The 72,089-nt window shown below is 35.0% G+C and overlaps 1 protein-coding gene across 1 annotated transcript; it reads right to left on the reverse strand.

Annotated features, from left to right (window-relative positions):
- Positions 1 to 8,123: 8,123 nt before the first annotated feature.
- BTNL9 (butyrophilin like 9) lies at positions 8,124 to 44,353 on the reverse strand. Its single transcript, XM_074311522.1, has 11 exons — positions 44,218 to 44,353; positions 29,716 to 29,833; positions 21,959 to 22,306; positions 20,865 to 21,146; positions 19,341 to 19,469; positions 18,764 to 18,796; positions 18,132 to 18,152; positions 13,177 to 13,197; positions 12,985 to 13,011; positions 11,830 to 11,856; positions 8,124 to 9,994 (listed from the first exon to the last, which is right to left on the reverse strand). The coding sequence occupies exons 2-11, from the start codon at positions 29,807 to 29,809 to the stop codon at positions 9,366 to 9,368; spliced, it is 1,611 nt and encodes a 536-aa protein (XP_074167623.1). The 5' UTR covers positions 29,810 to 29,833; positions 44,218 to 44,353; the 3' UTR covers positions 8,124 to 9,365.
- Between the last annotated feature and the right edge of the window lie 27,736 nt (positions 44,354 to 72,089).

Raw genomic sequence — 72,089 nt, forward strand, 5'->3', positions numbered from 1 at the left:
TTTGAACTCCTTGTTGTGATGTGATTTATATCAGTTAAAACTCCATTTTAATGGTCTAAAGTCTATGTTAATACATGTTTTTAAAATCCATTTTTAACCTTAAATAGTTTGGGTTTAAATATGTCAATTTGGCATTTCAAATGTCATGTCACATCCTCTCATTTCTATGCTAATTTGACATTATTTTTTATTTTTCAATTTAGTTCAATCCTTATTTAAAATCTACAATGTACAAAAAGCTGGATTCTGATGACATAAAGATAAAAATTAAATAGTAGACTTCAAGCAAGCATTTCACTGGGATAGAGGGAGAAATCACAATAGTACAAAAATAATTATAGTACATGGAAAATTAGGGGAAAGAAAACCAGTAGCTAGGAGAAACATGGAGGTATTCACAAAGAATGTGATAATTGAATTATATAACATAATGCAATAAACACTAGAGGTCTTTCCAAAAAGATCAGATGGAAATCAAGGATGTCCCTTGTACCACTATTATTTTAATTGTTATTATTATATATTATTATAATTCTTATTGTTATTATTATAATATTTTTATTATTATAGTTCAAGAAATGCGAATTCCAGCAAAAAGATCAGAAAAGAAACCAAAATAAGTAAGGCAAAAAATGTATTTTTTGCTTTTTGCAGATATTATACTTTTTATTTAGAAAAGACTGGAGGTTCAATTAAAAATAAATGGATACTACTAAAAATTTTCAGCAAACTAGCAGAATATATATATATTTTGTCTCTTTGTGTATCCCAAACATTCAGTACACTATCCATTACACAGTAGGAGCTTAATGTTTTATTGATTGATAGGTATAAGGCACAATGCAAAGATTTTAAAATGAGAGAGTCCTGCCAACAATCCTCTGTAAGTCATGATAACACTCACTTCAGGAAAAGCAATCATTCCTTCCATGCAAAGGTTCAGTTGGTTACCCCTTATAACATTTCAAAGAAAGCCTCTAGCCTTGGTTCTTGTCATTTTCCTGAAGGAAACATCTGAAAAAAGGTTTTAGGCTAAAAAAAATAAAACTATTTTAAAAAAATTTTAGAGAGATTTGAAAAGGTATTTAATGTTCTTCCACAATAGAGAATCCTCCTTTAATTTGCCCTCAATTCTTTAGATAGGATATCTTTCAGAAAGATTAGGCATGTTGTGCCACAGTTTCCTTTTATTATTCTGCTTCAGTTTCTCTTAATTGTTCTACTTCAATACCCCTGATTGCAAACCCCTTTTCCTGTTCTTTAAAACTAAGATAATTAGGGCTGTGGGGATCTGGCCACACTGACATTCCAAAAGAGTCATAAAACTCCAGCTGTTCTTTCTCAGATACCTAATTGGCATCTCTCCAGACTTCCTGTCTCTAGCTGGCTACTTCCTTCACTTCCAATTTATCAGAATTTATGGTCCTACCCCCAACCTAGAACCCGTTTGATGGTCCCTTTCTGGAAATTCCTGCTCACCAGGGTTTGGACTCCACTCCTAGCCTTTGTTTCCCCTGATCACTAGAGCCCTATAAAAATCACTGGAATCTCACATTGGATGCTGAATTCTTTGAGATAAAAGTCCAATTCAGCCCTGGGAGCAAAATAGATTCCGCTCTGCCCCCCAGACAACCTCTCCCTCTCAGAAATTTAAATACAATATTGAGAACTCTCTAATCTCTGTCTTGCCTCACTTTCTCCAGCATTATAGGCAGAGATAGCAGTGTAGATATACCAGTTGATGGTGAGATTTTCTTGGTTGCCTTTTTTCAGAATAATACTGACTAAGCCCCTACTACCTGAAGGGCAAGTGTTTTATTTTCCTCTACTATTCTCAAGGTTCTCAAGTGAGCCCTTAAAGGGCATTAGGATGTCTGGGTCCTTTGCCAATGGCTCCATGATGTTTCTTCATTTATAAGAATGTTCTCCTGCAGCCCAGTTCCATTTAGCTCCATAAAAGATTTATTTTTACAAAGAAATATTTACTTCAAAAAGTCTGATCACAGAGAGGATTCTGGGAAGATAGCAGAGTAGGTTGGTAAATTTCAAGCTCTCCAGATTGCCCCCACAAACAGAACAAGTTTGCACCTCAAAGCAAACATAGACTATGAGAAATCAAGCAAATTTGGGGGCAGACCAGGGATCCTCCTGGTTCAATTCAAGAAGATCTGAAGAAAAACCCCAGGCCAGCTATTAACCCCTGAAAAGTGCAGACACTTCCAGTCTAGCTTTGCAGAAACTTCACATGGGGAGTCCTGGGGCTAGCTGCATTTGGCTGAAGCCTCAGCAGGGACCACAGAAACTTTTGCCTCCAGAGAATTTGTGGACTCGGGGTCTGAATCTGGTAAGACTGAGGGAAACTCAGCTGATTAGAAATGCCAGGTCCAGCTGTGCTGCAGAGATGTAGCCCTAGTGGAGAAGGAACCAGCATACCCATGAGTGCAAAGGCAGTGGGGCACGGATGCTCCTGGCCCTGGGTACTTACTGGAGGATGGAATTCTTAGTTAGGGGTTCCAGGTTAGAGGAAGATGAATCTTGATTCACCATCTCCGTACCTTAGGATTAGAGGTACTTACTCTAATACCTCTTATTAAAAAACAAAAAATGAATAGGCAACAAAGAAAAAATCCACCATAGAAACTTACTATGGGAATAGGGTAGACTGGGGTTCATCATCAGAGGAGGAACACTAAAGTAAAAAAAAACAACAAAAAACAAAAGAAACTGCTTCTACCCCAAAAAGAAATGGCTCCTTGCCCAGAGAGAACTTATAGAAGAACTTTAAAAAGAATTTAAAAATTAAGTGAGAAACACTTGAGGAAAAAATAAATAAAAATAAAACCATTCAAAGTGAAACAAGATTATGAGAAAAAAGTTAACCAACTAGAAAAGGAGATACAGAGTCTCAAAGATGAAAATAACATTGAAGATTAGAATTAGGCAAGGGGAAGCCAGTGAAGTTACAAGAGACCAAGAAATAACAAAACAGATTATAAAGATCGAGTAGAACAGAATGTGAAACATAAGAAAACAACAGATTTGGAGAATAAGTCAAGAAGAGAAAATATAAGAATAATTGAATTATCTGAAAGTTGTGATCAAAAAAAGAACTTGGACACAATAATGCAAGAAATAATACAAGAAAATTGTCCTGGAGTGATAGAACATGAGTAGAAAAAAAAAAAAAAATCCACTAATCACCACCTCAATGAGATTCATTATGGAAAACATATAGGAATATTATTATCAAATTTCTAAAACCCCAGATCAAAGAGAAAATTTTGCAAGAAACAAGAAAAAATAAACAATTCAAATATGCTAGAGCTATAATTAGAATTGTACATGGTTTATTAGCAGCCACAACAAAAGAACTCAGGTCCGATAATCAAAAGAACTAAGTCTACGGCCAAAAAAATATTATATCCAGCAAAATTATCAATAATGTTGAATAAGAAAAAATGGCCATTAAATGAACTTGCAGATTTTCAGTACTTTCTCTGAACCAAACTCAAACTTAATAGAAAATTTAACAATATCAAAGATCAATTTTAAGGAAATCAACATGAACAAATTATTTATGTTTTTCTACATAGGAAATGTATGTCATATATTTAAGATTGACATAAACAGAATCCAATTCTTACCGTGCAACAAGAAAATTGCATTTACACACATATATTGTATCTAGGATATACTGTAACACATTTAATATGGATGGGATTGCCTGTCATCTAGGGAAGGGAGTAGAGGGAAGGAGGAGAAAATTTGGAAAAATGAATACAAGGGATAATGTTGTAAAAAAAAAAAAAAAAAAAAAAAGAATTACTCATGCATATGTACTGTCAAAAAATTATAATTATAAAATTAAAAAAAAAAAGATTGACATCAACAATAGAGTAGCTCAAAAGAAAGATTGGGGCAGAGTTAAGATAAAAATAGTAATCATGTTATACAAATGAGGTGCATAGGAAGAACAGACATGGAAGCACTGGAGCAGGGAAGAGAGCTCATAATTCTAATAACCTACTCACATTGGGAATGGATTAAGTAGGCAGCACTACATATATGCTATAAAAAAAGTATAATATTCTTCAAAATCTATAAAGAAATAAGGGGAGAAGAATGTGTAGATGGGGAAGCAAAGGGGGAGGGAAGAAGACAAGGATGGAGGGAAGTTAAATAATAAGGCAAGTTGAGTAGAATTAAAAGCAAAATCATCAGGGATAGGAAAGATATGTTTGTGTGTGTGTGTGTATATATGTGTATGTACATACCTACATAAATATATCTTTTCTTAACTACAGACTGCTTAGGAGTGAAGGGAGATGAAAAGGGGAAAAAAGAATAAAGTAAAAAAGATGAGCAGCAGAGAACAAAAGAACAATTTAAAAAGAAGTAAAGAAAAGATGGGCACTTGTTATTATACATTTTGAATTCTCCCTAATGTTTTGCTGGGCACACGACAATGTTCCCTTTTGTTTTTTATTCTGTTGTGGCCATCTTTTAAGAGCTCAAAGCATTATGAGCCCTTTGATCTTAGAGGCAAGAGGAATGAGGTGAGAGACTCATAGAATGTGAAAAAAGCTCCAGTTTATTATGCCCTACAGCCTTGTTGATATACATTTTTGCAAGCATGATCAGCACAGTAGGCAATCCCAATCATCATTCAGAGAAACAGCTCGTGGGCTTTGCGTATGCATGGTATCTGCCAATAGAAGAGTCAATCCAGCAATTCAGCAGCTCACTCACAGGTGAGAGGCTCTCTTAAGGCATCCCTGCTCATGAGAAACTAGCTGTGATCCTCCAGCTCAACACTCGTTCCCATGATCACAAATCATTGCACCTTGCTTAACAAGGGTGTTTCTATAACATGGCAGAAAACTTATTTTGCTCCAAAGGTAGAGGTGGCCTTGGTACTCCCTCTTGGCAGTATTCCTTTTCTGTTTTTCTTTTCTTTTCTTTTCTTTTCTTTCTTTCTTTTTTAAATAAAATAAGGGATAGCTAGATGGAGCAATGGATAGAGCACCAGCCCTGGAGTCAAGAGGACCTGAGTTTAAATGCGACTTCAGACACTTAATACTTCTTAGCTGTGTGAATCTGGGCAAATCACTTAATACCAATTGCCTCCCCCCCCCCCACATATACACACAGAGATATGATTATACAAATATACAAGTTTATTCTCTCAACACATGGGAAGTATAAATCCTCCTCTTTTCCCTTATACCATTCTCAGTCTTAGAGGAAGGCAAAGGGATTAAATTTAGACTTTAGTTTATAATTCCCATAGAATACAGTACCACTTCCAAATCCAAAACTCCCCTGGAGAGTTGGGTTACTGGGTAAATCCCTGGCTTTTCAGGGACTTCCTTTTGGGTTGGCTGACTATAATATGCTGCTTAGAATCCTAGTTCCAAGATCTCCATAACGTGACCTGTTGGGGATCATCACTAGTACCTGAAACCTGAGAAGAATAAATGGCACGAATAGAAACAAATATTCCCAGGCTTGTTTCTCTGAGCAGGGGTTAAAGAGGAGAACAGGGGAAGAAAGTCCTTCTTTTCTCATCAGTTTAGTCATGAAGGAATCAACTCTGTAGGTCAACTGTGATCTTCATCCTCTAGATACAGAAGGAAAGGATGGACAAGAAAGAAAGATTCTCCTAGCCTAGAAGTTTTAAAAGACTTATTTCAGCTACATTTGGGTATGTTCAGAACACAAGATGGATGAATATATAAGATCTCCAGAGGAGAGGAAGATATCAAAATATGGTAGACATTCTAGACATAAATTAACACTGAAAAATTATTATTTCCAAACTTATTAACACTGAAAAAGACATTAAAGTAAATTATATAAAAATAGAGAATGTATGTCTTCTACTTGGAGAATGTTAATTTGGAGAGTAAAACTATCAAATTCTTTTTCATAGAATTTGTTACAGATTCAGCTAGGTGACACAAAGGAAAGATCCCTGGGCCTGGATTTAGAAAAACTTGAATTCAACTCCAGCTTCAAATACTTATTAGCTGTGAACCTGAGTAAGTCGTTTCACTTTTGCCTGTTTGTTGTTAGGACACTAACAGTAACTACCTTAGAATGTTGTTATAAGGATCAAATGAAAAATCTGTTAAGCCTGGCACATAGTAAACATTTAATAAACACTAATTTCTCTCCTTCCTGGCCCATTTGTCATTTGAAATCCTGTTCTCTGTACACTTGACCTATGACCCTTTCATACTGGTTTTACCTTTCACTGGTGCATCAATCAGGAAGAGAATGTCATTACTATAGGGGTCAAAGATTGATGATTATTTTTTAAAATTTATTTTATTTTATTTTTTTATCATTGTGTGATAAATACTTTTTATTAAACAGCCATAGCTTAGGCTAATTAAATCATTCATCTTCGTTATTTTTATTAAATATTACCAGTGTGGGCATGCTAAGTTATCAGAAGTGTACAGGGTTGCTTTTTTCCTTTGGAATTTATCTCCCTAGACTTGCAAGATTAAGATTTCCATTTTTCATTAATTTTGTAATTATAATTTTTTGACAGTACATATGCATGGGTAATTTTTTTACAGCATTATCCCTTGTACTCACTTCTTTTCTGAATTTTCCCCTCCCTCCCTCTATCCCCTCCCCTAGATGACAGGCAATCCCATACATGTTACATGTGTTACAGTATAACCTAGATACAATATATGTGTGTAAAACTGAGTTTCTTGTTGCACGGTAAGAATTGGATTCAGAAGGTAAAAGTAACCTAGGTAGAAAGACAGTAGTGCAAACAGTTTACATTCAATTCCCAATGTTCCTTCTCTGGGTGTAGCTGATTCTGTCCATCATTGATCAACTGGAACTGAATTAGAAAAGATTGATGATTATTGATGACCACAGGTGAGAATGGGTGAATGGTATAGCAGAGTCAATGGCCAATTTCTTCTTGTGGCTGATTCACCAAAGTGCTATTTGGTGTAAGTTTTTGGTGAACACTACCTCTTATAGTAAGAGACAAACAAAAAGACTTATACAAACTAGAAAGTAGAGACTAGTGTAAACAGCTGTGTCTTATTCAAGATGCCTTGGGATGTAATGTACTCACTTTCAATTTAATTCAGTAAAGGTGTTTCAATTCTTATAGTTTTTATATGTGAGTGATCAATCGGGAAAGACGTTGAGTAGGAATGGGGGAGGGGAGCAAAGCATCCAATGGGATTGTATTTTTTTTCTAGAATTAAATCATTCTCTTAGATTATGTAAGAACCTGAAGAGTCTCTGAAAGGGAATAGGCTCCCAATTCTCTTGAAGAGAGATTCATCTCAATATGTCCACTGGGACAGGTTGAATTTAAACACCACAGGTAAAGCATCCTATCCTTCTGGCATAAATCCACTGGAATTGACAGAATAGCACTTTCAACTCATTTTCCCATTAGATTACACCATGTTCTTTTAAGTTATTGTTCTCATCTTCCATGTCTGCAACCTCTTCATTTCAAACTATTAAAATTCTTTTCTTCCTAGGCCAAGTTTAGCTACTACTTTCATGAAGTCTCCCTTATTAATTTCTGAATAACTTTATACTAGTTCTTTTCAGATTCTTTATCTCTAAAATGAGGGGATTAGATTAAATACACAAAGGCAGTAAATGTAATGTCTTCAGTCTTGCCTCTCTGTATTATACTCTGAGCAAATTACTTAACTAAGACCTTAAGCTGCAGAATAGTTGTGTTAGTATAGAAGCTTCCTTACTGGAAATTTATTACACCCATGAACTCACAGATCTGCACAATTGTCATCATTACAAATTTACACAGGACTATTGGGTAAATCCAAGTTGATAGTTCACTATTCATGCTGCATCTCAAGTATTTCTGAAGCTTCTCCATATTCTGTGATGTCTTCTGGTATGTTTCCCATAATAACCGACTTTCTATTTTAAATATTCCTTTGCAGTTTCACATTGAATGACTTCAACTAATTCTTTTTCCATTATCCCCTGAAGCCATTCAACTTTACACTTCCCATTCCTTTGATCTCTATGAAAGTAATAGTTCAGGAAAACACTAAGGAAATGAAAACCTACTGTTATGTCACAATATAGAGGCCAGTAGAGACTTTTTAATTTAAAATGGAGAATTTATTGGATTGGAAACAGGATTTCTATCCAAAGCATGTGGTATTTAACAAAGGAGACATCAAGCTTTTTATAGGCTGTTGTGTAAACAGGGTTGACAGAAACCAGACAGTTAGCCTACTTCCTTACCTAACATCCCTGCATCAAAAATTTCCCTAGATGCAGTTAATATTTAGGTTGTAAAGACTAAATCCCTTTTAACACCCATCATATCCTTCCTTGGCAGCTAGCACCAGTATCATGCAAGTTTCCCTAAAGCTTCAGTATTCCTCAAAAAGATATTGAACACTATTGCAGCTGATGACCTTTGTTTTGTATTACTGTATTTATCGATCTTAATCTAGAAAGGAGCAAAGATCAGATATTATGTGTGCTGCATAAAAGAAACACACAAATATTTTATGTTATTAAATTGAATTGAATTCTCCCTGATTTTGGATAGGAATAAACTTAATTTGCCTGATTGTTTAGAAAGAGATTTGTGTATAAGAGAGTGGAATATACCCTTTTTATTACAGTATTAAAGATTAATTTTAAAAAATTGTTTCATCTGATTACAATGTAAATATCAAAACTTGATTAAATATTCCACATGAGATCACTAAGAACATGAGAGTAGCTAGTTAAATAAATCCCAAAGTTATGTTTAAATACCTTTACTTATTTTTAGCTTTTGATTTACCAAACATATAGCAATAGATATTCTTTTAAAAATAAATCCACAATATATTGTGCAAGTTATAATCATTTCTTTTCTATAGGATAATTAGTTGCTTATGAATAATCAACATTTCCCTTTTTGGTTCATTAAGATGATTACTACATGAATATCTACACCCCTCTCATTTCTTTCCCTTTGTTGCCTGCTCTTTTGACATATTGATGACTTATGATTAGAGAGTGGATATGTCTGAGAACAAATAGGGAGTAAGGATATAGAGGAAGTTCTAATTATTCATGAGCAACTCTTCTTTAAAAAAATTGGGGAAGTGGAGTTAGGAGAAGTAATACCTAAAGTATTAGCTAAATTGAGGAGAATAATGCTCTCCAATTAATATGTGCTCTTCCTATGTTCCATGATCATAGATAATTCAGAATAGACTATCATATTTATGTGCATATACAAGTTTTATTATTTTCTGGGAGACTTAGGCAATGGAGATTTCCCCCAAAGCTTAACTAGCATATTTTGAGAAAGTACCCTGCCCAGTACTTAAGGATCCTTACCACCCATTTTCAGTATTGTCTGATAAATCATAGGGTTGTAACCAGGTATCACAATCATCATCATCTTTGGCAGCTACTCTATCACCCTTGGTAGGCAATGGACAAATGGTCAAAGGAATGACCTTTTCTCCTCCATCATGAGATCTCGGCCTAAAATAGGGGCGAAGAGTCCCAGAGAATTTGTCGGTGAAGGTGAATATGTGGGAGTTGTCAGTCACATTGAAGAAAGAAATCGTTCCAGCTTCATAGTTCAAAAAGACTCCTACTCGCCTGGGGGGCACTCTCAGTGTTAGAGATATTCGATGAGGATTGAAAATAAAGTATTCACAGCCATTCCACAACCCTATCACCCAATATCCTTTCCCAGGGCATAGCTTTACCTCCTGTTTTCGTTCCACTGAGTCATAACACACACCCAAGAACCACCTACTTTTCTCTCCCACATCTACCTCCCAGTAGTGTTTCCCTGAGATGAAACCCTCCTGACCAAGGACACAAAGTTGGTCTTCAAATCTCTTAGGATCATCTGGTAGATTCTGCTTTATATTCCAATAAATAACACTCTTGCCATCTTCTAAAATCTTAAGGCTGGGATGAGCAGTGTCTGGATCCAGAGTTATATTCACTGTATAGAAAGGAATAGAATTGGTCTGTGAGAGGAATGCAAGGAGTCAGTATTTTTAAATTGTGATTTCTGGTTTTCCCTTCATTTCACTTGGCAAATGTGGTAAGTTTATTACCTTCTTTGACCCTCATTTTCTCCTTCTTTGTAACATGTAAGCAAAATTATAACTAGGGTGATACCAAGACAACATTAACCAGGACAGACAATTTAAAGAGTACCAACAGCTCTTCCAGAAACTATATTTGCTCTCTCTTTCCCAGTGACCCCCTTGCACAGGCCTGCCATCAGAAGTAGCCTAACCCTAGCTTTTTTTTTTTTTTTCCTAAAAACTATATGCTAAATAAGTTTCCCATACCCACCCTACATCTTCACTCCATTAATAACTATAAATTCAGCTGTGTAGATTGAGAGTTCATGATGTCAGGAGCTGCACGTCCTCTATAAAACCCTTCCCTACCTTAACCTGCCCAAATCCCCTTGTTCCAAAAGCAAAAACTCCTAAGTATTTCTCTATATGTAAAAATAGCCCCTGTTCATTTCCTAACTCCTAAAGTTGGGGATACATTTATAGCTTGATTTTTACTCTTTTAAAGTGATAAATTCTCTCCTTATTTTAAGAACTATGTATTCAAGAACAAAGAGATAGTATTTATTGGACTAAGAAGATATGCACTAAAACCTTGTGCACATTTTGGTCTGAGTTACACTTCTTGCCCCTCATGCAATGTTACAGAACTTAAAGCTATATGCTTTTCATATAGAATTAAACTAAAAAAGTGGTGTGAAATTAAAAACCATAGTAGAAATTGTAAGGTATCTGTGGAATAGGAATAAATGTGGTTATAGAGTGTGTGTATATGAATTATACAGATACACATATACACATATTTTTATGCATGGGCATGTACAACCCAAAGAAGAGAAGAAAAAAGAACATGAAGGTCATCTTCAAATATATGAAAGAAAGGTTGTCATGCAGGCTATAGAATAGAGAAGCAACAAATGAAAATTGTAGAGAATTTGATTTTGATATAAAACTAAGACAAAACTGTCAAAAAATGAGTACTGTCCAAAAGTGAAAAGACCTAACTACATAGATAGTAGGCTACCTGTCAATGAATGTCTTCAAGTGCAGGCAGAATGTTCACATATTAGGTGCTTAATATATGTTGATGGATTAATATTAGAAAATTATAAAGGATATTCCTGTTCAGAGATGGATTGAATTAGATTACTTATTTTTCTGGTACATTCCAATTCTAAGTGTCTGTGCATATGCATACTTATACTTAGTCACAGATCTTAGAACCATCTTACTCTCACTGTCTCATTTTGACTAAGTTCATGCTAGTTGTAAAACCCTGGGCAAATTACTTCACCTTTGCCTGCCTCAGTTCATTTATCTATGAAGTAGAGATAAATAATAGAACCTATTTCAAAGGGTTATTGTGAGAATCAAATGAGATAATAATTGTGTAGCATATAATAAGTGTTATATGAATGTTAGTTATTATAGTTATTATTATTAATCTTAGTCAGCAACTAATCAAGCATCAAGCCAATCAAGCATCACTGAATACCTTCTTATGATGGAGCACTATAACATTCACCATTATCATTGTTTGTATATATATATATATGCAGGCATCCACGTACTTCCACACAGGTGCACATGCACACACACATACACACACACACACACACACACACACACACACACACACTCCACAGTGTTTTAAGGTTTGCAAGGTGTATACATATGCTATCTAATATATTATGTAATAGGAACCATTAGAATTTGGAAAATAAAAATGCAGTCCATCTGCTCTGATTACCTGCATATTTTCTGGCTGCTCTCCATTCTGAAAACAGAAAGAGAAAGAGAAATATTAGCTAATAAGTCTGGAGAGAATAGATTGAAAAGCTCAAGTGCTTGAGCTCCAAAGAAAATAAGTTCTAAAATAAGGCATGGATTGGGAAAAAATAATAGATTTTAGGGACATCCCTAGGAAGAGGGACATTTAATCAATGGGTGGCTAGATAGAGCACATGTAGATGTGCTCTATTTCCAATCCCTACCTCTATTTCCAGTCACCATCTTGCCATTCTAATGGCCCTGATTTAATATCATTTCCTACTTCACCACCACCCCCACCACTTACATTTATATAAAGCTTCAATATTTGTGTTTCTTCTTTTACTCACCTAGATTTGCACTTTCATTAAAGTTCTAGTCCTCATATTTTTGAGCAGACCCTAGGTTTTCAAAGACTATGCTAATTAAAAGCACAAATTCTGGGAGATCCCACAAACTGGAAAGATATAAACTTGGTCTGATAAGTAAAGTCAAGTTTACCAAAATTCTATCAGTTTCATCACATGAAAGTTGATGTTTCACACAAACACACACACACACACAAGCACATCACTTCCCCTAATGGATTATAAATTCTTTGAAGGTGTAAGTCATGTCATGCGTCTTTGTATAAGGCAAAGTATTTGGCACATAGCAGGCATTTAATTTTTTTTTTTCCTATTGGACAAGTGAAAAATAGTTGCCATTGACTTCAGAATCTTGACATAGATTCTGTAAAGAAATGCAAAAGAAAAAGACAAATTTGTTCTCCTTAAGTTTTTGGTTTAGTTGCAAACACAAAACATTAGTGAAAATATTTTGAGCAATACATTCAACTTAATACAAATTAATATAACTTCATCTCTTCTCTCTGGAATTCAGGTGTTTCATTTGTGAAATAAGGGGGTTAAACTGATCTTTAAAGTTTCTTCAAACTAAATCTATGACTTTATTCACATCAGATCAATTCACATGCAAGACATATATGGCACTCCTGTAGAGTAAAAAAAAAGTTTGAGATGAGGAAAATATTCTGTACCAAGTTAGGAAGGAAGGAAGGGAGAGAGAGAGAGAGGGAAAAAAAAGAGAAAGACAGACAGAAACAAAGAGACAGAGAGGAGACTGAATTACTCACCAGCCTGTCCTTCTGCCCTTCTCCAGTCTGAAAGCAACAAAGGAAAGAAGTAAGAATAAAAGTATACTCATTGCCCTCTCCATGCACACTGGTAGCTTCCTTTTGCTGCCTGATGAACAGGCATGTAACTTGACTGACCCCCCAAAATAATTAAATATATTCAAAGAAATAGTTCTGAGAGGGAACACTCACCAATTTCAGTCTGAAGCTTACCTACAAAATAAAGCAAGAAACATCAATTCACCCAGCTTCTTGAACAAGAGGACCTTTCCAAAGCCAAAAGAGCATATTCTTAGGAGGCAAAGCCAAGGGAAAGACTCCTTGCTCCCTTTCCATCTCTTCACTTCCTTTTCTCCTATCCACTCCTCCCCTCTTTTCTTTCTCCTGCCCTCCTCCTGAAAGGAGAAAAAGTCTGGATTATTCTATAGGTTGTCTTCAGGAGAATCAACCTGGAAACAGTAGCTCTACTGAAGAATAGAAATCTATAAATGGTACTAGTCTAAAAGTAGCAGGTCAAACACTGGTCAAGAATACTCATGCCTTTCCAAAGGCTCAGGTTTCCTTTTGTTTTCTACTTTGGTTTTTTGATTTAAGTTTTTATTGATATATTTTATTTTTACATCACCTTCATTCCCCAATGATCAGGCTCATTTTGAAAGAGCTAATAGTGACTTTTTTTTTTTTTTTCTGACCAATAGACTAGGAGGCCATAATAACCCCCTATAATGAAAGGAGCGTGCCAAAAATGGTTCCCTGTTCCAGATGCTGAAGAGTTCTTAGTTCCATCATTAAATATTCATTCTCAGAACTCTATATGGAGAGGGTATACCATTAAAAACAAATCCACACCACTGTCTTTGGTCATTTTTCAATCATGCCCCTATTTGATGTTTTCTTGGCAAAGATTCTAGAATAGTTTGTCATTTCCTTCTCCAGCTCATTTTACAGATGAAGAAACTGAAGCAAACAGGGTAAAGTGACTTGCCTAGGGTCACACAGCTAATAAGAGTCTAAGGCCATATTTAAATTTGGGTCTTCCAGACTCAACACTTTGCCACCTAGCTGCCCACCTCAGTAACATCAAATATACTTCTTAGAAATTTTGGTAGTTAGATCAATCACTTAACATTTTTGGAGAGAATTTTAAGAGAATTCTGTTCAGAAGGAATAAGTCACAAAAAGTCATTAAAGACAATTATTATAATTTGTTTGAGACCTAGAGTTGCAGGAAGAGGTTGTGTTGGTCAATGTCCAATAATCCAGTCTCTAAAAAAAATGAAAAAACAAATCTGCACAACACACTTTTAAGCTTAGTTATTAACATTATTAACATTTTCTTTAAGACTTTGTCAAGTCTTCACAATCAAGAAAACAATAAATTAAACCCTAATTTGTAGTGATTAAATATTTCTCACACACACACACACACACACACACACACACACACACACCCCTATGTATATTTGCAGAAGCATATCACTTCCCCTATTGGACTATAAATTCTTTGAAGGTGTAAATCATGTCCTACATCTTTGTATAGGGCAAAGTACTTGGCACATAGCAGGCACTTAACAATTTTTTTTTCCTATTGGACAAGTGAAAAACACTAGAGTTGCCACGGAAATATAAAGGCTCACACTGAAAATTTAACAGTTAGTTAGAGAATGGATAGAGCTTGCTCCAGCACAGGCCTGTTAAGGATTTCTTTACACTTACTATTTCTACAGTAAGAAGAAACATGATATAGTGTCTCTGTATCTGACACTCAGAAGACAGTAGTTGAAGATTAGCTCTGCCACTAACTAGGTGTCTGATCTTCAGTAAGTCACTCTATTTATTTACTCATTTTATAAAATGAAGAGATTAGGTTATCCCTAAGGCTTCCTCCAACTCTAAAATGTTATTGTTCTAAGCAGGCAAAATTAACCTTTCTTATTTCTATACTCTCCCATACCCTTCATTCCTCTTTCCTCCTACCTGCAAAGACTGTTTTCAACAATCTTTCTATGTTTGGTAATTCACTGATGTATTCATTATTAAATGTTTAGTTAATCAGTATAAATTCATTTAAAGTCATACAATGGTTCATTTAAAGTAGTACAATGGAACGAACACTGGTTCTAGGGTCAGGGGACCCAGGACTCAAATTCCACCCCTGATAAATACTGCCTGTCTTTTGTGGACTCGTTTCTTAACCTTCCTTGGCCTCAATTTCCTCAACTGTAATAGAAGGAGTTTGGATTTTTGGTCTCTGAGACACCTTCCAGCTCCTCTGATCTCGTCTGATTCTGATCTGATTCTATAAGAATCAAGATTTTGTATATAGTAATAATAATAACTAGTATTTATGTAGTTCTTTAAGGTTTAGAAATTGCTCTACAAATATCATCTGTTTGAATGAAGAATGGGTTAAGTGACTTGTCTGATGTGATATTTGAATTTAGGTTTTCTTGACTCCAGGTCCAGTGCTTTAACTACCTAGCTACCTCTTTCTTTTCTTTCTTTTTTTTTTTTTTTAATTTAATTTTTATTTTATTTTATGATTATAACTTTTTTTTTTTGACAGTACATTTGCATGGGTAATTTTTTTACAACATTATCCCTTGCACTTACTTCTATTCAGATTTTTTCCCTTCCTCCCCCAACCCCCTCCCCCAGATGGCAGGCAGTCTTATACATGTTAATTATATTACAGTATATTCTAGATACAATATGTGTGTAGAACCGAATTTCTTGTTGCACAGGAAGAATTGGATTCAGAAGGTAAAAATAACAGTTTACACTCATTTCCCAGTGTTCTTTCTCTGGGTGTAGCTGATTCTGTCCATCATTAATCAAATGGAATTGGATTAGCTCTTCTCTATGTTGAAGATATCCACTTCCATCACTAGCTACCTCTTTCAAAGTTTGTTGGAGAACTTTCTTTGTATTTGGAACACAAGGATTATTTTTCTTTAAATGTTTGATAGAATGCATTTGTAAATCTGATTAGCCCTGAAGTTCTTTCTATGGAAATTATTCACATATGACTGGTATCATACATTTTTTGCTTAAATTAATTTCCTTTAAGTTTTTAGTTTTGGTAGCAATAATTGGGCACAATAATTTCTGATAATTGTCTTTATTTTTTTTGTTGTTGCAAAATTTCTCTTCTTTTATTTGGTTTTGATAATTTGGTGTTCTGCATTAAAAAATTTTTTTTTTTTTTTTTTGAGGCAATTGAGTTAAGTGACTTATCCATCTAGTAAGTGTCTTCGATCAAATTTGAACTGGAATTTTTTTTTATCCCAGGTCAGATACTTTATCCACTGATTACCTAGATGCCTCTCTTCTGAGCTTTTAATAGCATTTTTGTTTTTCTCATTTGGATAATATTTACAATTCTGTTTATTTCCCTTTTGCAATTGTTTTAGAAATACTAATTTTCCCCCTAGTTTTAATAATTGCATGCTGAATTTGTTTGGCCTTTTTTTTTTCCCTATATGTGTGTATGTATCTATGTATATGTATATATATATATATCTATGTCCATATATACATATTAGAACTTTGTAGCAACATCCCACAAATTATATCCCACTGTTAGTATTCTTTTAAATGTAAATTTCATTGTTTTTTATTATTTGTTCTTTGATCTGCTCACTATTTATGATCTCATTTTACTCTTCATTTACACCCATATTTTTGCCCATATTTTCCTTTTATAAATACATTTCTATTGTATTATAATATTTAAAAGATACATATAATTTTTTTGCAGATCTGAATTTAGTTATTATCAATTTTATGCCTTAAGTTTGGTAAAATTTCCAAATACCTGCGAAATATATACACAAACATACTAAAATTTTTATTGGATTAAAAATATCAAATCCATGTACATGTATAACCTACATCATATTGCTTGCTATCTTGGGAAGGGAGGAGGGAAAGAGAAAATAATTGGAGTTCAAAATCTTACAAAAATGAAAGTTGAAAACTATCTTTCCATCTAGTTGAAAAAATAAAATAAAATACTATTAATAATAAAAAATATTTTACAAGACTTTAAAAAAATCAAATCCAGTTTTTCTAATATTATGTTTAAATATTTAATTTCCTTTTTGTTTATCATTCTGTTATTTTTATCAATATTTGTTAGATTATATTACTAGACTGACCTTTAACTCTATTACTTTAGTTTTTAGTGTTCTGAACTCCCCTTCCAATTTTGCTGTTTTTAAACACTTTACTGTCTTATTTGTTCTTCTATCCTCACAGTTTCATATTCTATATGATTCATTTTACTCCTCACAAACCACTATTTCATTACACACTTGCCTAGTTTTTTTCCTCCCATGGTGTCAATTGTCTTGTTTGTCCACTTATATATTTTTTTTTGTTTGTTTAAAGATCTTACATATATATTCATATAGATACCAAGTGTTCCTTTATTTCTCTAAGTTTCTGAATAGTGTAGAGTTTCATATGATAGGTTTAGCCTATCTTCTGAAGGACTAGCTTCCATTGTTGTAGTTTTGTTCTTGTATACATTTCTCTTTGATTTCTTTTGTCTTACAGAATTTATTCATTGAATCAGCTCATGCTCTCTCTCTCTCTCTCTCTCTCTCTCTCTCTCTCTCTCTCTCTCTCTCTCTCTCTCTCTCTCTCTCTCTCTCTCTCTGTCTTTCTCTCTTTTTTTGTTTACTAATTTATCTACTATTTTTCTTGCAAGGTTTTTCTTCTGAGATTTTCCCAATCCTCATGTTGGTTATTGTTCCTTTATTTATTTGGCACATTTTTTATTTCCCTTTTTTAAGATGATAGAGGAAAATTTTTAATTATGCTCTCAGACATCTTGTCATAATTTATCAAATATTTGCATTTTTTAAAAAGACATAGCAACACAAAGAAATAAACTTATAACAATGGATTTGAAGTGCTAGTAGGATCTAAATATATAGATACTTTGGAACAGACCAGACTTCCTGGAGCTTATAATCCTCATATGATGCTATATTATCTATTGATAAGACTGACCCTACCCTTTAATTGATTTATTAATGTTTAAAATGATAGGATGATTTTAGGAAGTATAATGTCATCTTGTTTCTTTCTAGTAGTGGGTCTTTTCTCCCTGACTTACTTCCAACAAGCAAAGAACTTACCCAGCTCAACTGTGAGTTTTCCTGAAAAGGAAATAGAAAGAAAAATATATTAGCAAGATAGGACAACCTCCTTACAGTAGCCTAGAAAATCCCAGCAATGTCAAGCCATCAATTTGGTATTTCAGGAGTTAAGACCATTAAGGCTGACTGTCTTAGTCTAGAACTATAAAAACCAAAGTAACAGAGCTAGAGGTTAGTCTAGTAATATAATCTACAAATACTAATAAAAAAACAGAAAATAAATGAAAGTTTTAATATGTTTGTGTGTTTGTTTCTCATGCTCTTGGATAAATGCTCCATTAGTTTCTTGAAAGTCATAGCTTATACATTAGGGGAAAAAAAGTTCTTCTAGTAAAGGTAATAACAGAAGGAAAAAAGAAATAGCAAAACTCATTCCCAATAGCCTTTGCCCATTCAATTCTTTTTTGGCACTAGTCCTTTTCAGTTTTAATAGTCATCTCTTTTTAGTACCAGATGTGTTTCATTATCGGCTCATTATTCATATGAACATGAACTTGCTCTAGGCCTTAGTTTTCTCATCTGTGAAATTAGAGGTTTGAATCAGGTGATATCTAAGACCCTTTTTCCTCATTTAAGAACATGCTATCCAAAATCTTATGGCTTCCATTTACCTTTTTCCTTCTCTGATTTTTTCTTCAGTTTTTCTAGGAAGAAAGAGAAGCTTTTTAAAAGAGTTATTTTAGATCATCATCGGCTCTTATTTTACAGTTGAGATTTTTAACTTTTTGTATGTATGTCATAGATCCTTTGGGCAGTCTAGTGAAGTCTATGGAGCTCTTCCCAGAATAATATTTTTTAAAGTATAAAATAAAATACATAGAACTACAAAGGAAATTAATTATATTAAAATATAGTTATCATTTTTTTTAAAGTTCACAGATCCCAAGTTAAGAATTTCTGTTTATTAGAAATAGATTTTTACACAAAATATCCCGAGGTAATGTCTTCTTTTGACTTAAAGTTTCCTGTAGCCCAAATACCCTTTTCCAAACCACACAAGTCAAATCTCTCAAGGAAATTTACTTTCCTTCTGCCTAATCAACATTACTCTTGTAGTACTGTCATACTATGTTCTCATATTTTGTCCTTCTTGTAGAGGGAGAACAATATTCACATTGCAGGAACATCTGATGCCCAGCAGTTTTTAAAAATACATATAGAAGGTCTAAGATAGGATTGCCATTTTACCTTTGGATCTTTGTTGCTTCTGGAAGAAATAGAATGCCAGAATCATGAAGAGGACCAGAATGACAGCTAGCCCCATGAAAGTTCCAATGAATGCTCCTCTCCAGGCAGAGTTTTTTGGTAAAAATACATCTGCAATATACAATAAAGGGTTTGTTATCATTGCTAAGTTAACACTGACATCACTATAATTTTTGTTTCTTTAAGTGTTGGTTTTTATTTTTAAAACTATAATCTATATGTATGTATGTATGTGTGTGCAAGGGACTACAAAATTTCTGGCCCTACTAAGGAATATAAACTGCCTTTTGTTTTGCCCATGGAGAAAAAGGAGAGAAATTTTAAAATCATGGAGGAAAGAATCTACCTACTGGAGTTGGTTACCTAGTATTTTCAAGTCTGAGTGTCTGCCTCTAACCTTAAACTAAAGGGGCAAGTGGTAAGAAGGATGTGGAGAAGCCATCACAAATAACTGTAGAAGAAGTCATGCTGGTCTAGAAGGAAATCAGGTCAAATTATCCCTATGACAATTTGTTGAGAATTTGTAACAGAGAAACCAGAGTTAAAAGTGGGAGATTCAGTGTGGTAGAAACTGTCACATCCTAGTGTGCTATACAAATCCCCAAGCTATAATTCTTTCTTTCTCTTCCTTCCCCTGTCCTACCTCCTATCTGTAGAGAAGGGGAAGCTCCTTTCTGTATTCCGCTTGAATCACCCTGACTCTTGCATTCCCCGCTACTATTTAACCCCAATATGCTGTTGTTGAAAAGGCATCTTGGGTTTTCAAAGCTTTATTCTTTCCCTCATCTGTTACTTTCTGCCCTAAGCCAATAAAAGTGATTTTTAAAATTTCTATTCAATAAGAAACCCAAGCTATTTAATGTGAATTACATTATAAAATATACAGGTATGATGGACTTGGATAGAATGGAATTGAGAATAGGAATTGCTCTTATAATTGAGATGAGAGACAAGTTTTGTCAGGCAATGTTGGCTTAGAGGATGAAACTAAAGAGAAGCAGAGAAAGAGTACAGTTTTAACTTCATAGACCTTTAAAAAAGCTCTTCTTAGGTAAAGGAGATTTTGACTAAAAAAAAGAAACATAATGTAGAACAATATATACCTCCATACATTCAATGAGAGGTTTTAGGACCTTTCCCTAATGCATTTAAAACACTAATAGAGGGAGAAATAGGAATTTTAACCATAATTTGTTCGAGAGTTTCACATACACATTTGACCTTAGCAATTTTGGGATTCTACAGTCTAAATTTGCTCACAAACTCCCCCAAGTGGTTAGATGTGTAATTAAGAATTTATATACAAGTATTCAAAGAGCAGTGGATTGAGTGTGCTTGAGGGGAATGACCTCGGATGAAAAATGATCTCTCAGGGAGTGCCCAAATACCTTGACCCACTGTTTTAGGCACACTTAATTCGGTAAAGGTTTTAATATGATAATAATTAAGAAAATTGTTAATTAAATCAGATAAATTAAGAAGAAAATGATGATTCCTTCTACAGACCTCCTATATGAATTGTAAATTCTTTCTTCTGCACTAAGAGGGTGTTCTGGATGGAACAAGTCACATTACTATGAGCTCCCTTTTTGACCACCACAGATATTTCCAAGTGGAACAGTCTCTGAGCATCTTGGATTATAGCTTCTGATAGGGAGGATAGTTGCTGCCCTCGATAATCTTTCCACACTGCTTTTGGTCTGGGGTACCAGCCTTTGGAACTACATCTTAGTTGGATGCCTCCTTCTTCAAAGCCCTCAAAGTAGATATGTGGATCTGAGCCCAGTCCTGGGGGAAGAAAGAAAAATCCAAGCAACATTGAACTCTTTAACAATAAATATTCAATTTGCACCACAGTTTATCAACTACATTTGTCCAAATCTACCATTTAAATCCCTGGTCATTTTCCTTTTGCTTTTTTTTTTTCCCCCTGGTCATTTCCAAGCTGACATACTCCTGTCCTACAGCCTCCAACTCTGATCAGGAACTTGAGCTCATATCCCGGACTCTGACTTTATTTTGCCCAGAGGCAGACTCACCAAGCTACTTTCTGGTTACTTTTGTGCTATTCTATATTGTTCATATATTTTCTCCTCTTCCTGCTCCTTTCTGCCTCTACCTTTGAGAACCACAACCAAAACAATATTACAATTCCTGGAAAGGCTATGTCCTTTGCCTCTTCTGTCCTAAACCACTTTCTAGACTTCATTTGTTTATATGTAAGGATTGTCTTTCTGGCATATGTTTGATCCTTATCAATTGATGCTTATACAATGTTTGGCACAGAATAAATACTTAATAAATTAATTTTCATTAATTAGTTTGCTTTTTCTATCCATTTTACTCTGAAACTATTTTACCTTATACTGTGTGTGTGCATATGTGTACATGTGAGCATTATTGTGTAGGGGTAGGAAAGGGTCTCATAATTTTTTCTATAATTTTTCTAAGATTTATGATATATTATATTTCTTTACAATCCTATTTTTTGCATTTAGTGGCACTCAATGCCTTCTTAATTAACCTAATTCCCTTTCAAAAGAATTTTGATGCAATTCCACTCATTCTGTCCCTTTCTTCAAGGAAGATTAATCACATACCTGCAACTTCCAACTCCCAGGTAGCACTGTTAGAGAAGTCCTTGGATTGAAAGAGGCATCCATATTGACCCTCATCAGCAGGAATAATGTGGAAGAGACGGAGGGATACACTCCCTTCCTGGATGTAATCTTTTACTAAGTGTGCCCGGTCCTGGTACTCTACCATTTGTTTGTTGAATAGCTCCTGCCTATCTTGGTATATAAGGACAATTTCAGAGACTTTGCTGCGGAAAAAACGTATTTCCATGTCTTCTGCATCCAGTTTGGAAGATATGTAGCAAGGAAACTCCACCTCTTCCCCAACCATGGCCAGAATTGGTTCTCTATGACCAATTACCTTTCCTTCTTCTGCAATAAAGAAATCATTACACAAGTACTTAAAAAACAACAACAACAACAACAACAAACCTTCAAATATCATTTACATCTTCTCTTTCCTTTACCTAAGAACTTATAAGATATCCTTTTCCTCACAATATCTAATCCAAACACTTTAGTCTTCTTTAATTTTCCACCAGGATTTTCCTCTTAACTCATCAATTACCCCATGTGATTGATTCAGGCCAATCTGCTTTTCTTGTCCCTAGAACATAACATATCTATTCTTGCCTCCATGGTTTTCCACATGTTATTCCTCTGACTAGAATATGCCCCTCTTCATCTCTTCATCAACCTGTTTCTTCTAGTTTTTTAAAACCCCCAACAAAATCGCATCTCCAAGAAGGTATCCCTATGAATTGTACCAATTACTCATTTAATTTTTGTCTTCTCTTGGAACTTAACATTTCCAATAGGAGAAATATCCTCCTCCCTCCTACAAGATAGGCAAGTTTTTCCTTAAGAGATATTGAAACCATCTTAAAACTTAATTAATTTGAGGGGATTAATCATGGCTCAGATTATTGACATCACTTCCTGGTTGCAGAGTGCAAAACAGTACAAGAAACTTCAAACACATTTGATTTACCCAGCTAAACCAATTTATCTCAATTCATTACATCCTTGTTTAATATCCTAGTCACTTAAACTTTGCTTTAGTTTCATCTATAAAAAATATGGATTAAAGAGGATATTCCTCTCAGAGTTTTTATGAGGATTAAATCAATGAGATAATATTTGTAGAAACGGTTTAGTACAAAGCCTGAAACATAGAAGGCACTATATAACTACTTCCTTTCCCTTCCCCTTCTGCTATGCCTAAGTAAATCTTTCTTTGTTAATTGCTGAATAAGGCACAAGAATCTCATTTCATTTCATTATCAAGCAAAAATTGCCAAAGGAGTGATTAGAATTGGCACAACTCTACTCAGGTAGGAATTAACTTATTTTTTCCTTTTTTTTCACTTGAGAAACAAGGTAGTGTGCCTGCTCATCCAAAATGCTGTAGGTAGGGTATAAGTTCCACGAGCACAAAGATCATGCCTCCTATTTCTCTACTATTCTTTAATAGTACTTAGGTTATCACCTAACATACTGTGAATCTTCAATCAATATTTCCTGATATTCTGTTCCCTCAAGAAATCCTTCCAGAAGAGACACAGCCAAGATAGAGGAGAAAAGGCAACAATTTTCCTGAGCTTTCCCCAAGCCCCCTCCAAAATATCTTTAAATAATGCCATAAAACAATTCCTGAAGGAACAGAAACCACAAAACAATGTGATGGAATCATTTTCCAGCTAAAGGCAATTTAGAAGATCAGTGGAAAGGTCTGTCACATCAGGGTAAAAGTAAAGCACAGACTAATTCAGGTCATGGGAGCCACTGAATCAGCAGTGAAAGCTGCTGCTTTTGGAGCTCTCAGGCCACAGATGGTTAAAAGGTTGAAAAACTGGTCAAAGGAGATAATATCACTTATGCAAGATTATCTTGCTTTGCCCATGCTTGGATCCTACGTGCAATCCTGAGTGGCAGTCCCATTATAAGGAGAAGTGTTAGCACACCAGAGCTGCAGTGGAGCAGGGATCCTTGTCACAGTTCCAGGGCAGAAAAGAATTCTTGTGGTCACTCACAGACCAGAGCAAAGACCAGGAAAGTAATAAATACATCTCTCCTTAGATCATACCACCTTGAAAGAACTGAAAATCTCTAAAAACAGTTGTAGAAAATTCCTGAAGCATGAGACAAATTGCCCACTTCCCCTAAAAGCAGGTCCTCACTTTAAGAAAGAATTGAAAGTCAAGAAATAGGCTGGAAAAATGAGCAAACAACCAAAAAAAATTCTGACTATAGAAAATTATTATGGTGACAAGGAAGATCAAAATACACACTCAAGGAGCAGCTAGATGGTGCAGAGCACCAGCCCTGAAGTCAGGAGAACCTGAGTTCAAATCTGGTCTCAGACACTTAACACTTCCTAGCTGTGTGACCTTGGGCAAGTCACTTAAACCCATTGCCTCAAGGAAAACACACACACAACACACACTTACACACACACACTCAAAAGAAGAATACAAAGTTAAAGCTCCTATATCCAAAGCCTTCAAGAAAAATATGAATTGGAAGAACTCAAAAAGGATTTTGAAAATTAAGCAAGAGATATAGAAGAAAAATTGAGAAGAGAAATAAAAGTGATGCAAGATCTTGGAAAATTAGTCAACAACTTGGTAAAGGAGCCACAAAAGAATATTGAAGAAAATGATAACTTAAAAAAACAGATTAGTCCAGATGGTAAAAAGTACAAAAAGCTAAGATGGAAAATAATACTTCAAAAAATAAAATTGGTCAAATAAAAAAAAAAAAGGCACAAAAATTCACTGAGGAAAAAAACTTAAAAAATAGAATTGGTCAAATGGAAAAAGAAGTACAAAAGCTCACTAAAGAAAATCATTACTTAAAAATTAGAATAGGGCAGGGCAGCTAGATGGCATAGTGGATAGAGCACTGGCCAGTCAGGAGAGTTCAAATCCAGCCTCAGACACTTAATACTTCCTAGCTGTGTGACCTTGGGCAAGTCACTTAATTCCAATGGCCTCAGCAAAAAAAAAAAAAAAAAAAAAAAAAAATTGAACAGGGCAAGTGGAAGCTAATGACTCTAAGAGATATGAAGAATCAACCAAACAAAATCAAAAGAATGAAAAAATAGAGGGGAGAGATGTGAAACATCTCATTGGAAAAACAATTGACCTAAAAAATAGATCCAGGAGAGATAATTTTAAAATATTTGACTACCTGAAAAACAAAAACAGAAAAAAGAATTAGACATTATCTTTCATGAAATTATAAAGGAAAATTTCCCTGATATTCTATAACCAGAGGATAAAATATAAGGGCAGTTAGAAGAAATGTATAGATAGGGCAAAGGTAAAGAAATGTTATCTAAAAAAGTAAAAGTATGGGATGAGAGGAATCTTGGGAGAAAGGGAAAGGAAGAGGTAAAAAGGAGTAAATTATCTCACATAAAAGAAGAAAAAGTCTTTATAAGGAAGGGAAAAGTGTGAAAGAATGAGTGAAGCTTATTTGGTATTGGTTCAAAGAAGGAATAACATGCATACTCAATTGGGAATAAAAATATCTCTTACCCTACTGAAAATTAGAAGGGGAAAGAGATTTAAAAAAAAAAAAAGGGAAGTGGTAGAAGGGAGAACAATTACAGGAGTGGTAATCAAAAGCGAAATACTTTTGAGGAGGGTAGAAGAAGAGAAAGAATAGAATAAAGTGGGTAGGGGGTAGAAATAGGATGGAAATACATTTAGCAAGGGTAACTGAAAAAAAAAATTGAAGAAAGTTTCTCTAACAAAGGCTTCATTTCTCAAACATGAGTAAGATTTATAAAAAATAAGGGCCATTCCAGAATTGATAAGTGATGAAAAAAAATGAACAGTTTTCACATGAAATAATCAAAGCTATTTATAGCCATATGGGAAAAAATGCTGTAACTCACTAGTGATTGGAGAAATGCAAATTAAAACAATTTTGAGATACTACCTCACACCCTTTAGATTGACTAATAGTACAGAAAAAAGAAAATGACAAATATTAGAGGGATTGTGAGAAATAAGGCATTGTTTGGTGGAGTTGTGAACTATAGAACAATAACACTACTAAGCCTCTATCTACAAAGAGATTTAAAAAAAAAAAAAAAAGGAAAAAGATCTATATATAAATATATATGTATATATTTATAGCAGGTCTTTTCTGGAGACAAATACTTGGAAATTGAGGGGATGCCCATCAATTGAGGAATGGCTAAATAAATTGTGGCATATGATTATGATGGAATGCTCTTGTGCTACAAGAAATGATGAAAAAGATGCTCTCAGAAATACCTGGAAAGACTTCCATGAGCTGATGCAAAGTGAAATGTACTATGTACAAAGTAACAGCAAGATCATAAGATAATTAACTGCAAATGACTTAACTGTTCTTTTCAATACAACAATCTAAGGCATCTCTGAAGCAGTTATGATGAAAAATGGTATCCATTCCCAAAGAAACAACTGTTGTCTGAATACAGGTTAGAAGTTTTTTAAACTTTATTTATCTTGAGGTATTTTTCTCTATATTTTCTTTCACAGCATGGCTGATATAGAAATGTTTTTCATCACTAATGCATGTATGATCTTTATGAATTTGTTTGCCTTCTCAAAAAGGAATGGTGGGATGAGATAGTATTTGAAACTCAGAATTTTAAAAATGAATGTTAATAATTGTTTTCACCTGGTGAAACATGAAATATTAAATACATTTTAAAAATAAAAACTATTCCTAGAACTACTAGAAGAGACTTCACAGCTTTCCTTAATTCCTCTTTGTTTAAAACCAACAGAACCCCCAAATTCAATCATAAAGTATAGCTTGTTTTTCACAGTGTGTTTGTATTTGCTATTTGAATGTAGCTCAAAATTTATTGCTAACCACCCTGTATTCCTGGTACAATGGGAAAAGCATTGGCTTTGGATTCAGTGTTTGGTCCAAATCCCCTTCTGGCATTTACAAACTCTAATTTTCAAATCCCCTCCTGACACTTACAAACTCTGATTTTAGGCAAATTCATGAGTCAATTGTTTTATCTGTAAAATGAGGGATCTCTGAGGTAGCCTCTGAGGTTTCTTTTAGTTTAAGATATATGATTAGGCACCTGGTAGTGCTGTTAATAGGGTGCTGAACCTGAAGTCAATAAGATCTGAGTTCAAATTTGATTTCAGATACTTTGTAGCTATGTGACCTAGTCACTTTACCTCTAATTACCACACTTTCCTACCTCACAGGGTTATTAGGAGGATCAAATGAGATAATATTTGAAAAGAAGTTAGTACAGAGCCTGGTACATAGTAGATGCTATAATTGCTTATTTCCTTCTCATATTGATGGGTCAAAACCCAGGATCTACTCAATACCTTATGTCTAGCTAAGGAATATGGAGCAACAAAATAATTTGTTGCTCCTTATTTGTTTCCTAAAAGCCCCACCCCAACTTTTTATTTGTCTTTTTCTAAAAGTTACAACTGGACTTCTTACTTGTCTCCTTCCCTAAGGAGTCTCCTTCCCTTGCTAAAAGACATAAATTCTCCTTACCTGAATGAAAATACACATTGGCTTCTGCCTTATCTGTAACTTGCTTTTCTCATGTACTGCTGGTTGAAGCCCCAAATGTCATTATATAAAGCTATCCAAAATTTCCAATTGCCAGATTCTCAGAGTTTGGTCAATCTGCTGTAGCATTAATATATTCCTTTATGATAATAAGAGAATCTCTTTGAATTCTTTCAAACTATGAACCATGATTCCTCAGACACTTAAATATCTCTTATATACATAATAAAGGTAAGAATTTAGAACATAGGATTGAGGTGGATAGCCTTGAACCACTTAAAATGGTTTCTTCTTTGGTTCTTGTCCTTCTGTTCATTTGTTTATATGACCAAAAAGAATTTCTCAGAGTTTAAATAAATTGGGAAGTTTCAGATATTCAGATATAATTCATAGGATCAGAATAATTCATAATCTAGTGCATAATTGTTTGATGATATTAAATGATTATTAGTCCCTAATTTTTAGTGTGAATTTGTTGTTCAGTTTCCTAACAGGGAAAAGTTGGGCAATAATAAGACCATATGGCATAATAAAAAAGAACATTAATTTCAAATGTTACAAGACTTCAGTTTGAGTGGATGCCCATCAGTTGGAGAATGGCTGAATAAGTTATGGTATATGAATGTTATGGAATATTGTTGTTCTATAAAAAACTATCAGCAGGATGATTTCAGAAAGTCTTGGAGAGACTTGCATGAATTGATGCTAAGTAAAGTTAGTAGAACCAAGAGAATGTTGTACACGGCAACAACAGGATTATATGGTGACCAACTTTGATGAACATGGCTCTTTTCAACAATAAGATGATTTAAGCCTGTTCCAATAGACTTGTGAGGAAGAGAGAACCATCTGCATCCAGAAAAAAGCACTGTGGGGACTGAATATGGATCACAACATAGTATTTTCTTTTCTTTCTTTCTTTCTTTCTTTCTTTCTTTCTTTCTTTCTTTCTTTCTTTCTTTCTTTCTTTCTTTCTTTCTTTCTTTCTTTCTTTCTTTCTTTTTTTTTTTTAACAGATTACTCTTTATTTTCTTTTTTGGTAACACTTTCAGGATATATTCCTGACAATTAAATTATGGGATCAAAGCATATGATTATTTTTGTAACCTTTGCTTTGTTTTTGCAGATTGAAAACATAGTATTTTCATCTTTGTGTTGCTGTTTGCTTGCATTTTTTTTCTCATTTTTTTCCTTTTTGATTTGACTTTTCCTGTGCAGCATGATAGATATGGAAATATGTATAGAAGAAATTTGGAACACGAGGTTTTGCAAGAGTGAATGTTGAAAATTATCTATGCATATGTTTTGAAAATAAAAAGCTATTATTAAAAAAAAGACATCAGTTCATATCCCAGCTCTATCAATCACTTCATTCTTTTATGTTCTTGGACAAATCATTTTACCTCTCTGGGCCTTAATTTCTTCATGAGGAAAGTTGAATTAGATCAGAAGTTGATAAACTATGGCCCAAGGGCCAAATCTTTATCTTATATTTATGTAAAAAATGTTATTATTCAGTCATTTTTTCAATCACACCTGAGTCTTCATGACCCTATTTGGGGTTTTCTTGGCAAAAATATTGGAATGATTTGTCATATCCTTCTCCGACTCTTTTTACAGATAAGGCAATTGAGGCACATAGAGTTAAGTGACTTGCTAGTCCCTCATCTAGTAAGTATTTGAGGCCAGATTTGAATAAGAAGATTAATCTTGCCTCCAGGTCTCAGGCTCTATCCTTTTCCTTTCCCCAACACACATTTACACTAATGTAAAAAGCATTTTTTATTTTGTAGATGATATAAAAACAATCATGCATCAGATATGACCCTCAAATCATAGTTTGTTGTCTCCTACAATAGATGATATCTGAAGTCTGTTTTAGCTCTAGATTCAGTGACCTATGTCCTTCTAATCATATGCACAATAATGAGGGCAATGGGAAAGCACAAATAACAGAATAAATATGTTATTTAAACAAGTGCCAATTTTTTGTCTAATAAGGGCTAGTTAAAGATGGTCATAGATGGTAATACTGATATGTCCTGAATGGGACATGCTGACTCTCACATTTCTGTATAGTGAATGAGGAATTCTTTAAATTCTGTTCTGAAGACCATTCCAACTTTGGACTGTTGGACAGAGGAGTAGAGAAAAACTTAATTGTGAAATTAAGACAAAATGGTGAAGAAGTATTTAGATTGCTTTGTGACAATAACACATCTTACCTGCATTCAGCTCCATGAGATAGAGAAGGAAGAGGAGACAGTTGGATAGAAAGGAACTCTGTGATGAATGAGAAAAGTCTGGGATATTCACCATCTCAGGTTAAAAATGTTAGGATACCTGGAACATATAAAGAGGAGGACAAGAATGTGTGTGTTCAAGATCTGCTATCTGAATTTCTTTAAACTCAGTGCTTGAATTTCTTTTGACTTAAGGTTGCTTGTAAGCACCTGTGGTCCTGAAGGTTGATCATAGTTCTTTAATTCCCCCAGCCTTTTCTTTGTAAGCCTTACAGCACTATAGAAATATGGATTATTATTGTTGTGATTATTATATACAGCCCTGGAATTAAAGTTAACTGAGAACTCTCACAGGAAGCTCTCATGGCTCCAATGAAGAACAGAATACAATGTGAGCAGGCTAGAGTATCCCCCTTTCAAGATTTAATAAATTTCTCCAAATTAAGAGAAAATTGCTGAGACTTTTTCTAGTCCTATTCTTGCTTAAACCCACCCTCTTGCCTATTTCCTAGAACCTCAAATCTGTAACATCAAAACAAAACAAAAAACCTCAAACAAAACATCAAAACAAAGCTGTACAACAATGAAGATGTCTTGAAATGACTTCCTCTTGTGCCTGTATGTGGGAAACTGTGGGGAAATATGTCAACAAAGGAAAGCACATTAGGAGAGGCAGTGTAAAACACTAGTCAACTTTGCTGCCCAAATGGTATGTGACTTTGAGCCTCAATTTCCTAATCTATAAAATATGGGGGTTTGATTGGATGAAGTCCAAGGTTCTTTCCAAAATTATATCTTATCATACAATTATAAAGAAAAAATTTTTAATTAATATACTCTGTAATAGAATCTTACCATTATTGGATTTAGATAAAAAAGAGTTGTCAATGATTTATATAAGCTAATCTAAACATTATGGTGAAAAAATTGATAGCATCAATAATTTAATTAAATAAATGTTTGTTATTGAATGGAATAATTTAAATATATAAATATTAAATAATCCTTTTTCCAACCCTTAATTTATATCTCTTTTCCCCTGGTGTTGGACACATCCAACTGCCATCCACAGACAACTAAGTGAAGAACACTGGAAACATAGCAGTGAACCTCAGTCATCTCCCCCCCCCCCCCAACTATTATCCAGGGACGCAACCCTTGTGGACATGCATCCTTGGCTACTACTTCTGAATCTTTTCTGCAGCCACAACTATTGAACTCTTTGAAAATAAGGTACTTACCATTAGAGTCCTTGACATCTTCAATGATTTTGTTGATGGAAAAATATTAAAAAATTTAAAAAGTACTAAAAAACAAGTACTAAAAATGAATTATCATTTGCCTTGCCCACTGAACCCTAAGAACCTTTCCAGTAATCTTTTCAACTGAAACCTTATGTATTGTATCTCCCTATTTTAGTGAGATTTCCTTGAGTGCCAAGGCTATCAAACTTTTCTCTTTGAATCTCTAATATTAAACACAGTTCTATGTACAAAAAAAGCACTTATTTTTTTAAATTAGTCAGTTAGGCATAAGTAAGCCATTTCATAGTCAAATATCAGAATTAAGTTTGCTGTCTACTTCTGTTCCATTCTTGGATAAGAAGCACAATGTCCATGTAAAGAAATAAAGCACAGGAAATGAATGAATGCCTTAGATAATCCAGAAACCGAACCCTACTCATGGATAAATATATAACTCTGGGCTCCTTCCATTTGTATGCTGCCCTGTAAATTTGGTAACAGATTGCTTAAACAGAGAGAATCTATCATTGTGGTCTACAGAATTCCTAGTTGGGAGATTATTGAAGAAGGTCAAGACTTCAGGAAGTAGAAGTTCATGGAAAAAAGGTAGCAATTTGCCTGAGTTTTCCTTGTTATGCCAGTCGCCTTGAATTGTCCTGCCTCTGTTATTTTGCACCAACCCCCAGGCTACAACACCATCCTTCCCTCTTAATCATCAGAATGTTTGATAAGGATAAAGATCTTCTATCTTAGACATCATCAGAATGTCCAGTACCACTCCCCATTTTGTCATTGTTCTTGTTACTCTATAAAGAATCTTTGAATCCCACATTCGAAACTGGATATTTGGAGACAAGAGTCCGATCCAGTCCATTAATTAAACTCTCCAATAAATTAAATTATTTTAACTCTCTAATCTCTATCTTGTCTCAGTTTCTTAAGCATTAAACCTACAAATCCCCTCCAAATAAGTTTAAATAATGCCATAAAACAAGTAGTGGAGTAGCAGAAGCAACAAAACAATGTAGTGAAATAATTTTCCAGTCAAAGACAACTTAGAAGGTTAAACCAGGTTACATCTGGGTAGGAATGAAGCACAGTCCAATCCAGACCATGCCATAGCATATAGACTCAGCCTTAGCAAACCAGAAGCAGGCTTTGGGAACAGCTGCATCATATCAGTGACAGCAGCTGCTTCCAGATGGTTACAATAAGTCACAGGCGAGACAGAGAAGGAATGCTAACACCTGACAGCTTACAGCTGCAGTGGAACAGGGACTCCTGTCACAGTTCTAGAACAGAGAAGAGTGCTTGTGGTCACTCACAGATCAGAGTACAGGTCCCTAGAATTATCTCTGAAAACAGCTGCACAAACCCCTTAAGTTTTGGACAGAACCTCACTTTAACAAAGAATTAAAAGTCAAGGAATTAGGCTGGGTTCAAAGAGGAAATAATATATATATTCAATATGGGTATAGAAATCTATCTTATCATTATACACTTCATCAACGATACTGTATGAGGATGTATGTATTCTAATGGAAGTGGATATCTTCGACAAAGAGAAGATCTAATTCAGTTCCAATTGATCAGTGATGGACAGAATCAGATACATTCAGAAAAGGAACACTGGGAAATGAGTGTAAACTGTTTGCACATTTGTTTTTCTTCCCAGGTTATTTTTACCTTCTAAATCCAATTCTCCCTGTGCAACAAGAGAACTGTTTGGTTCTCCACACATATATTGTATCTAGGATATACTATAACATATTTAACATGTATAAGACTGCCTGCCATCTGGGGGAGGAGGTGGAGGGAGGAAAGGAAAAAATTGGAACAGAAGTGAGTGCAAGGGATAATGCTGTAAAAAATTACCCAGACATATGATCTGTCAATAAAAAGTTATAAAAAAAGAAAAAGAAAGAAAAAAGAAAAATAAATCTATCTTACTCTGTAGGAAAATAGAAGGGGAATGGGATATGGGAAGGGGAATATCCCATATCCCATTCCCATATCCCCTTCCTATATCCCTCTCTTCTTTCATATTAGGTGCATATTGGGGGAGGGACTGGACACTTTTGCAGAGAAAAAGGATGAAAAGAGAAAAAGAACAGAATATATGGGGGAAATATGGTTAGCAATAGTAATTATAAAAAGAATTTTGAAGCAAGTTTCTCTGATAAGGCCTTATTTCTCAAACATAAAGCAAACTGAGCCAAAATTATAAACAAAAAAAAGAGCCAATTTGATAAGTGATAAATGAGCCCAATTGATAAATAAGCAAAAGATATGAACTATGCCTAAAAGGCTATAAAATCATGCATATGCTTCAACCTAACAATACCATTACTAGGCATGAATCTAAACAGAGATTTTTTAAAAAATTTTTATAATTATAACATTTTCTTTGACAGTACATATGCATAGGTAGTTTTTTTTAACAACATTATCCCTTGTACTCCCTTCTGTTCCGAATTTTTCCCTCCTTCCCTCCACCCCCTCCCCTAAATGGCAGGCATTCCCATACATATTAAATATCTTATAGTATATCCTAGGTACAATATATATATGTGCAGAACTGAATTTTGTTGTTGTTGTTGCAAAGGAAGGATTGTATTTGGAAGGTAAAAATAATCTGGGAAGAAAAACAAAACAAAACAATGCTCACAGTTTACACTCATTTCCCAGTATTCCTTTTCTAGATGTAGCTGATTCCGTCCATCATTGATCAATTGGAATTGGATTAGCTCTTCTCTATGTTGAAGATATCCACTTCCATCAGAATGCATCCTCATACAGTATCATTGTTGAAGTGTATAATGATTTCCTAATTCTGCTCATTTCACTCAGCATCAGTTGATGTAAGTCTCTCCAAGCCCCTCTATAAACAGAGATTTTTGAGAAAAAAAAAAAAAAAAAAGGAAAAGGACCTATATGTATAAAAATATTTATAGCAGCTCTCTCCTCCAGGCTAAGGATTGAACATTGACAGGATGCCCATCAACTGGGGAATGGTTGAATAAATTGTGGTATAAGCTTATGAAGGAATATTATTGTCCATGAATTCAAAGTGAAATGTACTGTGTACATAGTAATAGAAAAATTGTGTGATGATCAGCTTTAAATGACTTTGCTATTCTCAGCATTTTGTATTAAATTAAATTAAATACAATTTTGTATTTAAATTTTGTATTTTGTATTAAATTAAATTAAATACAATTAATTAAATTAAATTCTCAGCATTTGTATTAAATGAACCAAGATCACTCTGAAGGACTTATGAAAAAAATGCTATCCATATACCGAGAAAGAATTGGTTGTGTCTGAATACAGACTGAAGCATATTTTTTTAACTTTTTTTTTCTTGAGAGTTTTTTTTTGGGGGGAGAGAATTTCTGTTTTCTTTTGAAACATGACTTTTATGGAAAAGTTTTGCACAACTTCACATGGGCCTTCTCAATGGGGAGAGGGAGAAAAGGAAAAAAATCTAGATATTAAAGTTTTAAAAACCATGTAAAATTTTGTTTTACATGTACCTGGGGAAAATAAAAATATTTAAAATAAAAAATTAAGATAAAAAAAGAAATATGCTGGGAAAATGCAGCAATCAAAAAATATTCTTACCCCATAAAGTTACTATGGTGACAAGGAAGATTAAAACACACTCAGAAGAAAAAAAAATATCAAAGCTCCTACATCCAAAGCCTCCAGGAAAAATGTAAATTGAAAGAACTTATGGCAGAATCCAAAAACAATTTTGAAAATCAAGTAAGAGAGGAAAAACTGAAAAAACTGAAAAAAGAAATAAGAATGATGCAAGAAAATCATTAGGGGGCAGCTAATTGATGTAGTAATAGAGCACTAGCCCTGAAGTCAGGAGGTCTTGAGTTCAAATTTGGCCTCAGACATTTAACACTTCCTAGCTATGTGACCCTAGGCAAGTCACTTAACCCCAATTGGCTCAGCCAAAAAAAAAAAGAGTCAACAACTTGGTAGAGACACAAAAGAATACTGAAGAAAATAACTTTAAAAACAGGCTAATCCAAATGGTAAAAGAAATACAAAAAGTCAACAGAAAAAAGAAAACCTTAAAAAATAGAATTGGCCAAATGAAAAAAGAGGCAAAAAAAAAAAAAAAAAAAAAAAACTCCTTAAAAAGTAGAATTGTCCAAATGGAGAAGTGGTACAAAAGCTCACTGAAGAAATGTGATAGGAGAGAGGGCAGATTGGGGGGGAAAGAACAATTATGGAAAAAACACTTTTGAAGAGAGACAGGATAAAAGGATAAAGCGAATAAGATAAAAGGGGAGGGAGGTAGAAATAGGATGGAAAGAAATACAATTGGCACAGGTAACTGTGAAAAAAAATTAAAGCAAGTTTCTTTGACATTTCTCATTTCTCAAACATATGGAGGCCCGAGTGAAATTTATAAAAATAAAATCGATTCCTCAAAGCTATCTAAGCCATATTTTTAGAAAACACTATTGATTGAAGAAATGCAAATTAAAACAATTTTAAGGTACTATCTCATATCCATTAGATTGGCTAATAATACAGAAAAGAAAAATGACAAATGAGGAAATGAGACATTAATTTATTGTTGGTAAAATTGTAAACTGATTTAGTCATTCTGTAGAACAACTTGGAACTCTGCCCAGGGGCTATAAAACCCTGAATACCCCCTTTTTTGTGAGGCAATTGGAATTAAGTGACTTGTCCAGGATTACACAGCTAGTACTTGTTAAGCTTCTGATGGCTTCCTGACTCCAGGGCTGGTACTCTATGCATTCTACCATCTGGCTGCCCCCATGCATACCCTTCTGACCTAACAATACCACTAGTAGGTCTGCATCCCAAAAAATGTTTTAAAAAAGAAAACGGGCCTATATGTATAAAAATATTTTTAGCAGGTATTTTCTGGGGCAAAGACTTAGAAATTGAATGGATGACCATCAATTGGGGAATGGCTGAACAAATTGTGGCACATGATTATGATGGAATATTATCGTGCTATAAGAAATGATGAGCAGGATTCTCTCAGAAACATATGGAAAGGCTTCCATGAGCTGATGCAAAGTGAAACATAATGTGTACAAAATAACAGGAATATTGTAAGATGATTAGCTGTGAATTATTTAACTTCTCAAAATGTCTCTGAAGGACTTATGATGAAAAATGCTATCCATGAGATATGTTTTTCTTGAGGGTTTTTCCCTTTGTTTTCTTTCACATAATTAATACATTAATACATGACTATACATGGATGACCTTTACTTATTTGATTGCCTTCTCATTGAGGTGATGGAAAGGGAAAAAGGGAGAGAACTCGAAACTCACACTTTTAAAAATAAATGTTAATTGTTTTTACATGTAATTGGGCAAAATAAACTACTAACTTTTAAGATGCAAATTAAAATAAACACAAACAATTAAAAAAAAGACTTCAGGGATCATAGAATTTAAATTTGAATGGGACCTTTTTAACAGTAAAGAGTACATTTTTCTCCTTTACTTGATATCATGAACTTTGTTCATGTTGGTGTCTAACTTGGGAAAAGGATCTAGAAAGAGGTCCAAAGACAAAAATATCAACTTATCCATCAGTGTTTTGTGATTTACAGAGTGCTTTTGGGGGAATGAACCCTGAAACTGTCTCACGCTTTCCCCTGGGAAAAGCATACCTTTCCCAGACAAAGTTAAGTGGTCTCATTCAATTGGAGATCTTGGTCTGATAGTACTATTGAGTGACTCTAATCTCCAAGATAAGTAATCTCTTTTCAATTGGAAATCTAGGCCTGGGGCATTGACAATATTGAGTGAAATCTCATTCTATTTTGAATGGAAGCCCAAGCTTCGGCTAATAAGACAACTCTGAACCCCAAATCTTTGCAGAAGTCCTAAACAGAATTATGCTTGCCAAGGAAACTGACTTGGGAAAACTGCCTGCCAGGACTTTTGCCCACTGTGGGGATATTCTTTTCTCAGTGATAACCTTTGTTGCCTTCCTGATAGGACCTTGCCATTAAGAAATCTGTCTTTCTAGCAAAACTGACTTCTCATTGCCAAACTCCTAATGAGTTTTGCCCACTAAGAAAGCTTCCTTCTTAGTGAATGATAAAATTCCTTTCTTGCCACACAGATTTTGGGTTTGTGAATTCTTTCACATTGGATCTGCTCTGACCATAGGAGATTCCCCACCCCAATTCTCGCATCTTTTCACTACCACTAACCTTATCACTTGCACCTCATCATTTTTATTACAACAATCTCTGTGAAATAAGAAGTGTAAATATTATTGCCTCCAATTAACAGAGGAAAACACTGAGGCTCAGAGAGGTACTTTAACAAATAACTTGTTAAAAAAATCATGTGTGATTTTTTTTCATAAATGACATATCATAAATCATAAAATACAATGTGGGAATATGAATGTTCTAAATCCCTATTTCTCTTTTCTGTGCCTTTGTGTCAAAATAGTGAAATGGGGTCACATCAGGGAAGGAGAAGTAAGTTGTTTAGAGAATCCTGCAAGTGTTACATAAAAAACTTTGAGTTTGAGGAAATAACCTAGGTTCTGTCAAGATTGAGGATCATCATGGTATCAGGAGACCTAAACTTCTAAATTCGGGTTTTGTTAAACCAGTTCATATAACTGCATAACTCACTTCATTTCTCTGTTACCTACTTTTCTACAACCCCAAAACTATAGAAAATTGTAGTGTTAAAGTTGGAAATATTAAGATCATAAATTATTTAGTTCAACCTCCTTCATTACATAAATGAGCTACATGAAGTTTAGAGAAATGAAGTAAATAGCTCAGGATTACACATTAGTATCCATATAATGTGAACTCTGAAACCAGCTTATTCTCTTCCCTTGTCAGGAAATACTAAAAGGAGGCCACAGTGCTATTTATATACAGAAGGGTCAGCTTTTCCAAATTATCTTAGTACCATAGCTAAGGCAGTCATAATGTGAACTCTTTCCAACTATAATTGCATTCTAAAAGAAAAGTAGTGCTTCCAGACTGCCTTGTTAGCATCTTTAAAACAACCATGATGGGAACCCAGGCTTTTCCAGATTGTCTTGTTAGCATCTTTTATATTGTCCCAACATTTCAATACACATCCTTGTCAAAACCAAGATGCTTCCTTTATTTACCCCCTTGTCCCTCTGAGTTATAAAAATCATTTTCCCCAAAAAACATGTTGCAAAATCATTTTTGGATTTTGTCCATGACCTTTTCTTGTGAACTCTGGCAAAGAGAACATTAATGCGATTTTGTCATTTTAGCTTCATCTTTGGAATTAGGAAATGCTCTCCTGACCCTCATCATCTATAAGAAAAAAAAAAATTGTAATAGGAAACACAGGAACAGATGGAGACAAAAATTTGAACTCTCTCTCATATATATAAAAATGTTTCTCTCCCATCTTACTCTGTCTCTGTCTCTCTGTCTCTCCTTCTATCTCTCTTTCTCTCTTTCTCTTTCTCTCTCTTTCTCTCTCTCTCTTTCTCTCTCTCTCTCTCTCTCTCTCTCTCTCTCTCTCTCTCTCTCTCTCTCTCTCACACACACACACACACACACACACACACACACACACACACACACACACATGTTCAAGGCAATCTCCACATCTCAATATTTCCCAACTGTCTTTGTTAATATGTTCAAGGCAATCTCCACATCTCAATATACATCTTTGTTCCCACCTTTACTTTCCCTCCTCCCCAGAGAAATCCCCAAAGTTATTTCCCCTATAAAAGATGTGCTTATGATTTGAGATTGTTGCTAAGTCCTTTTCAGGATCCATTATAAGATATTCTCTTTCTTTCTCCCTCATAGTATCTTCCCTTTAAAGGCATTTTCTCATTACTTAAGTTAATTCTGGTTAATCTGCAAAATCTTTGGATTTAATCTTCCAGTCAATGGCATATGCAGGCCTATCTTCCTTTAATAGATTTTTCCAAAACTCCTTTTTGTGGTAATCTTTTTGTACTCCCAAATCAATTTTATCTTTACCAATCCTGGTGTCTATTTTACATCTTCATTTCATCTATAACTTCTACTAAATGAATGCCCTTCTTGGCAAAGATAATAGTCATTGTGAATTTATCATATGTTTATTTTGAACTAGGAATTGCTACTCTGACCTTATCAGCTATACCAAGAGCAAGACAACCTTTATAGTGTTTTTAAAGTTTTCAAAATGCTTTAAAGAAATGTCATCTTATTTGGAGTCTCAAAACAACCCTTTGAAGTCGTGGTTCTTCATCCTTTATTCAATGAGGACCAATAACCTCAATGAATGATATTTTGACTTGCTTATCAATTGGAATTAAGCTGCACAGAGTCAACAGTTTCACTCTATCCTCCAAAGTTATCATCATCCAGTGGCAAGACAAAAGTCAAGATGACTGGTGATGGCCCAATATGGTCTTTCTAGATTAAGGTCTTTCCCAAGCCTCAGTTTGTCTGAGGCAAAGCTCATTCAATGATTAAGGGTTAGGTAAGAATTGAGAAAAAAGATAGCCTAATTTACCATCACAAAAACATAGATCTAGGAGAAGACCATCAAAATTCCCGATTAGAACAGAAAACAATCACTATTTACACTCATTCTAAGCCACTAAAGACTAAAGAATGAGCCACTGAGGCCTGGGCAAGAGCCTGTTATTGACCATTTGATGAAAACCAGAATGATTTGACATTAAAAGTGAAGGAATTAATCAACTAATAATAGCTATTATTTGTTGATAGATAATTTAAAGAATGCATCTTTGTAAAAATAATCACAAGATTTAGATTTAAGATTTAAATGGTTAAGTTCTTTTAGTTTCAGTGAATCAGTTCTCCTTTTCTTGTGTTCCCTGAAGTAAGATCTTCTTTCTAGTTGCTATAAAATAAATGAATAAACATTTATAAGAGGTTTCTCCAAGCTCCTGAACTGATTGATGAAATGTACTTTTAGTATGAAAATTTAATTTAAAATTTCACTTTAATTGTTTTAAAATATTAAATAATTCCCACTATAACATACCTGGACCTTTCCTTGGAGAACTCCAGTGATAGGGAACCTCCTACCTGTAGAAGCAGGCAATTCGATTTTTAGATAGTGTTGTGCCACAGTTCCCTTTAATTGTCCTCCTTTAGTTTCCCTAAATTGTCCTGCCTCAGTTTCCCCAAATTGTCCTACCTCAGTTCATTGAATTGTTCTTCCTCAATCCCCCTGGTTGTAACCCCCCCCCTTTCCTGTTCATTATGGCTGAGATAATTAGGGCTGTAGAGATCTGGCCACTCTGGTATTCCAAAAGATAAAAGTCCCGATGTCCTATCCCAGATAACTAATTGGTATCCTCTATCTCTAAGTTCCAGACTTTCTGTCTCTGACTACTCCCTTCACTCCCAGTTTATCAGAATTTATGGTCCTGCTCCCAACCAGTCAGAGCCAAATTGATGGTCCCTGCCTGGAAATTCCCACCGTTTCCCAATGCTTAAACTCTACTCCTTTCTTTGTCTCCCCTGATCTGAGAGCCACATGTGTATTTGATTGGAATCTCACATTCCTTGCTGATGCTGAGGCTGATGCTGAATGCTTTAATACATCAGCTTGGGACCAAAATGGATCCTTTGGTCCCAGAAAATCTCTTCTTCTCAGAAATCCAAATAAAATATTAAAACCTCTCTAATCTCTATCTTGTCTCAGTTTCTCCAGCATTACAATAATTCTGATATTAAAAATAGTGCTATAGGTATTATTATTGCCATTTGACAGATAAGGATGGTTAAATGACTTGTCCATAATCCTTTTGCAAGTAAATGTGAGAGGTAAGATTTGGACCCAAGTCTTACTGACTCTGAGTCTAGCAGTTTTTTATTATCCCATCCTTTATTCCACATTAGGCTGGATGAAATATGTCTCCTTTTGATGAGGTAATAGGGAACTTCAAAATGATTAGGTAACTTGAACCAAATCATGAGGTAAATACCTAATGAGGAGGTATATACCTCAATAGGATTAAGTGAGGTCTAGTGGCAGGATTTGGGGTACAGGGAGTCACATGGAGCTCCCCTGCAACCCCCTTAGGATTCGGCACAAGGATACAAAGTTAAATCAGGTCTAATGGCGGCGAGAGTCCCCTGTAAATGAATTTACAGCCCAAAAACCTAGATGGGTAAAAAGATGTTTATTGCCAGGTTTGGAAGCAAGGTTAAAGTCTGGTTAGTAAAAGGCATTAATTAGATAGAGGAAGATACACACCGAAAGCTGCAGGGACAGAGAATCTCTGATGCAAGCATCTTAGCTGGCATCTTTCAAATCTCTGACCCAAGATGATTCTAGTTTACTCTTTTTTATCTGCTTGAAGAAGCAATGGGCAGAGCCCAGGTTAATTCCTTGAAGGCCAGATTTTTGGCCAGCTCAGATCCAGTGGGGGGGCTGGGTACAAGCCCAAACTAGTTTGACCAGATCTTGTATCAAAGGAGGCTGAAAACCCAAACCAATTGGGGGCTGGGTACAGACCAAACTGGCTCAGATCTTTTCCCTTAGGAATATCTTGTCCCAAAGGTAGATCAGACAAGAAATCTTAAAGGGGCTATGCCCGTAACACTTTGAGGGAAATAAATTGGAAAGAATGATTTTGGAGAGGGCCCTTCCAAATAGTTTCTCCATCATTGATTTTTGTTGTCTTCCCTTGTCAGAAAGGTGAATGTGCTCCAAGTATTCTAGTGACACACCCCTTTAACCAATCCAGAGTTTGACACTTCCCTATAAAATCTACTTATAAACTATAACTTCACTGCTGCCTTCCTTTGGGTCAGTCTGCCACAGCATTCTGCCTCAGGTATCTTTCTTTTTGCTGCCTCCCCCATGCCATGTGGTATCTCCTAACCCCACCAAGCTTTGTGGGGTCTCCTGACCCCACTTCTCCTTATTGTTAACTAATTCCTTTAGGGTGCTAAGAGCCTTTCAAGATTTACCCTGTAAGCTAAGGGCATACCCCAACCACTAGGGAACTTACCCTTTCCATCACTAATAATTAAAATCCCTTTCTATGCTCTACCAACTCTATTTCATAGTTACCTGGTATCTATTTTCCCCCTCATTTTGTCTATAATCTATTCCCGTAAATAAATCTACCTTTTTCCAAAGAGAATGGACATTATGATTTCTTCACATGACCATGACTATTTTTGGTGCCTACCATCATCCGGAGTCTACAACAGCCACATCAGTATGACCTTTGTCAAGTCAATCTCTGAGTCTCAGTCTTCTCATTTGTAAGATGGGATAATTTTATACTTTCTCAGAGGTTGTTGTGGGCAAAGTCGTTTGTAACCTTAAAACAATGTTTCTCCCTGACTCATGTCCATGACTATAAGCACAAGTCAAAAAGATCTTTCTAATCCATCATATTCACCACCAGCAGCATCTTCTTCCTATTTATGAAGAAGCTAGCAGAAATTACTTTCCCATTTTATAGTTAAGAAAACTAAGGCAAACAGAGGTTAATTGACTTGCTTATTTATAGTCATACAGCTAGCAAACAGAAATGGAAAGAAGCTGTGAGACTCAGAATACAAACATTTCTGCCTTTCCAATATTGCTTCCATTAAACTGTGAGTTCCTAGACAACAGGGGCTGTCCTTTGCCTTTCTTTGTAGCCTCAGAGATTGGGGGAAGTGAGGGAAGGAATATATTATGTTCCTAGCAATGTGCTAAGTAATTTTACAGATATTATCTTACTTGATCCTCATAACAACCCTATGAGGTAAATGTTATTATTATCCCTATTCTTTCTTCTTTTTGTTGTTCACTTGTGTCCTACTCTTTGTGGTTCTATTTCGGGTTTTCTTGGCAAAGATACTAGAGTTGTTTGCCATTTCCTTCTTCAGCTCATTTTATAGATTAGAAATTGAGGCAAACAGGGTTAAGTAACTTACCCAGTGTCATAGAGCTTGGAAGTGTCTGTGGCCAGATTTAAACACTGGATGGTGAGTCTTCTTGACTTCAGAACTGGCACTCTATCCATTTTGCTCCCTAGCTGTCCCATTCCTATTCTATAATTGAGGAAATTCAGGCAAATAGAAGTTAAGTGACTTGCTCAAGGTCACATAACTAGTAAGTTTTTGATACTGGATTTGAATCCAAATCTTTCTGACTCCAAGTCCAGCAGTGTGTCACCAGCTGCTTCTAGCACAATCCCTAGTATATAATTGAAGTTTAATAAATGTTTATTGATTAATTGACTGATCCAAAGTGGTTAACTAGAACATTTCCCTCTCTCTGACAAACACTAGACATAAGGTGATTTTCTGGGATTGTTGCCTTAGAGAAAAATAGGACTTTACTTTACTTTACCTCCTCCTCTAATTAGTATTCCCTTTCATTCCCTAAAATCTATCCCATACCCGAACAATTTGTTGTCAGAATCTCTAGAGGAATTGTGAGGCTCAAATGAGATAATATATGTAAACCATCTTACAAACCTGAAATCACCTTGCAAATGCCACTTATTATTTTTATCATTATTATTTATGTAGTTTATAAAATAAACACAGGAGTGTAAATGTTTAACAATTGGCTCTGGGTAGAAGGGGTTGGGAATAAAATCACCTACTTTCAAATTTAATCTGTATTAACATTTTCTAAAGACTAGACAATCAAGGCTTGATTTGTAGTCTTTGCCAATTTCTAAGGGATAAATGCTCACACTGAAAATTTAACAATCTGCTCTTATGAGCTTTGACTATTCCTACTTATATCCATTTTTAGTAGCTACTAAAGTTACTAGAATCATAGAAACTCCTACTGGACTGAGAAATAACAATTAATATATAACAATGTATCTATAACTTTAAGTTTTACAAAATTCATTCTATATACTCTCTCAGTTGCTCTCAAACTGTCACATGAGGTAGGTGCTATTGCTAGCCTTATTTTACCTACAGGGAAACGAAGGTTGAGAGAGATCATATACAACCTAATGAGTGGTTGTCTAGCCTCCTAGTGAAGATTCCTAGTAATAAAAAACTCACTTTTCCCTAAAAAGTAGCACATTGCACTTGGAGACAACTCATATTGTTAGGAAGTTTGTTCTTATATTGAGCATAAATCTTTTTTTCAGGAACTTCTACCCGAAGCTGTTGATTCTCCCCACTAAGGCAAATTGGCAGAAATCTAATTTTATCACTCTTCTGTCAGCATATCTAAGAGAATTTGAAAACAAATACCTTACCTGACAGCCAGAGAAATACCCAAAATGGTAGTGCAACTTCTTGAACTTGCTTAACAAAGAAGCTGATTTTGAAGAATTCTCTCTGTCTGAAGTAAACTCATCTGAATTGAACAGTCAGTACAAAGGATCAGAAGCCCCTAACTTATCTTAATCCTAAAAAATAAATTCCTTTCCCTATGTCCAATAAAAACTCAGATGGAAAGGAACAAAAAAAGGAAATGTTCTCATCACATCCTATCCCCATGAAAAAAAAAATAATACATTGAATTACCATATAAATGATTCCTTTGGGGACAAAGATACCTAGAAGCTTCCTGGAGTTATAGGAAACCAGGAAGATGAACATGGTAAAAGTCCAAGTTCTTTAGAATGTCTATCTTGCCCAGGCTTAGTCTTTCCTTTAAAATGAGAAAGAACATGAAAATAGGCAATTTGACATATGAATTTCAACTCACCTATAACTTATCCAAAACTGATGCTGGTAGAAAAAAAAGACAGAATTGGAGAAAGAGGCAGAGTAGATCATGTTCTTGGTGCAGGTTGGAATAAATAAATAAATAAAGGTAAGGTGTGTTTGGGAAAGAACTTTAGGAGGTAAGGTCAATAGTAATAATCACAATTCACATTTAACTGGTACGAAGCATTTCAATATACATAATAATGTAACCTTGAATACAAACATTATTATCCAGATTTTACCAATGAGAAAATTGAGGTCCTAAAAGTTTAAATTATTTCTTCCAAATTGTATAGGTAACAATTTTCACAACCACAATAGAAAATATAGATTGTTTTTACCAGTAACAAGATTCTGGACTTGATCGCCCAACAAAACATACTACACTTTTTCCTCAGAATCCTAAGGGTACCTCTGAAGGATAAGGAAGGGTGTCTTTCTCAAATGCTATCTGCTGAAGCTCCCATTCTGATTCTCTCCTATATCAATTATCAGTGATTAGTGCCTCACTATCACTTAACTTATTAACATCATTTAACTTTTACAAATAGATACATACAATGGATATTAAGCAAGAACAGAGGTATGGACATTTCTTCCCAGGATCTAGGAATATATTCTCTGGGTAGAGGAGTCTCAAATAGTTTTTTAAGTGTTTTGTTTTTTGTTTGTTTGTTTGTTTTGTTTTGGTTTTTGGTTTTTTTTTTTTTTGGTAAATTTTTTAAATTAATTTTTAACTTAAATACAAAATGAGAAGAGAAAAAAAGAACATTGTCATGTACATTGTCTGGAAACAAGAGAAGATTCAATATAAAACAAATTGATCTTATTCAGTCCCTTGTAATTGGTCTTTAATGTTTGTCTTATATTTCTCCTGGATCTTATGTGTCAAATTTTCCTTTAAGTTCTGTTGCTTTTGTCACAAATACCTGAAAGTCTTTCAGTTTGTTAAATGACTTTTTTTTTTTTCATTCAAGATTATATTTAACTTTGCTGGCTAAATTACCTTTGGTTGTAATCCCAACCCTATTGTTCTATGAATATAGTATTCTAAGACCTATGGCTTTTTGATGTAGAAGCTGCTAGGTCTTGTGTAATCCTTACTATATCTCCATGATATTTCAAATTTTTTTCTTATTGCTTGCAATATTTTCTTCTTTCTTTAGGAGCTTTGAAACTCGATTATCGTATTCTTGTAAGATTTCCTTCTAAGATCCCTTTCAGGTGGTGATCAGTGGAATTTTTCTATTTCTGCTTTGCCTTCTTGTTCTAGAACTTGAGGACAAGGACAAGGACAACTCAAACTTAGGGCAATTTCTTTTATATACTTTATTTTTTAAACTTAATTTTATAATTATAACTTTTTTTGGACAGTACATATGCATGGGTAATTTTTTTACAACATTATCCCTCACTTCTGTTCTGAATTTTCCCCTCCTTCCCTCTCCCCCCAGATGGCAGGCAGTCCCATTCATGTTAAATATATTATAGTATATCTTCGATACAATATATGTGTGCAGAAGCAAATTTCTTGTTGCACAGGAAGAATTGGATTCAGAAAAATAACCTGGGAAGAAAAACCAAAAATGCAAACAGTTTACACTCATTTCCCAGTGTTCCTTCTCTGCGTGTAGCTGATTCTGTCCATTATTGATCAATTGGAACTGAATTAGATCTTCTCTTTGTTGAAGATATCTACTTCCATCAGAATGCATCCTCATACAGTATTGTTGTTGAAGTGTATAATGATCTCCTGGTTCTGCTCATTTCACTTAGCATCAGTTCATGTAAGTCTCTCCAAGCCTCTCTGTATTCATCATGCTGGTCATTTCTTACAGAACAATAATATTCCATAACATTCATATACCATAATTTACCCAACAATTCTCCAATTAATGGGCATCCATTCATTTTCTAGTTTCTAGCCACTGTGGCTGCCACAAACATTTTGTCACATACAGGTCCCTTTCCCTTCTTTAGTATTTCTTTGGGATATAATCCCAGTAGTAGCACTGCTGGCTCAAAGGGTAGGCAGAGTTTGATAACTTTTGGGGCACAATTCCAGATTGTTCTCCAGAATGGTTGGATTCGTTCACAACTCCACCAACAATGTATTAGTGTCCCAGTTTTCCCACATCCCCTGCAACATTCATCATTATTTTTTCCTTTCATCTTAGCCAATCTGACAGGTGTGTAGTGGTATCTCAGAGTTGTCTTAATTTGCATTTCTCTGATAAATAGTGATTTGGAACACTTTCATATGAGTGGAAATAGTTTCAATTTCATCATCTGAAAATTATCTGTTCATATCCTTTGACTATTTATCCATTGGAGAATGGCTTGATTTCTTATAAATTAGAGTCAGTTCTCTATATATTTTGGAAATGAGGCCTTTATCAGAATCTTTAACTGTAAAAATGTTTTCCCAGTTTGATACTTCCCTTCTACTCTTGTTTGCACTACTTTTGTTTGTACAAAAGCTTTTTAATTTGATGTAATCAAAATTTTTTATTTTGTGATCAATAATGACCTCTAGTTCTCCTTTGGTCACAAATTCCTTCCTTCTCAAGTCTGAGAGGTAAACTATCCTCTGTTCCTCTAATCTATTTGTGGTCTCATTCTTTATGCCTAAATCATGGACCCATTTTCATCTTATCTTGGTATGTGGTGTTAAGTGTGGTCCATGCCTAATTTCTGCCATACTAATTTCCAGTTTTCCCAGCAGTTTTTGTCAAATAATGAATTCTTATCCCAAAAGTTGGGATCTTTGTGTTTGTCAAACACTAGATTACTATAGATGTTCACTATTTTGTCCTGTGAGCCTAACCTATTCCACTGATCAACTAGTCTATTTCTTAGCCAATACCAAATGGTTTTGGTGACTGCTGCTTTATAATATAGTTTTAGATCAGGTACAGCTAGGCCACCTTCATTTGATTTTTTTTTTCATTAATTCCCTTAAAATTCTCGACCTTTTGTTCTTCCATATGAATTTTGTTATTATTTTTTCTAGGTCATTAAAATAGTTTCTGGTGGGTCTGCTTGGTATAGCACTAAATAGATAGATAAATTTGGGGAGTATTGTCATCTTGATTATATTCGCTCGGCCTATCCAAGAGCACTTAATGTCCTTCTAATTATTTAAATCTGACTTTATTTTTGTGGCAAATGTTTTGTAATTTGCTCATGTAATTCCTGACTTTCCTTTGATAGATAGATTCCCAAATATTTTATACTATCAACAGTTATTTGGAATGGAATTTCTCTTTTTATCTTTTGCTGTTGGATTTTGTTGGTGATGTATAAAAAATGCTGAGGATTTATATGGATTTATTTTGTATCCTGGAACTTTGCTAAAGTTGTGTAAAGTTATTTCTAATAGTTTTTTAGTAGAATTTCTGGGGTTCTCTATACCATCATATCTGCAAAGAATGATAGTGTGGTTTCCTCATTACCTACTCTAATTCCTTTAATCTCTTTCTCAACTCGTATTGCCGAGGCAAGTGTTTCTAATATAATATTGAGTAGTAATCGTGATAGTGGGCAACCTTGTTTCACTCCTGATCTTACTGGGAAAGGTTCCAGTTTATCCCCATTACATATGACTATTTTAAGGAAAAGCCCATTTATTCCTATACTCTCAAGTGTTTTTATTAGGAATGGATGTTGAATTTTGTCAAATGCTTTTTCTGCATCTATTGAGATGATCATATATTTTTGTTAATTTGATTATTAATATGGTCAATTATACTAATAGTTTTCATATTAAGCCAGCCCTGCATTCCTGGTATAAATCCCACTTGATCATGATGTATTATCCTGGGGATGATTTTCTGTAGTCTTTTTGCTAATATCTTATTTAAGATTTTAGCATCAATAATCATTAAGGAGATTGGTCTATAGTTTTCTTTCTCAGTTTTTAACCTACTTGGTTTAGGTATCAGTACCATGTCTGTGTCATAAAAGGAATTTGGTAGGACTCTTTCATTCCCTATTTTTTTCAAATAATTTATATAATATTGGGGCTACCAAAGACTCTGCTAAAAAGCTATTAGAAATAATCCAGAATTTTAGCAAAGTGGCAGGATACAAAATAAATCCACATAAATCCTCAGCATTCTTATATATCACCAACAAAATGCAACAGCAAGAGATACAAAGAGAAATTCCATTCCAAACAAATGTTGAGAGTATAAAGTATTTGGGAATCTATCTACCAAAGAATAGTCAGGAATTATATGAGAAAAATTACAAAACACTTGCCACAAAAATAAAGTCAGATTTAAATAATTGGAAAGATATTCAGTGCTCTTGGATAGGCCGAGCGAATATAATAAAGATGACAATACTCCCCAAACTAATCTATTTATTTAGTGCTATACCAATCAGACTCCCAAGAAACTATTTAAATAACCTAGAAAAAATAACAACAAAATTCATATGGAAGAACAAAAGGTCGAGAATTGCAAGGGAGCTAATGAAAAAAAAGTCAGAGGAAGGTGGTCTAAGTGTACCTGATCTAAAGCTATATTATATAGCAGCAGTCACCAAAACCATTTGGTACTGGCTAAGAAATAGAACGGTAGATCAGTGGAACAGATTAGATACAAAGGACAAAAAAGGGTACATCTATAGCAATCTAATCTTTGACAAATCCAAAGATACCAACATTAGGGACAAAAATTCATTATTCGGAAAAAACTGTTGGGAAAACTGGAAATTAGTATGGCAGAAATTAGATATGGATCCACACTTAACATCATATACCAAGATAAGATCAAAATGGGTCCATGATTTAGGCATAAAGAATGAGATCATAAATAGATTAGAGGAACAGAGAATAGTCTACCTCTCAGACCTGTGGAGGAGGAAGGAATTTATGACCAGAGGAGAACTAGAGATCATTATTGATTACAAAATAGAAGATTTTGATTACATCAAACTAAAAAGTTTCTGTACAAACAATACTAATGCAAACAAGATTAGAAGGAAAGTAACAAATTGGGAAAATATTTTTAAAAGTAAAGGTTCTGACAAAGGTCTCATTTCCAAAATATATAGAGAACTGACCCTGATTTATAGGAAACCAAACCATTCTCCAATGGATAAATGGTCAAGGGATATGAACAGACAATTCTCAGATGATGAAATTGAAACTATTTCCACTCATATGAAAGAGTGTTCCAAATCACTACTGATCAGAGAAATGCAAATTAAGACAACTCTGAGATACCACTATACACCTGTCAGATTGGCTAAGATGACAGGAACAAATAATGATGAATGTTAGAGGGGATGTGGGAAAACTGGGACACTGATGCATTGTTGGTGGAGTTGTGAAAGAATCCAGCCATTCTGGAGAGCAATTTGGAACTATGCCCAAAAAGTTGTCAAACTGTGCATACCCTTTGACCCAGCATTGCTGTTATTGGGATTATATCCCAAAGAAATACTAAAGAGCGGAAAGGGACCTGTATGTGCCAAAATGTTTGTGGCAGCTCTTTTTGTAGTAGCTAGAAACTGGAAGTTGAATGGATGTCCATCAATTGGAGAATGGTTGGGTAAATTATGGTATATGAAGGTTATGGAATATTATTGCTCTGTAAGAAATGACCAGCAGGAGGAATACAGAGAGGCTTGGAGAGACTTAAATCAACTGTTGCTGAGTGAAATGAGCAGAACCAGAAGATCACTATACACTTCAACAACAATACTGTATGAGGATGTATTCTGATGGAAGTGTAAATCTTCAACATAAAGAAGATCCAACTCACTTCCAGTTGATCAATGATGGACAGAAATAACTATACCCAGAGAAGGAGCACTGGGAAGCGAATGTAAATTGTTAGCACTACTGTCTATCTACCCAGGTTACTTATACCTTCGGAAGCTAATAATTAATGTGCAACAAGAAAATGCTATTTACACACATATATTGTATCTAGGTTATATTGTAACACATGTAAAATGTATGGGATTACCTGCCATCGGGGGGAGGGAGTGGAGGGAGGGAGGGGATATTTTGGAAAAATGAATAGAAAATAATAATAATAATATTGGGGCTAATTGTTCTTTAAATGTTCGGTAGAATTCACATGTTAATCCATCTAGTCCTGGGGATTTTTTTCTTAGGGATTTGTTTAATAGATTGTTCTATTTCTTTTTCTGAAATGGGACTATTTAAGCAATTTACTTCCTCCTCTGTTAATCTGGGAAGCCTATATTTTTGGAGGTAGTCATCCATTTCACTTAGGTTATCAAATTTATTAGCATAAAGCTGGGCAAAGTAACTCCTTATTATTGCTCTAATTTCCTCCTCACTGGTGGAAAGTTCCCCCTTTTTTTCCTTTTTTTAATCAGATTTACCAAAGGTTTATCAATTTTATTGTTTTTTTTTTTTTTTCATAAAAACAACTCTTAGTTTTATTTATTAATTCAATAGTTTTGAATTAAAAACAAATAACAATAGTTTTGTTTTTTTTTTTTTACTTTCAATATTATTAGTTTCTCCTTTTAATTTTAGAATTTCAAGTTTAGTATTTGATTGGGGGGAGGGTTTAATTTGCTCTTTTTCTACCTTTTTAAGTTGCAAGCCCAATTCATTGATCTTCTCTTTCTCTATTCAAGTAAGCCTTTAAAGATATAAAATTTCCCCTTATTACCACTTTAGCTGCATCCCACAAATTTTGGTATGATGTCTCATCATTGTCATTTATCTTGAGTGAAATTATTAATTGTATCTATAATTTGCTGTTTCACCCAATCATTCTTTAAGATGAGATTATTTAGTTTCCAATTACTTTTTGGTCTGTTTACGCCTAACTTTTTATTGAATGTAGTTTTTATTGCATTGTGATCTGAAAAGAAAGCATTTACTATTTCTGCCTTCCTGCATTTAATTTTGAGATCTTTATGTCCTAATATATGGTCTATTTTTGTATAGGTTCTATGAACTGCTGAGAAGAAAGCATACTTCTTTCTATCACCATTTAGTTTTCTCCAAATATCTATCATACCTAATTTTTCTAATATTCTATTTACCTCTTTAATTACTTTCTTATTTGTTTTGTGGTTTGATTTATCTAATTCTGAGAGTGCAAAGTTGAGATCTCCCACATAGTTTTGCTGTCTATTTCTTTTTGCAACTCTCTTAACTTCTCCTTTAGGAAGTTAGATGCTACACCACTTCGTGCATATATGTTTAGTATCGATATTGCTTCATTATGTATGCTACCCTTTAGCGGGATATAGTTTCCTTTCTTATCTCTTTTAATTAAATCAATTTTTTCTTTTGCTTGATCTGAGATAAGGATGGCTACCCCTGCTTTTTTGACTTCACCTAAAGCATAATAGATTCTGCTCCAGCCTTTTACCTTTACTCTGTATGTATCTCCCTGCTTTAAATGTGTTTCCTGTAAACAACATATTGTAGGGTGCTGACTTTTGGTCCAGTCTGCTATCCACCTCCGCTTAATGGGAGAATTCATCCCATTCACATTTACAGTTAAAATTACTAATTCTATATTTCCTGCCATCATACTATCCCCAGATTATGCTTTTTTTCCAGTATTAAACTTATGGGCCCCACTTGTATCATGCAGCCCTCCCTCTTTAGTATCCCTCCTTCCTCCCTTTCAATCCCTTCCCCTTTTTTGTACCATTCCCTTTTTCTTTCCCATTTTTTAATGAGGTGAGAGAGAATTCTCTGTAAAACAAATATGTCAATTATTTTCTCTTTAAGCCAACTCTGATGAGAGTAAGATTTACACAATGTTCCTCTCCTTCTCTAAATTCCCTCAGATATGATAGGTTTTCTTTGCCTCTTCAAGATAAGATGTAGCTTCCCTCTTTTTATCTCCCCTTTTCCCTTTTTCTGACATTATCCCCTTTCCATTTCTACTTCCCTTTTTTATGTTATGTCAGTAAAATCAAATTATATATGTGAACTTTATGCATATCCACAACAGACATACAGTTCTCAAGAGTTCCTTTTACCTTTTTCTGCTTCTCTTGAGTCCTATGGTTAGAGATCAAATTTTTTGTTTAGATCTGGTTTTTTCCTTGGATACAAATGAAATTCATCTGTTTCATTAAATGTCCATCTTCTTCCATGGAAGAAAATGCTCAGGTTAGCTTGGTGGTTTATTCTTGGTTGCATTCCAAGTTCATTTGCCTTTTGGAATATCAGATTCCAGGCCCTTTAATCCTTTAATGTGGATGCTAGATCTTGAGTGACCCTTATTGTGGCACCCCGGTATTTGAATTGTTTTTTCCTGGCTGCTTGTAATATTTTTCCTTAGTCTGATAGTTCTGAAATTTGGCCACAATATTCCCTGGAGTATTTTTTTTTAGGGTCTTTTTCAGAAGGTGTTCGATGAATTCTTTCAATGCCTATTTTTCCTTCTGGTTCTGTTACCTCTGGGCAATTCTCTTTGATGATTTCCTGTAAAATAGTATCTAGGCTCTTTTTTTCATCATAATTTTCTAGAAGTCCAATAATCCTCAAATTATCTCCCTAGATCTATTTTCTTTTTTTGTTTTGTTTTGTTTTTGTTTTTGTTTCTTTTTTTAAAATTAATTTTATAATTATAAAAAAAAAATTTTTTGACAGTACATATACATGAGTAATTTTTTTTATAACATTATCCCTTGTATTCATTTTTCCAAATTTCCCCCTTCTTCCCTCTACTCCCTCCCCTAGATGACAGGAAATCCCATACATTTTACATGTGTTACAGTATAACCTGGATACAATATATGTGTGTAAATCCAATTTTCTTGTTGCACATTAAGAATTGGATTCCAAAGGTAGATAGACAGTAGTGCTAACAGTTTACATTCAATTCCCAGTGTTCCTTCTCTGAGTGTAGTTGTTTCTGTCCATCATTGATCAACTGGAAGTGAGTTGGAGCTTCTTTATTTTGAAGATATCCACTTCCATCAGAATATATCTTCATACAGTATTGTTGTTGAAGTGTATAGTGATCTTCTGGTTCTGCTCATTTCACTCAGCATCAGTTCATGTAAGTCTCTCCAAACCTCTCTGTATTCATCCTGCTGGTCATTTCTTAACCTTCATATACCATAATTTACCCAATCATTCTCCAATTGAAGGGCATCCATTCATTTTCCAGTTTCTAGCCACTATGAAAAGAGCTGCCACAAACATTTTAGCACATACAAGTCCCTTTCCCCTCTTTAGTATTTCTTTGGGATACAAGCCCAGTAGTAGCACTGCTGGATCAAAGGGTGTGCACAGTTTGATAACTTTTTGGGCATAGTTCCAAATTGCTCTCCAGAATGGCCAGATTCTTTCACAACACCACCAACAATGTATCAGTGTCCCAGTTTTCCCACATCCCCTGCAACATTCATCATTATTTTTTCCTTTCATCTTAGCCAATCTGACAGGTGTGTAGTGGTATCTCAGAGTTGTCTTAATTTGCATTTCTCTGATCAGTAGTGATTTGGAACACTTTCATATGAGTGGATATAGTTTCAATTTCATCATCTGAGAATTGTCTGTTGGAGAATGGTTTGATTTCTTATAAATTAGGGTCAATTCTCTATATATTTTGAAATGAGGCCTTTATCAGAACCTTTAACTGTAAAAATATTTTCCCAATTTGTTACTTTCCTTCTAATCTTGTTTGCATTAGTTTTGTTTGTACAGAAACTTTTTAGTTTGACGTAATCAAAATCTTCTATTTTGTGATCAGTAATGATCTCTAGTTCTCCTCTGGTCATAAATTCCTTCCTCCTCCACCGGTCTGAGAGGTAGACTATCCTCTGTTGCTGTAATCTATTTATGATCTCATTCTTTATGCCTAAATCATGGACCCATTTTGATCTTATCTTGGTATATGGTGTTAAGTGTGGATCCATATGTAATTTCTGCCCTACTAATTTCCTGTTTTCCCAACAGTTTTTTTCAAATAATGAATTTTTGTCCCTAATGTTGGTATCTTTGGGTTTGTCAAACACTAGATTACTATAGTTGTATCCTTTTTTGTCCTTTGTACCTAATCTGTTCCTGTAGTGAGCTGTCATCTCCAGAATCTGCTGGATCGCTCTCTGGGAAGAGATCTGCTGTGTCAACTCAAATCTCTTGGACAGATTCTTCTTCCTGTAGTGAACTGTTGTCTCCAGACAGTTGCTGTTAACTCTTGTCCAGAGAAGTGACTTCCCTTCCTGCAGAGAGCCCCATCAAGCCTGATGTAGTGCAGAGTCTTCTCCTATCTCTGGAGTGGTGTCCTCTTTTATCCTCCCAGAGAATGGGTGTGGGATAATGCAAGGGCTTCTGGGAAGAAGTACTCCAACCGATGAGCTTGCTCCTCTTATCAAGTCAAACTGAGTTCTCACCTTGTAATTGTCCAGACAATCTGAATTCTCACCTTGTCATTGTCCAGACAACCTGAGTTCTCACCTAGTAATCCTAACATGTTCCACTGATCGACTGGTCCATTTCTTAGCCAATACCAAATGGTTTTGGTGACTGCTGCTATATAATATAGCTTTAGATCAGGTACAGCTAGACCACCTTCATTGGACTTTTTTTTTCATTAATTCCTTTGAAATTCTCGACTTTTTATTCTTCCATATGAATTTTGTTGTTATTTTTTCTAGGTCATTAAAATAGTTTCTTGGGAGTCTGATTAGTATAGCACTAAATAGATAGATTAGTTTGGGGAGTATTGTCATCTTTATTATATTCGCTCGGCCTATCCATGAGTACTGAATGTCTTTCCAATTATTTAAATCTGACTTTATTTTTGTGGCAAGTGTTTTATAATTTTGCTCATATAATTCCTGACTTTTCTTTGGTAGATGGATTCCCAAATATTTTATACTCTTGACATTTGTTTTGAATGGAATTTCTCTTTGTATCTCTTGCTGTTGCATTTTGTTGGTGATGTATAAAAAATGCTGAGGATTTATGTGGATTTATTTTGTATCCTGCAACTTTGCTAAAGTTGTGAATTACTTCTAATAACTTTTTCTAGAATTTTTGGGGTTCTCTAACTATACCATCATATCATCTGCAAAGAATGACAGTTTGATTTCCTCATTACCTATTCTTATTCCTTTAATCTCTTTCTCGACTCTTACTGTCGAAGCTAGCATTTCTAATACAATATTGAATAGTAATTGTGATAGTGGGCAACCTTGTTTCACTCCTGATCTTACTGGGAAAAGTTCCAGTTTATCTCCATTACATATTATGCTTACTGACGGTTCCTAGATCTATTTTCCAGGTCTGTTGTTTTTTCAAGTAGATATGTAATATTTCTTTCTAGTTTTTCATTTTTTTGGTTTTGCTTGACTGATTCTTGATGTCTCAAAAAATCATTTGTTTCTATTTGTTCAGTTCTGATTTTTAATGAGTTATTTTCTTCATTAGCTTTTTTTTTTTTTTTTTTTAACTTCTTTTTGTATATGTCCAATTGAGTTTTTAAATGAGTTGTTTTGCTCTATGGAATTTTTTTCAATTTCACTAATTTTTTTTTAAAGTGAGTTATTTTCTTTTTCTAATTCACAAATCCTACTTTCCTGGGAGTTCTTTACCTTTTCCAGTTCACAAATTCTGTTTCTCTGCACTTCCTGAGATTTTTTTACCTTTTCCAATTCACATTTCAGGAAGTTGTTACTCTCTTGCATAGCTTCTCTTTCCTTTCCCCATTTTTCTTCTAGCTCTCTTTTAAAATTTTTAGTAGTCTCTTCTAGGAGAGTCTTTTGTGTTGGGGACCAACAATTGTCAGGAGACTGTGTGCTATTAGTCTCCTTGGGGTTGAAAACCTGCTCTCTTTCTGTATAGAAGCTATCAATCATCCTTTTAATTTTTTTTAATTCATTTTTTAAAGCCTGTAGGTCTGCCTTCAGGGCCAGGAGGTTACCAGCTTCCTCTGCAGAACAGGAATAGGTGTATGGATGGCCTGTCAACCGGCTACAAAGAGTGACCAGGTGCGTGAGTGCTCTGGGAAATAGTTCCCCAACGGAAACGACTCAGGTCTGCACTGCCTAGCTGTGCCCAGCTAAGAACCCTGAAGTGCAGATTAACAACTGCCCTGAGGCAGGAGGCTGAGCAGTGAAAGTGTCACTACTCCAATACAAAGCCTGCTGTGGGACTGTAGGTATTAGCAGCTGACCAGCGAATAGCCCTGCATTGACCGGAAGTGAGTCGAGCTGTGCCCTGTGGGAAGTTATGTTGCACCAGGCTGAGTCCCCCACTGTGCAGGTTAGAGACTACCCCGGGCTACACCCCCCTGCCATGTAGATTTGCAGCTGCCCTAGCCATGCTTCAGCATGTAGCTGCACAGTTGCGCTGGTCTATGTTGAGTCACTTCCAGTTTTGTGGGGGGGAGGGGTACAGCCAGATCCTGTTGGGTTCTGTTGTTTTAGAGTACCCTGTACCTGTGGCTCTAATCTCTCTATTGGTCCACTGCTTTACAATCAAGGCAAAGCAGTCAGCCTATGGTGGCAGAGTCATTTCCACTACTTTTCTAGCTACAGAGGCTACCCCTGTCCCTGGTCTGCTCAGGACACAGTTTTTCCTATCTCCCTGCCTGCTGCTGTTCTGTTCCTGCCCCTCAGGACAAACCTGCTCTGATGATCCTCTAGATTATCTTCGGCTTTGTACCTTTAATCTTTGTGAATTTCACCAGTCAAGTGCTATTTTTGAGGCTGAATTCAAAGATTGGTAGTGAGGGCATGTGAGGAGCTTAAAGAATCGAGTGTGCCTTCTCTGCCATCTTGGCTCCGCCCCTCAATTTAGGGCAATTTCTATAAAGGTTTTATCCCCTTAAGTTTACTTCCAAATCAGAAGCCAGTGGATGCCTCCAATCTATGCTGGGTCAAACAGGTCACTTGAGACTTGATTTCCACAAATCCCATTTATTTCATCTTTCAGAAAAATCTTAGCATGGACTCCAGCTCCTAGAATTCAGATGCTCACTATTTCAACCTTTCAAAGTTCACAAGATAATTACTCTCCATCATACTCCACCTAAAAGGGACAAAATGTAAAGGACTATATTCATTAAGCTATGAGACATGGGAGAAGGTCAAGCCCAGATTGAGGTCTGAGGCCTCTTTCCTTATGTAGAGATTTATAGTATCTTCTCTTTCCTTGATTACTTCCAACCAGAAAAGGGTAAGAAACTTATATTAGTGTCTTTTGAATGCATCCCACTTCTGGTTCAGCCTATCAAAAGTCCATCTTTTTACTACATGAAGACCAAAACAAGTTATGGAATGTCCATTCATGCTCCAAATTGAGAGAGCAGAGTCTTTGTGTAACATATTATCACATCTTTCCAGAAACAAGCTCCCTAGATTCTTCATGAGTTGACAGAAGGCAGAGTACATTGCATGTGCCCAAAGGTTGGGGATCTTTTGAGTGGATCTCTGTCACATATTCATGCTGAAATAGACAAAAAGCTTGACTCCAAATGGAATAAGAAATACTGCCAAAGTCTAGGTAAATGGGCAAAGTTTTGAGGGTTCAAGACATTGTTATAAATAAGAACACACTTACCCTTAGTATAGATTATTTCTTCAAACTCTTGTATATATTACATACAGGCCCATACAGGCCCATAGTGTATCAATCATCTCTCTTTTTTCCCCACTTAATTTTTTTTCTATTTACATGAAAATATAGTTTTCAACATTTTTATAAGATTTTGAGTTCCAAATTTTTTTTCTTTCCCTCTTTCCATCCCTTCCCCATGACATCAATCAATTTGATATAGATTGTACAATCATGTTAAACATATTTCCACATTAGTCATTTCTGAAAGAAAAAATCAAAAAAAAAGGGAGAAAACCAGAGAAAGAGAAAAAAATTTTAAAGTTAAAATAGTATGCCTTGATCTGAATTCAAGTCTCCATAGTTCTTTCTCTGGATATAGATAATATTTTCCATTCCAAGTCTATTGGAATTGTCTTGGATCACTGTATTGTTGAGAAAAGTTAAGTATATTATAATTGGTTATCCAACCAACATCATACAATGTTGCTGTTATTTTGGTCAATGTTCCCCTGGTTCTGCTTACATCAGTTCATGTAAATCCTTTTAGGTTTTTCTGTAATCTGCCTGTTCTTCATTTCTCATAGAGTAATATAATAGTATTTCATTATATTAATATACCATTACTTGTTTAGCCATTCCCCAATTGATGGGTATTCCCTCAATTTCCAATTCCTTGCCATCACAAAAAGAGCTGCTACAAATGTTTTTGTTTACATGAGACCTTTTCCCTTTTCTATGATCTCTTTAGAGTACAAGCCTAGTTATGGTGTTGCTAAATCAATGGATATACACAGTTTTATAGACCTTTGGGCATGGTTTAAAATTGCTTGGGTAGACTCTACAAATAATATATTAGTGTTCCAGTTTTCCATATCCTCTCCAACTTTTATTATCTTTTCCTGTCATTTTAGTCAATCCAATAGCTCTGAGGGGGTACCTTAGAGTTAATTTGAATTAATTTGAATCAATAATAATTTAGAGCATTTTTTCATAGCTAACTTTAGTTTCTTCATCTGGCAGCACCTATTCAAATCTTTTGACCATTTATCAATTGGGAAAAGATTTATATTATTATAAATTTGACTCAGTTCTCTATACATTTTATTTTAACTGGGGTTAAGTGACTTGTCCAGGGTCACACAGCTAGGAAGTGTTAAGTGTCTGAGACCAGATTTGAACTCGGGTCCTCCTGAATTCAAGGTTAGTGCTCTATCCACTGCACCACCTAGCTGCCCCAGTTCTCTATGTATTTTAGAAATGAATTCTATTTGAAAATAACATTAGATTGTTTCCTAATTTTCTGCTTCCCTTCTAATCTTGGCCATATTGGTTTTGTTTGTGTAAAAACTTTAATTTAATCTAATCAAAATTATCTATTATGTATTTTGTAATGTTCTCTATTTCTTAGTTATAACATATAAATATATATGTATATATATATAATATATATATATATATTCTGCTATACTAATTTCCAGTTTTTCCCAGTAATTTTTGTCAAATAGTGAGTTCTTATCCCAAATATTGGAGTCTTTGGGTTTTAGTCATTAACTAAATAAAAAGTAATTAACTATTGTGTCTTGGGTACCTAACTTATTCTACTTATCCACCACTCTATTTCTTAACCAGTCCAGAACCAAATGGTTCTGATAACTGCAGCTTTATAATGCCCTTTTAAGTCTGGTAGGGCTAAGCCACTTTCTTTTGTAGTTTGTTTTCATTAATTCCTTTGATATTCTTGAACTTCTGTTCTTCCAAATGAGTTTTGTTATTATTTTTTCTAACTTGATAAATAATATTGGGCATTTGAGTGGAATGGCACTGAATAAGCAGATTAATTTAGGTAGAATTGTCCATTTTATTATATTAATTTGGCCTACCTCTGAGTAACTGATATTTTTCCAATTGGTTAGATCTGATTTTATTTGTGTGAAAAGTATTTTGTAATTGTTTTCACAAAGTGCCTCAATTTGTCTTGGCAGGTGAAATTTTATATTGTCAACAGTTATTTTAAATGAGATTTCTCTTTCTATCTCTTGCTGCTGGGCTTTGTCACTAATATATAGCAATGTCAATGATTTATGTGAGTTTATTGTGTCCTGCAATTTCGTTAAAGTTTTAATTGTTTCAAGTAGGGTTTTTAGTCGATTCTCTAAAAATATTATAGTATACCACTATACACCTCTCATATTAGCTAAAATGATAGGGAAAGATGATGATGAATGTTGGAGGAGAAGTGGGAAAACCTGGACACTAATAATACATTGTTGTTGGAATTGTGAATGAATCCAGCCATTCTGGAGAGCAATTTGAAACTATGCTCAAAAAATTATCAAACTGTGCATATCCTTTGATCTAGCAGTGTTTCCATTGGGCCTATATCCCAAAGAGATCTTAAAGGAGGGAAAGGGACCTACATGTGCAAAAATGTTTGTGGTAGCCCTTTTCATAGAAGCAAGAAAACTGGAAACTGAGTGGATGCCTGTCAGTTGGAGAATGGCTCAATAAATTATGTTATATGAATGTTATAGAATATTATTGTTCTATAAAAAACAATCAGCAGAATGATTTTAGAGAAGCCTGGAGAGACTTACATGAACTGATGCTAAGTGAAATAAGCAGGACCAGGAGATCATTGTACATGGTAACAACAATATTATATGATGATCAATTTTGATGAATGTGACTCTTTCCAACAATGAGATAATTGAAGCCAGTTTTAATGATCTCGTGATGAAGAGAGCCATCTAACCCAGAGAGAGGACTGTTTATTGACAAATAAAGATCTTGAACAAAATCCAAATATGATTTTGTAGCATACTTTGAGAAGGGATGATTTTTATAGACAGAAGGAAAGAGGAGAAACCAGGAGAGTTAGTAAAATAAGGAATGTTTTGAAGAAATCCAGGAACAGTTGGGGAGATATTTGAAGGATAAAATTGAGAGATGCTTAAAGAATAAAATCAAGGAGGAGTGAGGGAAAATGCTTGAGGGATAAAAATCAAGAAGGATTTGAAGAGATGCTTCATGGATAAAGACAAAGTCAAGGGAAAGCTGGAGAAACAAAGTCGGGAAAGATTTGGGGAGATGGTCTCAGAGTGAATCAAAGAATTTTTGATCTTATGGTTAGAGCAAGCTGGCTTGAGTTCCCATCATGCACAAAGGAATGTGAGCCTTTGTTTGCCTTAATCTATTGGAAAAAGGAAATGATAAACTACTCCAATATCTTTACCAAGGTAAGCCAGAGACTGTATGGTCAATGAAATTATAAGGAGTCAGACACAATTAAATAACAACAACATAAAGCCCCATCCTTTCACAGTCATTAATTTATTCATTGCTTAAATGAAATGTTATTTGTACAAGCCTTAGCCCAGTACCTCTCACATAGTGGACATTATATAAATGCTTATTCTCTTCACTTCTCTTTCCTTAATTGCCCTGATCTGTGAAATCATAAATGCAAGGTGCTGAAGAGATGTTTATAAAAATCTAATTTTTATAGAGGAGAAAAAAAATCTAAATTTCTCTTTTTGCCTCCATTTTTTTTCCTTTTGTACCTGGACTTTCCCAATACTTTTGTACTCAGATGCTTAAAGAGTGCTTTGATCTATGTTATTTTCAAACTCAAAACCATTTCATAGGATCCCTGTTTTCTAAAGATAAAGGTCTGAAGTTTTTTTTTTTTTTTTTTTTTTTGGCATTCAAGTCCTTCTTTTCTTCCTACCCAGTCAGATGTCAGTTTACCTTTCTACCCATAACTCTCAGTACCCCCTAACCCAAGATATCTGCTTCTGCTCTATTGTTCTGACTTATCTCCACACATGACAGATAGTCTATACCTACTTTTTCATTTCTTTTCTTGCCCCTATCCTGCTCATCCTTCCCTGTCTCACTCAGCTTCTAACACTCCCATGGAGCTAGGAGTGATACTGGAAACAACCAAAGTGATCTCTCCTTCCACTGAAATCCTATAGTATTCATTGCTGTATTAATCATTTAATATTTACTAATTCATATACAAATAAAATAACATTGCAGCTTTCAATATTAATATACATAAGGTATAACAATTAATTATTAAAAAACAGAACAAAAAAAATTGAAAGAAACAGGAAAACAATCGTTTTGTCTGGACCAGACAATCTTAACAAATAATTTAGTTGTAACAAAGCTCTGGATTTAATTCTGGACTTCCTGAATCAAAAAGGAAAACTCTTTCAGTTCTCATTGTCCAGCGAATGAAAATTGGAAAATTTGTTCTGGGAGATTTTTTTTCCCTATTACTAAAATGAAATGAGAAACACAAACATAAAAAATAGTGCATTTGGCAACCAAGAGAACTTTGATTCAAATTTCAGTTCTTTCTACCTGTATGACAGTTAGGAATAGTTTATAAAATGAGGTGATTGAATCAGATGTAGCTAACATAACTTACAAGTCTAAATTTCATCAATAAAAAAGTAGTTAATAAGTATTTCCTAAGTGTCATACACTGAAAATGCAAAAACAAAAGCGAAAGAGTCTTTGCCTCTGTGAGTTTATAATCCAGGAAAGCAGAAATGAATTTGTTCAATTCAAAAGAAAAGTGTCACATGTGAAATCAGAAAAGGTACAAAATCATTTTCTGTTCCCAATAATCCCTCACTTCCCTTCCCCTGTCCCATTCCTTTTAGAGCTGCTTTCTAGCATACTCCTCAATCTTTCCATTAAGTAGAGACTTTTAAGTTCTCAAAGTGGTTTCAGGTTATGATCTTAGTCCATCTTCAATAAAAGTCTTGCATAGTCATTGTGGATCCTTATAACTGTTACTATTTTTAAAATGATAAAACTGAAACAGAGAAGTTAAATAGATTATTTCAGATCATACAAAGAATTTGCAAAGAATTCAAGCTTCTGAACTCCCACCCTGGTATTGACTTCATTAATCTACAGTGCTTCCTTTTTCATAAGAGAAATAATAAATAGGAAAAATAGTGAAACATTTACTAAGTTTCAATGAATATTAAGTAACATCTAGTCTAAGCATCTGTAATGAAATTGCATTGAACCTTTAGCACAAAATTGTACTGATGTCTCAATGTCCCGTTCCTTAAAAAGGACCTTGACAAAAACAAATATTTCAGAGTTGAAAGAAAATTCAGTCAGGTTTTGGGAATTAGTCAAACCAGATCAAAGAAAAAAAGAAGGATCTGGGGTCAGATGGTTAAGCCAGAGTCTAAATCTCAGAAGAGCTATTTGGAGCTTAAATTGCTCTAGGTCTGAAACAAAAACAGAATTGTTGTTTTGGACAATGGACAGGCTAATAGCCTTAAGGTGATGTGATGCTCTTGTCCCAAGTGACTATGCAACAGAATGACTGCCTTAATTTCAGAGGCATCTTAGGAAAATTTATTGTCTCTGTGGGAGCCTTCACCGTCCTTACCTTCAATGACCTTATTTCTCAAATCCCTAATCCTTACACAATCAGTTCCAACTTCTCTGTAAAAAAGAACCACTGAATGAAGAAGGTGAAGGGGAGTTGCAGGATACCAAGGAACAGGAGTCAGGGAGAAAGAACTAATGGAAAGAAGGGTCCTGGCTAAAGAATTCAGGAATGAGTCAGTATTGTAAGACTCATTAGCACCTGGCTTCAGTGACTTTGGGAAGGAAGGAGGTAAGAGGAGGGGAGATGGCTAAGCCATTCACATTATCCTTACCAATAAGTAACAACAAATAACAAGTTAGCAATTTCAAGTCAACTTGGATGGAAATGGTTTCTAGAAGCAAGGTACTAATGGCTAGAACTTCAACACCCTTTGGCCTAATACTATTTCATTTAAAAATATAGAAAGAGGAAATAAGTTCTGAGTCAGGTGCTAGAGAAGGAAATAAAAAGAAATTATTGGGTTGAGGTCTTTTCCCTGTGACCAAAATATCAAAACTTGCTGCTAACCAGTCCTAAGTGCTTTGAATCAATATCTTGATGTTTTGTGTTCTCCCAGATAAGAGATATTTCATATGTTTCTCTGTTCTATGTCATTCCCTTTCCTTTTTCTGAGCTTTCCTTGGACAGTAAGTGCTAAATGTTCACTTTAAATGAACAAATATCAATTTATTAAACACAGTACGCAAGGCAGTGCTGAGGATACAAAAGAAAAGAATACTTGTCTTAAAAGAATTCAGGATTAAATAAATATAAATACATATATAGAACTGCTTCATAGAGCTTCCAGAAAATTTATCCCAAGTTCAAGGTGCTCTTTGAGTCTACATCCACTCAACACTATTGATATTTCCCTTATTAATTAGCCAGTAAAAAATAATTAATTCAAAGCAAAGGGATGTGATGAAAGTGCGTACTCACATGTACAATTTCTTGGGCAGTCACAGTATTTTTGTGGTGGGAATATTGAAGTCACATAACTGCTCTCATAGAATAGTCACATTGCAGTAGCTTGAAATGTAAACATATTAGAGGAGATGTGGACTCTGTGGAGTGTACTGTTCAAGCCCCAGTAATAAACACAGAAGGACATGAAGCACATTTTTTAGCAAAGAGTCTAATAAATAATAATAATTTAATAGATGTTTATTGAACTTAATTTAAACTCACCTACCATGGCATGGTGACGGAGAATGTTAGAAGTTAGGAAACATTAGATAGATTGCACTCTCCATGTAAATTGAGTTACTATTTGCCTGTTCCAAGACTCATTAGATCATGGATTCTTCTACTTAACAAGTGATCCATCCAAGTAACAAGAGCTTCAGCCTAAATTCCAAGTATTATGTCCATCTCTACTGTGTTCTTGTTGTGCAGGATATCCTATGTTCTAATTTGAAGTTGGTCATACTTTTTTTTCTTTGCTGAGGCAATTGGCGTTAAGTGACTTGCCCAGGGTCACACAGCTAGGAAGTATTATATTTCTGAAGTCAAATTTGAACTCAGGTCCTCCTGATTTCAGGGCTGGTACTCTACTCACTGCATCACCTAGCTGCCCCGGTCATATATTTTTTAAATGACATTGCAAAATTTCTCCTGTAAACCTGGGGTATGACTTCCTACCTTCCTTAAAGCTTTCCCACAAATACCTGTACCATCAGTTTGAAGAGTAGACTAGTTAGATGACAAAGATAATCTTAGAGAATGAGTTGGAAACCCAAAAAAATCCTCATGTACCAGAATAAGTTGGATGAAATAGGATTTACTTGAGTTCAAAAAAATTTGTTTCCCAAATACAGGAAGTTGTTTGGGTGGGGAATTACTGGAACATAGTTCATGTGAACATCTGGACATTTATGTGAGCTACAAGTTTAAACTGGTCAACAACATAACATTGCAACCAAAAAGTTGATGCTATTTGAAATGACATTTAAGAAAAGTATGCTGTGCATATTAAGAAGTGGTAATAGAGCTAGAAGCAACCTTAAAGATTAAAAGAAAGAAATCCAGCTTCCTTAGTTTAGATGTAAGAAAATGGAAGCTCTGAAAAATTAGATGAATTTCATAAGGTCACAGAGCTAGTTAGTATCAGGATCACAATTCAAGACTCCAAATCTATTACACTTTTCACTAAACTACATTGAATTCTGCCATGGTCAGATTGATTTTGGAGTCCCTATCTGATTCTAGTTACCACATCTTATTGTTCGGTCATTTTTTAGTCAGGTCAGACTCTTTATAATCCAACTTGAGATTTTCTTGGCAAAAATACTAAAATGGTTTGCCATTTTCTTCTTCAACTCTTTTTACGGATGAGGAAACTGAAGTTATTGTGCCTGAAGCTGGATTTGAACTCAGGAAGACGAGTTGAGTCTTCCTGACTCCAGGATTGGTACTTTATCCATTGTCCCATTTTTTTAGGAACTATATTGATTAGCTAGGTAGCACAGTGGATAGAGCACCAGCCCAGAAGTCAGGAAGATGTGAGTTCAAATGTGGTCTCAGACACTGAACACTTCCTAGCTGTGTGACCCTGGGCAAGTCACTTAATCCCAGTTGCCTCAGGGGGAAAAAAAAAAGAAGTATATAAAGTAGTCCAGAGTATCTCCAAAGAAAGCAACCAATTTATCAACAAAATTTCAGAATTACCAAGTGGATATTAGAAGATGCCTTAAAGGTCATCTAGCCTAGTAGTCTCAAACTCAAATAGAAATAGATATCTATGGCTACATGTTGACTTAGAAAACCACAAATTAGCATTAACTAACCTGTTTTTATTTATTTTGTTAAACATTTCCAAATCACATGTTAGTTTTGTTTGGGCCACACTGAGTTTTGCCATGTGGTCTGTTTTTGGACAGTGAGTTTAACAACTCTGAGTCCACTCCTCCCTTCATTTGACAGATAAGGAAACTATGGTTGAGATAAAGGTCACCCAGATAGTAAGAGTGGGAGGGAAAGAAAGAAGAAATTATTCAAAAACGTACTATATTTGTCAGGCTAAGGTCTTTACAAATATTAATTTATTTGATCCTTACAACAACCAGAGGAGGTAGGTCCTATTTTACAGTGGAAGAAACTGAGAGAAACATGTGAAATGATTTGTCCAGGTCACATATTTAGTAACTTCTCTGGGGTTGGATTTGAACTCAGGTCTTTCTTATTCTAGGACTATTACTTCATTCACTGTACCACTGAAGTATTATTATAGCTAGGATTTGAACCCATATTTTTCTGTCTGCAAATCCAGTGTTCTTCCTAGGATACTTAGCTGCCTCTCCAAAGGCTGGGGAATAATGTCATATAGGATTGCATTGAAGGAACTGGAGCGATTTAACAGAATAGTTAATATAGCACATACTAGTAGTCCTCATGTATTTGTAGGATTTGAAGAAGTCTGCTCTCTAGAACAAAAAGTAAACTTATTCTGTTTAGCCCAGAAAGTAGAATTAAGAATTAAGGGTAAAAATTAAAGAGGTACATATTTCTTTTCAATGTAAGGGAAAACTTCTTAACAATTTGAACTTTCCTAAAATAGGCTGGACTGCCTCAGAAGAATCTGTTACTAATATTTCAGCCTTTCTCATTAATCAATCAGTTCAAGCTGATTTTGCTTAATAATATTTGTTTAATAACCTATAAAAAAACCTGTTTTCTCATACCATAAGCAGTTGCCTCCCCTTCTCTCCCTCTTTCCTTCCCTTTTCTCCCCTTCTCATATTCTTTCTCATATGCATGTATAAATATATGTATATGTATTATATACATAAAGTATATGTGCATATGATTGTCCATAAGGTATACAATGTATATCTTAAATCTCCTAGATTTAAAAAAAGTTCATGGATATATCATTTATCAATAGTGTAACAAATAATAAAACAAACACAAATTTTACTTTGTAAGAAAGATCACAATTAGAGTCAACTAATTGCTGCTTTTGATATCTATACCTAGCACAGTGCTTTGCACATAATTGATGCTTAGAAATATTTGTGAAACTTAAAAAAAAATCATTATTATTCTAGGTACAAACTTTAACTGGAAAATAGAAAGAGAGAGCAGCATTAAGTGAGGAACCAGCCTTTTAGTATTGCCACATTTGCATTAATTCAGGCAATTTTCATATATTCTAAAACAATAGATATCCCCAAGAAAGAAGTGGATTTTTCTTTCAAACAAAATCTCCACTGTTAGTCCCTCACCTGGTTTGTTACTTCTGCCATTCAAAACATTCAACAAGCATTTATTAATCTATAGGACAGAAAATATTGTGCTAGATAATGAGAATATACAAATTTTAGATAAGATACAATCCCTCATTACAGTGAAGAAAGGAGATATGACACATACAAAGAACTGAAATATAAAATAAGTAAAGTGTTTAAGATTCTTACAAGGTACTAAATCAGTGGAATTGATAGAGACAATAGTTATCTAATTTAGCATGGTTCAGTATGATTGATTTAATCCTACAAGGAGATGTTATGGGCCAGAACTTGAAACAAGGTACTAAATGGAATTGAGGAGACAATGGTTAAATCTAGTTTAGCATTGATTTAATCCTACAACAAATAATGGTTTCCTGGTGATATAATGATTGGTGTATACTCAGTGTGGGGCATATAAGGAGGAGGTCTCAGGGCCAGGAAGTATAAGCCCACAAGAAGCTCATTCAGAGGAAGCTAGAGGCAGAAGCTGGCAGAGGCAAAGGACTAGGAGCAGGAGCTCTTGGAACCAAGGAGAGAGATAGGCCTTTAAGAAAGCTAACTGGGCCCCAGGAAGAGAGACAAGACTTGGAAAAAGACAATAAGGGATTTGGACGTTAACTCCTGGCTGCATTTGGGGTGATTACACTGAGCTGAAACAAAGATTGCTCCTAGAAGCCCCCCAAGAAACCTGCTCCCAGAGAAGATTACATTAAGAGAAGAATATTACAGTAAAGGATTTGTGATTCTTCTCTGTTAAAATCGCCAAGTAGTCTATGATTTAGTAAACATATCTGGGGGAGTCCTTAGGCACATAAATGATTTGCCCAGGGACAACCAATTAGTAAGAGTCCAAGCCTAGATTTGAGCCCAAGTTTTTTCTAACTGTAAGCCTCTATTCTATCCACCATATCAGTTCATAAGTGAGGTTCAAAAACATGCTATGTACTTTTTCAAGAGACAGATTATTGGCTAGAAAAGGAATGAGAATGAAGAAATGTTATATAGAAGAGTGCTTGTTGAATTGGCTTTAAGGTAAGGGCAAGATTTCAAGAGGTGGTGGGGTATTTTAGACAATTGGCCCAAAGGATTTTGCTGCTGCAAGTATCATCAAAGAGGACCCATGATGTTAATTAATCTTTAGAAAGAAGAGGAACTGGAGGACTCCTGATGTTCTAATGCCATGTGTCAAATGTGTATCTTTTTTTCTAGTCATGCTGAATTTTTATGAATAGAAAAAAATAAGAAAACAAAAATAGAATAGATTTGGTTCCATTAATCACTTTATAGTTTTTCAGATTTTGTTACACTCCCTACTGAAGAATAGAAGTATATTTTGTTAACATCTATTTCCCAGAAACCTCTTGCTTAATATCTCTTTTTCTTAAGTTCTTGTGTATCACTGAAGAGCTGCTTCCTATCCTGTATTCAGTGTGATAAGGTATTTTATTCCAATCAGGATTAATCAGTTTCATATTATTCCATAGGGATAGTGATTGTAAGTTCTGTATATTAAGCCCCAGACCTCTAAATTTCTAGTTATAAAGTTCACTTGCCTAACTATAAAAATGCTGATGACCAAACCCAGGTGGAATGTCCTAATATGATACAGAAATTTCCTCAACATACTTTTGTTCCCCCAGACTACCTCTTTTGACAATATGAGGACAGGTCTTAGTCAGAATAGATGACCCTTGCCATCCTGTGACTACCTAAGAAATTATTTCTGGCCCTCCTGGAGAATTAAAAGTAAAATTTATCAACCAATGAGACCTTGTTCTTTGCTTTGACCCTTCTGAGTGTTTTGGTATTAAGCCCTAGGTAATTAATTTGGGGCAACTAGTTGGTGCAGTAGAAAGAGCACTAGCCCTGATGTCAGGAGGACCTGGCCTCAGACACTTAACACTTCCCAGCTGTGTGACCCTGGGCAAGTCACTTAACCCCAATTGCCTCAGCAAAAATAAATACATAAATAACTTAATTTGTGATTACTGTTATAATCCACTGGAAGGCTAAGGTTTAAATCTCATCACAACATAAAAGAATTACTAGAAGTACTAAGTAGTTATTTTATATTTCATCTCAATTGACCATGATCCAAACTATTCCCGGGACTAGTTAAGATTTCAGTAATCTTTCTGGTGGCTGTCCTTTCTGATATTAAAAATTTCTGGTCAGCACATGTTCTGTGTGGGTGGCATCAGAGGATTATCACAAATTTGGGACAGAGAAGAATCCAACCGTCACCACTTTTCAATGGAAACATAGTATTAACTGATGGATGATTCTCTGTCAAAAGAACAGGTAGAAGGTAAGAGAAAGGCAAAGATGTATTGTTTTTGTACATCCATTAGTCATTGAGTCATTAGGTCCTCCAATTCAATACCAAAGAAGGGGTCTCTTCTTCATCCCCTCTTACAGTTCCTCAGCAAAAGTTATACATAGCTTGGACCTCTTCCCACTTTACCTGCCAAGCCTTTTTGTAATTTCTTAGAATAAAAACTGGTAATTGAATTCTTCACTAGTCTTTTTAAACTTCTTTCACTCTTTTTCCCCTACTCTTCTGGTCTTTCTTTAGATTCTTTCCCAAAACTAATTGCACTTTCAATATCTCATCCTATGGGGAAAAGATGGAATCGATGGAATGAGGAGCCATAGGCTCCTAGAGTCAAAGGCAGGTTCTCCAAATCTCAGTCCTAACTTTATGGATGGTTTGGGATGAAACTTACAGGATAGTGATGGACTGAAGTATAAGAAAATTAAGAAGAGAAGGCTTGGGAGGACTGATAACTAGTCATTCAGGATAAATAGTCATGGATACGTTGTATATGTATCAAAGATAGCATTATATTGAGTGCAAGTAGCTGAAGTGAAGATCTATCATAACCATGGACTAAAGTAGATCAAGCCTGCAGGCCTAAGTTTCAGTTTCTTGAAAATCATGTGGGAGGGGGGGAGAGAAAACACAACCTATATAGCCAATCAGAATGTATATGAGGGGTACTGGGTGTGGGTCTAGGTTTTTTATTGGGGTACTCTATATAAAAGTTGCAAGTGGGCACTGGGGGGCGGCTCTCTCCTGGCTCCAAACACATCCCTTTTTCTTGGTATTTGGATGACTTCCAGGTCCTCGTGAGGTTCTAATAAAGCTTTTGTCCTATTCCTTAAGATTCCCCTGAGAGTTTAATTTTGGATAAAATTGTCCCACACAGACTTGGGGGCTCATCTGGGATCATGGGGGGCCTCCTGGGGGTTTCAGGGTTCCAAGCCAGAGGCAGGCCCACCCACAGACAATTTGGTCCAAAGGCCATTAGTTTCAGACCACTGTTTCCTCCCTGGAAGCCTTAATGACCTGAAGCAGGAACTTAGTAAAAAAAAAAAAAAAAAAAGATGAAGACAGTAGACAAGTCCTGACCATGGCACAGTCTAGAAGATCTACGTGTAGCTCTTGATGTAAACGTGAGTCAGGAGCCTGGGGGGGAGGTCTATTGGCCAAGGGAGAGACAAGCTCTCTAAAAGAACTGGAGAACTGCTCGGACCCCAAGGAAAGGGCTTTCTGAGAGCACTCTCGGGTGACTGTAGTATAAGGGTGGACCTACACCTGTACTGAGAATATAGGAAGATCGCAGTCCAAAGTTGTATGTCAGGACAAGGTGCAGGGAATTCCAAGGGATAGTGCCCTTAGGAGTCAGCTAAATAACTGGGAAGATGTCCTGAAGTACAAAGGGAAAAGTCAAAAGAAGTTGATTAAATACTACTGCTTTGTTTAGGGAGACCAAGACCTAGAGGGAGGAATAATATGGCCCAAGTATGGCTCCTCAGAGGACTGGATGTGTCAGCAGTTGAATTTATACTTTAATGGTAAAAATCTGTTCAATTCAGAGGAATCTTCTTATGCTAATCTCTGGCTTGATGGGCCAGCCAAAGTTTTTCTAAGTGGGCCTCAGAAAATAGAATCAGAAGAGAAGGGAAAGAGCTGGAGAAAAACAATGAGAAGCAGAACTGGCACCCTTTAAATGCCCTGCCCCCTCCCTACATCCCACCCCTGGGGGGAGCACAACCAGTACAAGCCCCGCCCCTCAGTTGGAGACTGCACTCCTGTGGCTCCCACAGTCCCCAGAGAAGAGAATAAAGAGGGGCCATATGCTGCTATTGCAAAATAATTATATCAGTTAAAGATATAAAGAGAGACATACAGAACCTCCTATTTAGGGAGGAGGTAGGCATGCTCCCACAGAAAATTTGGGGTTC

Source organism: Sminthopsis crassicaudata, chromosome 4 (assembly GCF_048593235.1).
Source record: "Sminthopsis crassicaudata isolate SCR6 chromosome 4, ASM4859323v1, whole genome shotgun sequence".
NCBI lineage: Eukaryota > Metazoa > Chordata > Mammalia > Dasyuromorphia > Dasyuridae > Sminthopsis > Sminthopsis crassicaudata.

Excerpts from the sequence above, each read along its gene's own strand:
- BTNL9 (XM_074311522.1), bottom strand. The coding sequence starts at position 29,809 with ATGGTGAATATCCCAGACTTTTCTCATTCATCACAGAGTTCCTTTCTA. Across the intron at positions 22,307-29,715 it reads TCTCATGGAGCTGAATGCAG|AAGAAGGAAAGGTAATTGGT; the intron begins GTAAGATGTGTT and ends TCTTTATTGCAG. Across the intron at positions 18,153-18,763 it reads AAAATCAGAGAAGGAAAAAG|GAAAACTCACAGTTGAGCTG; the intron begins GTAAATGGAAGC and ends TTTCCTTTTCAG.